This window comes from Homalodisca vitripennis, chromosome 5 (genome assembly GCF_021130785.1).
Source record: "Homalodisca vitripennis isolate AUS2020 chromosome 5, UT_GWSS_2.1, whole genome shotgun sequence".
Taxonomy (NCBI): Eukaryota; Metazoa; Arthropoda; class Insecta; order Hemiptera; family Cicadellidae; genus Homalodisca; species Homalodisca vitripennis.
In genome coordinates, this window is record NC_060211.1 from 65235789 (window position 1) to 65307877 (window position 72089).

Genomic DNA, 72089 nt, shown 5'->3' on the forward strand with positions numbered 1-72089 from the left:
AGTGAAATCTGTTACCTCTAAACAAGCAACTTATTAACTGAAGAGACGAATTTAGTTCGAAACAGCCAAATTGTCGCAAATATGTAAGAGTGAATGTATGTAGCTCATTGATAGTCACAAATATGTAAGAGTGAACATATGTAGCTCATTGATAGTCACAAATATGTAAGAGTGAATGTATACATACATTGACAGCTACAGCTCATTTACAGTTTGCAGCGACTCACGTCGAAACGTATCTTGTACACCATGAACTTACGGATTAAAAAAGGGTAACCACTCTCTGAGTGACGGAGAGCTTCTTTAGAATACGTGTTTGTTGAAGCGAAAGGGGGAAAGAATAATGACCCAGTTAGAGCTTCTTCCTATTTTCGTTCTATTTTGATACTGATCTGCATGTCATGAAACCTAATAAATTGTAAAATATTACCTTACACGTACTACAAAATGTCAAAAAATTATCTATAATGACGGACGAAAGATAAAGTCTGTGATTTGGTACAATGGGGTACAAAATTAAAAGTATTTACTTTACTAATATTAGTATTTAATTAATTATTCCAAGTTTGATATATGTATGTAAATATAGTTTCTAACTGTCGGAAACTGTTTCTGCATCCTCTTTTTATGCCATGCAGTATTTTCCAACTTAATATTCCATGTAACCCAAAACGAGGCTCCGCTGGAAAATATAGTGCAAGTAATGTAGTGCAAATGCAATTGGCGATAATATAGCTAGCAAAGCTATACATCAAGAAACAGACTCTGTTACTGCACTGTCGTAACCTACGGTCAGGGAAAGGCTGGACGACATGTTACTCTTTCAATGGTTGTTTGTTTAGCCCTTATTACCTTAGGAAATACTGGAAATATAAATCCATCTAATCATTATTTGGCCAACAATAAGCAGGTTTTTTTCTGAACCGGAGGAGTTAAAATATGTATAATTGTCTATAAAGTATGTTTTCCCTATTTACCAATTGTTATTAAAACGAAGTTCAACAACGTTTATTTTAGTTTTATGCTTTATTGTAGTAAATGTTTTAAGTACATTGGTATAATTTTAATGGCTGTTGGAAAGAAACGTTCTACAAGAACCTAAAAACATCCAAGAGACGCATTATGTTAACATAGTAGTATAAAACGGCTATTACTTTAAAAAAAATTTATTATTTAACGTTTATTAGTTTCAAATCAATAAGATTCTAGTACTTTTGAAACGTATAGAGTGATTTATTTAGAACTAAATATTTACTTTCAACTTTAAAGTGCAAGCTTTAAAGAACTAATTTCGAATTTTATTTAGAAAAATTATAATTTATTATGTTGATGTTAAAATAATTAAAATAAAGTAAATAAATTGAAAGAAAATCTAAGAGAAAGGAGATGTACAAATAGTAGCCAAATATGATGAGCAAAATACTTGGCACTGAGTTGTTATCGATATTCAGATTGTGTGAGCGGCGCCCTATGTACGTGACTTGTACGCTTTATGTGGGTAAATATTGCGATAACATGTCATTGCCTCTGTCTCACCTACGTGATAGATTATTAATACCATCATGTTTGGTTTTCTATATTTGAGTTTAATAGAAGCAAAACCATCTCAAATATTGGAGGTGGTAGAAGTAAAAACGTATAATTGAACTATTTGTGTACGAAAAACATTCTGTGATTTAAACGCCACTGTCCTTGTTACACATTTACAGACATCGACACACGCAATATTTAAGGTGTCTTTATTAAAATAATCCAATATTGTAATCTTGGAAACTATAAATCTGATAGCAAACTTTATATTGAAACATGTTCCTATGTTTAGAGGTATTAAAACGTATTTTTAGCTTTTAACAATTGGCTTTTTTCCAATATGTAAAGAGAGTTTTTAACTTTAAGACTCTGGTACATTGCATCTTTGATATATTTAATAAAAAATCCTATTTAAATTGCCCTCATGATAGAATTTATGAGACATATTTGCAATTACTCCGTTTATAACTCTACAAACGCAAAACCACCAAAGTTTAGCTACAAATATATGTATATGTAAGTATGTTTAGGCTTATACAATAGAAGTTTAGCTTGTGAACACAACTATTATTTTTGAATATAACAGCTTGTTACACAGGCAGTATTTGCCTATAACTTGGAAAAGTTCTTTAACCACTCTAAACCAAAGTCAAGAATTAGGATGGAGGGCGAAAATTTTAACTCGAAATATTCCGAACATAGAGCCAAAACTATAGACTAAAAAAAATTTAAATAATTATATACGAATTATTTTCTGTAATTTTCTATAGGTTTTAAGGTGGTGGCAATTCAAAAGATGGAAAAGAACATTTCTTTACTCTGATAGCAATACTAATATTAAAATAGTAATCTCAATTCTTCATCCTAAATCCGATACTTATTATTGTGTTATTTGCTACGAGTAATCCAAGACAATACTAAATTATATCACACATTTATCTATAATTAAGTCTACAAATTATGACAACTTTAGCCAGTTTTCAATTCAAAATCAATTCAAAACGTATAACAATATGAAAATTTAATAACCCCTGCGGAAGACGAATAATATACATGAGGCGTTAGTACACAATAATTTCATAATCCACCATCACTGAATTTGGTTGAACTTCGCATATAAAGGCGTTTTGCAATACAAAATATTTATCAAGATTTGAGATATAGGCTATTATGCATTTATTACAAGTCATAAATATATATAAAATATTTTATTTTCAAAGTCTATTAATATTAATACCCTCCATTGGAATCGAGTACAAAGAGCCACTGATGGAAAATCATCGATAGCATCAAGTATCGATGTATTCAGGAGTACAGTAGCAGAATTCATCCATAGTTTTGTTCCTACAACATATTTAATTTAAGTTGCATGGATAATAGAAAGTGCAAAGCTGGTGAATGTCTAGGTTTATATGAGCAAGATATTAACTTTAAATATTTACGTAAACCCAGATATGTAAATACTTGTGATAGTATATATATAATTTCAATAAACATTGAATCGCAAAAATTACTTGCTCCGCCGGGAGTCGTACCCGGATCTCTCACTTTCCGGTTGAATGTGCTACCGTTACACCACAGAGCGCTTACTTTTTCCGATTCAATTGTTTTGTATTTGGCCGTATCTGTCACATATGTGTTTAAATAAGCAAACTAACATATGATTGGAAGACCGACTACCTGTCAAACGACTTTTATTTACATTAAATTGTATAAACGGCAATAGCCTTATTTAATTTAAATAAACATTGAATCGCAAAAAGTACTTGCTCCGCCTGGAGTCAAACCCGGATCTCTCACTTGCCGTGTGAATGTGCTACAAATACACCACAGAGCGCTTACTTTTTCCGATTCAATTATTTTGTATTTGGCCGTATCTGTCACATATGTGTTTAAATAAGCAAACTAACATATGATCGGAAGACCAAATACCTGTCAAACGACTTTTATTTACATTAAATTGTATAAATGGCAATAGCCTTATTTAGCCGGAAGGCTATTGCCGTTTATACAATTTAATATATATATATATATATATATATATATATATATATACATATTATATATCTTGTGATAAAACATATTACAGTATCCAAGGCCAACGAATTAATTTCAGGTACGAATTCTTACTATATGGTTCAAAACAGAAACACAAGCAGTTAAATAGAATTCACTAATAAAGGAATCATATTGTTTTGGCACTCACCACGAGTAGATATTTCGAGTTTAAGACATGTTTTATATGAATTTTGAGTAATTGTAATATAAAAGGAAATCCAAATCCAAAGTGACAGTTTTGACAGGTAAGAGATGTATATAATTCTACAACCTGTATCTATCATTTAAAAATAGAAAAGAATGAATAAAAATGCTTTTAAATTGTTATTTAGATTATTTGCAAATTAATTTATTAAAATTCTCATTTTAAGTGAATTTGGAAATTTGATATTACTTATGATATTCGTTGGTTTTCTTAAAACTTTGACAATTTGAAATTTTGACAAATATTTCGTAAAACCATGATATTTTTAATTGCAAAAGATATTTAGTATAGAATATTAAGGTGCTTATCACTTCCATCGATTAATATTAGAAATAAAATTTGTATATCATTTTGTATTTCTTGTCATACCAATATAAAAATAGCATTACAGTCCTAAAAGTATGTCAACTAAAGAATATAGTCTATAAAATACAGTTTTGAATTACGTATAGCTTAACTATATAGAACAAAGGAAAACGAGTTCTGAGTTTAACACGAATCCAATTAGCTTACTGTCTATCGCACCTGCTTATCTGTACAACCAAGGAAACTTTTCTGTGCTGAATAAATATCAAGAGATTCCTGTTTAAATTTTGAAGAACAAATCTGACTAACTGCCTCATTTCATTTGACTTCTGTTTCTTATTACAATTCTATACGTATCTGGATGACAAACTAGTTTCATTCTAAGTTTTTGTACATATTTTGGAAAGTAAAACTACAAAAAATATCTTAATGTTGTTCCTATAACCGAAAAAAGAAATAAATGGCATTGATCTTATAGGTATTGTTTAATTTAAGAATTAAGAATACTATCCAATTCATACTATAGTGTAACATTTGTATTTGTAATACTTATTTATAAACGAATATCATGGTGCTTATTAAACAGAACCTTAAAATTTATATAAGTTAAAATAAATCATCATGCAATGTAAATTTTACTTCAAATACGTTAACATGTCTTAAATATCTGCTACATAATTCAAAGACGTCCAGAAAAAACTGTTTTCAAGCATTAATCTTCGAGCTTATTTAAGCTATATTTTAGACGGTGGTAAAAAATAAAATCGGTTTTATATATGTATTATACATTTTAGATATGTATAATTATATATTAGTTTTAGGCGTGTATATTACAACTTTACAAGCCAATATGACAGTATAACGCATTGTAAAACTTTTAAAATGTACTTTATATTTGTAGTTATATTAAACAAATTTGAAGTAAGTTTGTTTTAGAGTTTTGAAATGTGAAGTAAAAATTTAATTAAATATCATGGTCTTACTTTTACAATGTAATTATTCTTTATATTTCTATTTCTTAGTAGCTAGATCCATAGAAATTAGCTCAAACAGATTAGGTAGATGGAGTAAGTTTACAGTAAGTAACTTTATGGAATGTTTTGTTACCTTGTAGAGTTAAAAATTAAAAATATATTTTTGGGTACTGAACTGGCCAAAATAATCCTCATTTATTCTCTCTCTAAATAATAGTTTTAAAAATACCATCGAATAAAAAACATAGTAGTTTTAGAGAGACACTTTATTACTATTTAATTTATCTTAAATAACTGAATTTAATGGACTAACTTGCAACGGCCCTAATAGGAATATATCATGCTTTACATTTAATTAACTAAATGATTATCATACTTAAAAGTGAAAAAGTTGAACTACTCGATACGTTCATGTTAGCTTTTTACCTTATTCTATTCACGAGCTTCTATAAAAGTATTTTCAGTAAATTCACTTTAATGTGCCTAACTAATTGGGACATACGACATTGTATGTAATGTAAGGCATAATGACCATTGAATTACCACGCATTATAATATAGACCAATGAGCTATATAGCAGTAAACACCGTACATCAGACAAGGAGTGAGTGGCCACAGAATGCAATATCTGTTGCATGATAGGTTTTAATGTCGTATACCGTACTGAATGCCATAAGTTTTAGTGTAGTTATTATAAAGACCGTTACTTCACGTGTATGAAAATCTTAAAAGGCTGTAATTATGTTATTGGCATTTCTTCATTTGCATTTATACGCAAGAAAGGAAACTATTTGACACCACAGAGGATCGCTGTTCATATACCTAATTTTTTTAATTTTACAGTGTAAATACTTAAACTATATTACTGCAAATGACTAAGAGTATTTTCTTTATGTCTTTTATTGATACGTTACCTTAAAATAATTCGATATAACTGGAAAGTTTAACAATATGTAGCTTGTTCATGATTTAACTTATCCAATACAAAGAAATGGGTAAGGCTTGTAGGGTTTAAATAGTTTAAAATATATTAGTACAATACGAAATTTAAATTTATTTTATGCAATATTTTACTATTTATCATATTAATTTTTTAGTATTCTGATATAAAGCAGCCACAATTAATTTAAATTAGGATCTGTAAATACCTATAACCTACAATACCTAATATTACAAGCCTTAAATTTTCCATGTTTTCAACGAAATTTGGCGCTAAAACATTTAGTTCTAACCATGGTATATTCAACCAGCTGCGTAAATATTCTTTGAATAGAAATAAATTAGCCATTAGAAAAAAATTAATTAAACATTATATTTTGTATTCCAAAGTCATGAAAACTATTTTGGTTGTCTCATAATAATAATATTAAGGAGATTGAGTCACCAATGAAAGTGATTTGAACTTTATGGCGTCGTGATTCTAAGGGGTTTTCGATCCGTAATATTCATACCTTTATTTTGCCCACTTTTAGTTGTAAATAATAATTGTTGGTGTATTTCGTTTTAAATATTATTATTTAATTACAAAGATTCCATCATATTAAATTTGGGCAAGTTTCGAAGACTATGTTCCTTCAGTTCAATTTATGGTATGTGTAACATTTTAAACTTTGTATTGAAAAGGAAAAATCATTAGGTTAAGCCGTTTAGAACAAATAGCCTCGGTAGTGTTTAAAGAAAGGAATACAGATAAACATTAAAGTTCTCATCTCTTCAGTGTTTCAGTGTTAGGCTTTCGTTTAGCCAAAAGCTATATCATAGGTATTTATCTTATGAACAACTTTTCATAATTCAGTCCGAATAACTTTATTTCACGTGGCTGGCTACTGTGTGACACTGTCTCACTGTTATTGCACCACATCCATTGTTAAAATATGTCACTTTCTCTTCATCGATCGGGTCCAGTATAGTCTAAAATTCATGAACAACTAAAACGCAAATATCAACAAAAAATGGCTTAAAGGACTTGGTTGCAAGATTTTTTTAAATCATAATAAATATTAATTTTGAGTAATGTAATATTAAAACAAGCTAATTGATTCATTTTACAACAAATGTTACCCTCTCGACTTGTCCCCCACTACTCGCTCACCGATACAATTAAACTTTCATTATACCCAAATCGCAATATTACTGAAGGATAAAACGCGCTTATTAGTCCACAAAATTTAAAATTCCTCACTAAATTTTTGTATTTCAACTCACTGAATATTTTTTTGGAATATTTAATTCATAGTATAGTGTTTAGCTCCATGTAGATAATGATATTAGTACAATGAGAATATGAAGAATAAAGACAGCTCTAGTTTTCTATTTATATAATTTATATAACAATGGCTAAATGTTAAACTGAGAGGAACATAGTATAAAATATATACATTTCACTAACACTTCGATTACCCAGGCGAGAGTTCTTATAAAATGTTTATTCGAAAACCCACATCAGTCAGAAATCGTTTTCATAATAAGGCATTTTTTACCATATATGCTTTTGACTTCATGCTGGTGTAAGGAAAATATATTTACATCGATGAAATAAAAAGTCTGCTACAATAGAAAATTATGTACTACTCACCTTTGTCATCTACTGCCGATTTAAGGTGTTTTTGGAACATAGAGAACGTATCGTTGTTCCAATCAAGAAAAGATATTAATAATGGTTTGTTATGTGTTCTTCTGTCAAAAAGCGTCAATTACCATTTACAAAATTGTACTTCCGGTACATGACATTTCTGGGCCCATTTTAGAGCTTTCTTTGCAGTACTGATCAATAAGTGGTATACATACTTTGGCCTGGAAATTGTATGTCCGTGTAAAAGCAAATACTTTCGGAATTTAAATAAAATTTTCTGATAATCTGATAGAGCATACAGACATGCGTGTCAAATGTCACGTTTCTAGGTAATCGTGAACTTAGAGAGATGAAAAAATAGCTCTTTTAAATGTTGCAACCCATTTTCAACCCCTTTTTGTGGGTCCTCGTAAAAATTTAAATCGTATGTAAAATCATATGATACATGTAAGGTTATTGCTCTTTATTTTTCAAGTCTTGTTACATAATAGTTTTTATAATGTACTGTATAAAAATAACATATTGTTAATCTCTAACATAAATTTATAAAACGAGTACAACATTTTATAACGAAAATTAAATACCGTAAATAAATAAATTAAATACTGTATCGACTATTAAATTCCAAAAGAGTCACATAAAATGAAATTATCGAATAAGATTATTCTCATTAAACGGAGAGGAATATATCCTGTTTATGAAATAATAAAGTAATAATTCTCTAGTTTTAGCTGATGAGAAGGTGATTCATAAATTCAAATTAATGGTACTGAAATTCGTATTATATTCAAATTCCTATAATTTTTGTATACTGTTAAGCTATTTGGAATAAAATTTTATTGCTCTTGATATAAACTATAGCATACAAAAACTTTACTTAAAGCGTAAAAAAAGTTATGTAAATATTTACTAAACGTTTATATGTTATTTTTACTGCAATGTATCTCCCAGAATTATGTTTCAATACTTGATACTTGATACTTGTATTCTTCGTCAATGGACGGATTTCCCGTATAGACTGCGTCAAAAGTAAATGTTCATGTCAAATAGTTAAAAAGTTAAAAAATTTACAATATTTACGTATTTACATTTGTGGCGGTTGGGTCACCCAAACAGTGGCTTTTCTTCCAGCTCCTTTAAGGAATAAAGCGGCCTCCTTATGAGCTCTTCATGCAAGGCTGACTTGAACTTGGCATGCTCAAGATGTCTCACACTTATCGGTAGCAAGTTAAACAGCTTTTGACCATACCTAGGGAAACTCCTTAGTGTGCCGGAGAGTCGGCATCGTGCGATGTTTAAGTCCCGGGCTCTGCGAGTGTCATAGCCGTGGATGTCGCTTCTGGAGGGAATACTGAAAGACTGCTCCCGTACCTGCAAGATGGAGTTGTAGACGTACTGGCTGTAGACTGTAAGGATATTCAGGCGGATGAAAATTGGCCGGCAGTGCTCCAAGTATCCTGAAGAGGTTATAATTCTTACAGCTTTCTTTTGCAGCTTCAGCACGTCTTCACAGGCTCCAGAATGACCCCATAGTATCAGTCCATAGATAATGTGGCTTTGGAAGATTGCATGATATGCTGTTTGTAAATAGGGTTCTGTTACCTGGTTCCTTAATTTCCTGAGGAGGCAGAGCACTCTGGAGAGTTTGACACAGACCTGAGAAACATGTGCCGTCCACGTCATTCTTCGGTCCAGATAAAAACCGAGCAATTTTACGTTATCATTGGTTTGGGAGCCTATGTCTCTCTTGAGTGTGCATATCAGGTGCTGGGTTTTGTCTGGGTTTAACTGCAAATGGTTGACTTCAAACCATTGTTTTGCCCTGTCCAGTAACATTATTGCATCTTGCCTCACTCTGTTTAAATCTTTCCCTCTTGTTGTTAAGGTTGAGTCATCTGCGAATAGGAGAGAGCGACCCTCGAGTTCTAGGTCATTGACCAGTATGAGGAAGAGTAAGGGCCCCAGAACAGAACCCTGAGGCACTCCGTGCTTGACCAGCAAGATCCCCGACTGCGCACCCTCCAGAAAGACGGCCTGTTTCCTGTGTAGCAGATACGATGCTAATGTCTTGTGGACCGTAGAACCTATTCCATAGTGAGACAACTTCTGGAGCAGTAGTTGGTGTGATACGCAGTCGAACGCCCTGCTGAGATCGCAGAGTGTAAGCGCCATTGATTCACCCTCCTCAAATGCCTTGGTTATTTGTTCAACTAGTGATAATATTGCCGTAGTAGTAGAGTGGCATCTCCTAAAACCATGCTGCCCAGCCATGAACAGGTTGTTTTCTTCGAAGTATTTCACTAGCTGAATTTTCATGACACTTTCCATGACTTTGGCCAATACCGGGATTATCGATATCGGACGGTAATTTGCCAGTTCTTGATGGTCGCCCTTCTTGTAGATGGGGATCGTTCTAGATATTTTCATGTAGTCAGGAAAAACACCAAATCTTAGGCAGCAATTTATGGCTTTGCATAGAGGGTCAGCTATAGCGTCGATGACGGACTTCAAGACTTCACCCGACATGCCGTAAACATCCTGACTTTTGGAGGACCTAAAGTTCTTCACTAAAGCGGTAATTAATTTGGGGCTTACCTCTTCCCATTCCATAAGTGTGCAGTTGGGTGTTGGTAAAAAACCCAGGTCCAGGCTCACATCCGCAGCCTGCGGAAACTTAGATACAATATCTTCGACTGATTTGATGAAAAAGGTGTTAAAATCGTCAGGGCTACCTGGATATGAAAATTGTTGAGATTTTACCTTGTTTTGGTTGATAACTTGCCAAGCCGCCTTGCATCTATTTGGCGCAGAATCGATGTAGGAGACGTTTTGGGCTATTTTGGCCGCCTTCAATTTACCCCTGTAAATTTTAAAATACTTACGGTACTGGGTGTCAAGAATGGTTTTTACGCTTGCTAGAGTTGCTTTCTTAGAAAGGTCATGCAGCATTAACACATGCAATTTAAGGTGTTTCAACTCATCAGTGAACCATTTCTTGCCAGAACTCCTCGCAGCAGGCCTCAGAGTTACTTTAGGTTTAGGAGCACCAGTAGGAATAAGAGGAAAAAATTCATTGAACTTATGACAAAAAACATGTAAAAAGGGAGTCAAAAACTTCCGGTCCGTTTTTTACCAGTTCACTGTTCCAGTCAATTTGGTACAGAGCCCTAAGCAAGAGTTGAACCTTGTCATCTGAAATGTGCCTTTTATAAAATTTGTAATTTTTGTGCCATGAAATTGGAGGTACAACCTTACTCACCATAGCGGATCTTGCCTTAAGTTTGAAGACGACTGCGCAGTGGTCCGCAATGAGAGGATTTTCCACACTGACATCGAAGTCCCACTGGTCGAGGTTTGTGGCAAAGGTGTCCAAACAGACACTTCCTCTTGTTGGTTTACGGTTTGCTATGAAGATATTATGACACCGCAGTAGGTTAGTGAAGGCCGCCTCTTCCTTGGAAGTTGTTTCCAGGTGTATATTAAAATCACCACACAGGATAATAGCTTTATTTTTAAGTGATAGGCTTTCCAGACAATTGTCCAGTAGCTGAAGGAATTGCTCCGAGTCACCATCCGGGGATCGGTAAACCGAAATTATAACAATAGGCCTATGCAGACCTACAAAATTTAATTCAGTAGCAGCGAGTTCAATGGTTTTTTCCAAACAAAAATGTTCCAGATCTACAACACGAGTAGTTAGTCCTTCATTTGCATAGATTGCTGAACCACCATTTTTGTAATTTTTTCTGCAATATACACTAGAGAGGGTAAGTGTGTCTATTTTTGAGAAATATTGGTATTGTTCAGACCTTAACCAATGCTCAGTTAAACACAGTATGCTAGGCCTAGCTTCTTCCATATAATGTGTGAGAGCATTTAGTTTAGTACTCAAACACTGTACATTTAACAAAACACAAACAAAACTGTCTTTATTGTTCCAGGAGTCATGTAAATTGCTTAACTTAGTTGATCCTGTTTGGCTCTCCGGAATAAAAAACGCTTAATAGTAATGTTTTTAGGCCATAGCGAGGATTGGGCTATTTGGTCTTTATGGATGTACTCAACACCTAGCCTAAAACTGTTATTTAGTCCTTTTGTATCCAACTTTTCTATTTCAAAATCAATGTTTGGAAAGGTCCTGGTAACGAAACTTTCTACGTCTTTCACTTCCGTATTTTTTGATACTTTACCTATGTGAAACCACGCTTTTTTGGCCCCTGTTAATCCGCAGTCTGTTTTTGCTTCAGCAGTACCTATCAAGACTTGTGGTTTCCGCGGTTTAGCACTTTTCACTGCACTAATTATACTTTCAGTGTCACAATTTTTAACGTTAGGAGAAGTAGGCCCATATCCATCACTTTGAGGTTGATCAGCTGGTCCTTTTCCAGTGTTTCTCTTATTCTTCTTCTTCTTCCCTTCCACCTCCTTCCAGCCATTTTGATCGGTTAGTAGATCTTCACCAGTCAGATTAACTACGTCACATGCAGACGACAAAGCCTGATCGGTGTCTGGAATGGTGATCGACATGTCCGCAGATCGTCCGACACTAATTGTAGTTGGTTGATCGAATTGATGGGGTTTGGAGGCAGATCTGGTGATTCGTCGATGCTGTGACACAGATGTTATTGTAGATTTGTTTGCCGTAATGTTGGCAAAACTTATTGCAGTTTCCGGCTTGGGTTCTGTCACATTGTCAATTTGTTTGGGGGTTATGTTTTGTTCAAAATTAGAATTTAATACGTCCAGTTTTTTATTTATTTCAATATTGTCAGTGGTTATATCCTTTACATAGGTTATTAATTTACTAACCATTTCTTTCAACTTAATGTAGTCATCGTTACATACGCCACTCTTACGTAGACTCTCTATGCGCGACATACACCCATCACAGAACCATCTTGATTTGTCACCAAGCACTACGATTAGGTCGTATTCTTCGTCACTAATATCGACACAAGTTGCATGATACCATATATCACACATTCCTTCACATAAAAAAGATTTGCTATCATCTTCTACCACTTTTTTACAAGAGCCACATTTAGGTTTACTTTTTCCCACCGCCATCTTGAAATCACTCCTCAGTTGAAGATGACGCCAGAAATCCTCAGAAATCACTCCGCCATACAAATCAGTTGAGTTGAAACTATAGAATGAATATACATATATATATATATATATATATATATATATATATATATATATACTTTTATTATGTAAATGATACAATAATAATAATTTTTAATACGTTTAAATGTCAATGTTTAATAAGTCATTTGACGGAAATAATTTAACTTACAGTAAAACCAGTTTCAGGAATAATTTCTGAATCTGAATTGACTATAAACCAAAGTTTTTGGTCTATTACTGTCTAAATAGTCTATATAAAATAGCAACCGTGGTTTTCTATTTATAGAAGGAAGGATATAAAACGAATATTCCATCAATCCTTGTCACATTAACACTGTCACGTATATTTGCATTCCGATTCTCTTTTACACTCCAATAGCATAGTTTCGATGTTAGAGGTAAACGTCGTATATAAAGCACATAGAAAAACGTAATTAAAATACTGTAAACTTAAAATATCTATTCGTGATTGGAATGATAAATATTGTTCTAATAAAGAAATTCAAATTAACAAGTGCCTCGGATTTTAACTGTAAAAAAATTAAAATTGCCACACTGTAATAGAATTATTCAAATGCAATAGTTTTAAAGGTTATTTTTGACGATGGAAGGATTGTGAAGGAAACAGGATTTTTTCGGACATTTGCCATCGTTCAGTGAAACAAGAAAACAGTAACACTACGTTTCGAGATCTGCAATCTGATCTCTTCTTCAGGTAAAGAACTAACCTAATACATACTGGATGCCCGGATTCAAGGGATTGTATTAAAACGCTGAAATAGTAAATACTATCGCTAAAACAATAGGTATTTGATTTCTATTTGCAAAAATACTTTTATTTATATAAAAATAATTAGAGCCTTCAAAATAGTTATATACAATGTCAAATAAGTTATTACCTACGGAAATATATTTTAAGACTTATAAACAAACTTTAAAGAATAACATCTATTTTTTTGCAAGTCATTCTTTAACTAATTCCACCGGCTTTCTTCCACAATGACGAAATGAATGCAATCACCAGGAAAGAGAAGTGAGATAAATTGGCAAGTATCTAATCCCAGAGAATATCATTCACTACCAGCTTCTTTTGTTACAGCAGTGACTTACACCTTTACGGATCCCACGATATTATACATTATGTTAACATATCTATGTATGGCCTTCCTAAGAGTTAAAAAAACACAATAATAAACATACGAAGATAGCTTAGAGATGTGTAACTTAAAGCATGAAAAGAGCATGTTATAATTATATAACATAAATATATAATTATAGTTATATATTATAGTAATATTTAACTATAATATATATATATATATAGTTTATATATATATATATATATAGTTATATATATATATATATAGTTATATATATATATATAGTTTATATATATATATATATATATATATATATATATATATATATATATATAAAACATTTACCTGTTGTTTATGTTTTAATACTAACTTGTAATTTTTTATTTATATTAAGTTATTACACCAATAAATTCTTATTTGGTGCAGTTGATCTTTCTATTTTGTTATCAATTATGTCTTAAAGATAAAGTGTACTATAGACTTAAGAGCATTTTCAATAAATAATTTACTGTTCTGTCGCAAATGAGGTTACACGTACACTGAGCGGGTGCAATTACCGCATGCGGCACTAATGTTGTGAGCTGATGACTTTGGATGTGGTTCTCCTTTCATTTAATCTTCTGACCACTCTAATCAGACCACCTGAACTCACAATGGCATCGTAACTTTCGGTTGAAAAGTGTGAGAAAGAGAGATGAAAAAAGATGGGCAGTAGTGCAAACGAACAATAAATCGTATTACAATCATAGGATGCGACAACTTATGAGGTTCAGTGTTATTTTATAAACAATTAAGTTAACATCAGTACTTGAATAACGATTTGTATTTTATATTGCTTTGTTAATGATATTTTAATAAAACGCCATAAAACGTGTAATATCTTTAAATACTATTGCTACATTTTTGGAATGGTCTGAGAACGGATAGACAGTCAGATATATTATAATCTTAGCACAGATCGAGGTAGATATAGAAATGTGCCTGCTAACTAAGTGGTATTGTTAAATGTCGGCGAAGTTAGCATATGGAATCTTTCTCAAGTGAAAATGTGATATATGTGATAATGTCATCAATTGCTAATTTTTTATATGTTTTCACGCGTATTATATTAAGCTATATATCAATTGTTAAAATTTAATTTAATTGTAATAAATAAACGAAAACACAAATTTATTTATTTAGCGATTTTATAGTTGCCATTTAGATTACATAAGACCAAGCTAAACAGTCTAATAACGCTCATTAGTAGTTATTATATATACTGTTATAAAACATCCCGAAATCACGATATTTAACTTTCCAAATAATGTTATTGTAGTAATAAGGATTATTATCCCCGCTGTAGTTGACGTTATGAGCTCCAATTTCTCCTTTGTTTTGGGATAGCCGTCTCTTTGATATTGAGAAGAGGCAAATTAATTACCGATACAGCCAAATATTACGGATTAGAAAAGTAATTCAACAGCCTGTTTTATTATCACTCTTAATTATATTTAAAGAACAACTACATTAGTAAAGCTGTATTCACTAGAAAGAAAGATATTTTTAAATAATCATAAGGTAAATGTGGATATATTTTAATTTTTTTCAGTGGTAGCCAAGTAAAAGAAACAAATTTTAAAAATTAAGGAACAATGATGAAATGCCAATTTTTACTTAAACATTGAAGGAATGAAGAATCATACCATATGTTTCAGGTCCTACATATACATATAGTAGTAATATTTTTGTGTTTCATAACGAACACAAAAATATTCTAAAGCTTAATAGATACGTATAGTAAAACGTTCAGTCAGTTGTCATTATTAGAGTTTATTTGCATTTGTTTTAGTCTTCATGTAAATTGGCTAAAACGGATACACAGAAACTTATAAAATATTTAACTTTTATTTAATTAAAACCTGTGGTATAGGAAATGCAAAGACTTACGGAAAAATTATGTGGATTTTCGGAGGGACTTTGAAACACTTTTTCTTCCTCCTGGATACAAAATCTTGATGACGAGATCCGGAAGCGTACAAAACGTCAAGAGGAGCAATTTAAAGACTTTGTGGCTTTAATGACATTAATGCGCAGAAAAGGGTCGTTAACACTAGATGATAAACTCAATATTTTATATTTGAACCCGAGTACAAACTTACAATGAAGCGAAAAGAATGTAGACCCATATCTGATATGATCCACCAGGCCGAACAGCTATGAAGAATATTTGAGAGCACGAAACACTTACCGGCCTCCTTCACTGCCATCACTTGCCCTAGTGCAAGAGACGGCAAATATTCGAGACTTGTGCTCTTAGCATAGTAGTTTAATAATGATTTTTAGGGTCTCAAAAATAAAAAATAAGCTTGAAATTGAGCTTTTTAGTTGAAACTTTTGTATTTTAAAATCTAAACCAATAACATTGTTCTGTAACATTATATTTGGGTCATTGCATTATCCAACTGCCTTAATAAAATAAATATAACTTGTAGATCACAACACTATAAGTTAGAAAGTATTCGATAATTGCCATGTACTATAGATCAGGTCAGCATTATATTAATTGGTTACGCTAGACGACACATGACAAGAAATCAGGCTTGGTTGAAGTAGCATGAATAGTTATTTCAAGTTTATAGCTTATTTTTAATTTTCAATATATCTTAGAAACAGACAGAGAAATCTGTTGGCTTAAGTTAAAACGTGAACATAGTAATTTTAGATTATTAAAATATTAATACTTAACAGTATTTAAATGCCTAAGTTCTCTAAAGAAATTACGATAAGATATGAAAGAACATGCCACAGAACGGAGTTATGAGTAAACCAATACTGCAGCCAAACCCCTGGCCTAATTAAGTTAAGTAGTTGTGATTGATTTTGTCTTATTTCTATAGTTCTGTTTTTCTTAAACAATTTTTCACAAGTTCCTTTTTTAATTCACTTAGTTTCTAGTTCTTAATACATCTACTGTGACAAATTTTTATTACACCATTTTTGGCGTAATTATAAATTTATGTTCTACTAATTAAGGACTCAATATTAAAATACGTTGCCGTTATGCATATGAATGTGTTCCTTTAACCTATTTGAATAACTTTCCAATGAAATAAAGAAATTACCATCATTTTAAGCCTATATGCAAAATATAATGAAATTATTACACTTTATTCGTTGCGCATGTCTTTGGAGGTATACATATAGTTCAATATTAAAATAATTAATTTAAAAAACAATAATGTAGTTCAATAATTTAATGAACTACAATAGTTCAATAGTTTCATTAATTTAATTCTATATAATTTCTATGTTTTTAAGATATGTTCGGATATAAAATAACTAATTATTTCGTAATATATAATAGAAATCCCTCCGAGGGTAATGATCTCCCCTTGCAGGTGGCCGACGAGGAGCTCGTGCAAGGGAGTCGAGCCCTATCCTGACCAGTCAGACCAGTATATTCAGCCCCCCGACAGGCTGCAGGGGTGTGTTGAGCCCGTGAGAATCGGAATGACGTGTGGAACCACCGATGTCATTAATAACACATGTGGTTGGATGGAAATAACTACAACTCCCTACATATTTTATTTGACACATATAAATAAATTTGGTGTGTTTTCAGATTCATTCTGATGCATGTCGCCGCCTGATCAGAGGTACTCGTAGGATTCGTGTTTGTTGGATATGCTAGTCTGCCAGCCAGTTAAGAGGACACAGAGCTAGGGGAAATCATATGTCGTTGCTACCTTAGAGTCATGACAGCTATGCCGATCTCCGAGCTCGTTACTAGACCTCGAGCACTTTATCGGTGGTTAATGAGCTTACGGGGTCTACCAGTCGATCCCAGGACTGCACCTGACGAGATGTGGTTACATACCCAGCTCGGGCATCCAAGTTCAGGTTCAGTGTGAGAGTTCTCAAGGGAACACAAAGTTTTAAATATTATGAAATAGAGCTAACGTGTATATATTGTACATAAACGCGTATAGCAAGTAATAAATCAAACCAGTGATTAAATTAAATGGAGTTTCTTGTTTTACTTTAATAACCCGTGATAGATTTCCCTTACCAAAGACTAATGCGGAGGTGGGGTTTCCCGTGGGGTATAACTGTTAGTGAGAGAGGAATAACTCCCTTATATAGAATATTTTTTTTCCATTTTACAGATCATTATATTATTTTGAAATTCCAATTTTAAATTTTCAGCTCATTTACATGTGCCAACTACATTCAAGCGAATTAGTAATGAACCAATCGAGGCCGTTTAACTTTACTTGATTGTAAAGATAGTACTATTATGAGCTTCTTACAAGTATAATAATTAGTCAAAGGTATCGGAATTTAAGGTTGAGTTAGACATAGTGCAGATTCAAATCCTTTTTGTGGCCGTTTCACTTTTAATAGTATTGTTGACTTTTTACTGTACCGATATTTCAATGCTTGATATGATACTTGTTCAGGCTATTGCCCCATGATATATTTGATATTATTCTGTTACTTTACTTCACATACCGTTTAGTACTGAATGTAACTGAATGAGCGGTAAACGTTTTACCTTCAACTTGTTAATTTTATATCTTTCGTCCCAAGAAAAGTTACTAATGCGTTACAGATATTGTACATTACACTTATAAAGCATTCCTCTTTTACTTGTTTTAAATAAGTATACACTCTGCATACTTGTAAGCGCACTCAGTAATATCTGGAAAGTTTTGTGAATGTTTGGAAGTAAATAAAAGGATTAAGCTTTCGATGTACTCTAACAACATATCAGTAATTCTTGAATACTTTCAAATCCATTTCATTCACTAATTGCAAACCATGTTTCAGTTTCATAGTTTGAAAATAACGATTACTGTAAGTCGATTTTCTGGAAAAAAAATATTCTTCGGCCACTTCATCGAGATTTTATAATTAAAAAATAGTTATTCATTTTAGAATATTTTTGTTGTATGGATTTTTTGAAATATATATTTGTAAAAGTTGATATAATTTGTATTATATCAAGGACTAATAATATATTTAAGCCATAAAACAAAATGGGTAACATTATTTTCAAACAAGAAAGAAAAGTTGTATTAAGCACCATTTAAAAAATGTATTAATCTTTGCAATGAAAACAGCACATAAGACAGGCACATGAGCTATAAAACATCTACATATTAGTGCTAAATAAGTCAACACGAACCCATAAATGTAGTGGCAACAAGAAAGCACACTTTAATTTATTACACGCATTATTTTTTTTAAATTCTATTGGTACGCATTGCAACCAATTAATACACTGATATTGTGGGTATAGCCCTAGTTCCAAATGCCTCACTAACAGCGTTAACACCTTAAATTTTCCACCTCCGGACCATTACTTTCGTTGCAGTATATGTTAGTATAATCACCCTAAAAATGTGCTAAAAGTACTAGAAGCATTAAGATTGACTCTTGACAGCTCCGAAATAACTTTTTTAATTTATTTGATAGTAAAAAATAAGTCTTGGATAAGGATTGTTGTAGCATTCGTGTTTTACATCCTTAATCTCCATTAGTAAAATAAATTATGGCTATTGAAAACTTTTGATCTAACACACTTGGTACCGTCCTGTTATATTTATGCTGGAGTAAAACTGTAATAAAAAAGGCCTGAAAATCTTATTTTGTACAACATTTATTCAAGCTGTCCTAGAAATAACTTATGCAATTGCATAATGCGGAGGAGATAATTTAAAACTAAATTTGCCAAACACCCAATAATAATTATTGTAATATTACAAGTTCAATTACTTTCAAGCCCTTTTAGAACAGGAAGCAGACGTTCTTGAACTGTATAGGCATTTAATAATCTAAAAAATAATTATTTGAATGTAAATGTTTCTAGTAAATAGAAGACGAATAATATAAAAAAAATAATGGTTAACTTACTTGAACTGTTTAAAAATAATAAAAACTCACTTCGCCCTTTAATACTTAATGAATCAAATACTGAAAATAAATACACTTTTAAGCTTTTTTAATAATATTTATACAACCAAAATAAATCGTTAGATACTATTCTCCACTGCCTTAATTTTTTGAGTTTAATAGCATTAAATTTATTTGATTTTAATTTTAAATTAAATTATAAAGCGTAAATAAGTTATAAAACATCAGACAATATTTGATATGTTAGTTATAATCCACGTGGAATACAATAGTGACAAGACTGAGGTATAAGACACAATAGCCAAGTACCCAACGCGTGTAGCGATTTAGGTAAAATAACGGTACCTTAAAAAATATCTGTGTTATATCACATTAAACAAGATGTGAGATATATGTTATAATCCCCGTACGAGAAACCTGGGATGAAGGCTTAGGTGGGAGACAAAAAGTGGCATTTGAGATGTGGGCTTTATTTTAGTCAAAATTATTATTGTGCTACGTTTTAAGTAAGTACAGTTCTGTAAATAAGACAAAAATATTAAGGTTTAATTATTCTGTGGAATTTGAATTTAATTACCCTGTTAAATATAAAACAGCTACCAGATTAATTACCAGTTTCCTTGCCGATGTACAGAGGAAGAGTAGCAATATACTGTAGTGGAAGTCATTTAATGTTGTACATCTGCTAACTAAGTGCACCGCAGATTTACGGTCGGCTTTATTGAGAAAGGTTTGTGGGGCTTTTGACAACAAAGCAATAGCCATTGTTGGAGGATGAGGCGTGAGAAGGTGCAAGGCGTATAAAACAGTTATTCGTCTAGTAGACATTCCAACTAGCCTCAACTACATTTACATAAATATTTTATTAAATTAAAACTATTAAATGTTGGTACTGTATAAACAATTAATTTCGGCAATACGGTGATGATTAATTGAAGAAAATTTGATGCCTGAATGAGACTTAGAAAATAAAGAGAATTAGTGGTATCAAAATTGGCAATGCCTAAAAAAACCTTTGTACGAAAATTTCAAAGCATCAGTCATGGAATAATTTGATTGTTGTGTCTGTGAACAAAATTAATGTTGACTTGAGGTTTGCAATGTAAAGCAACATTCAGGGCTACGAAAAAATGCCACAAATTCTGCCAACGTTACTGTCAGTTAGAGATGGACACACAAAACAAGAAGTTTGTTTGTCTCTGTTGAATATACCAGTGCAGTTGTTTAGTAGTAGCTGCTCTATTTGAATATTTCATAAATGATGTATTATTCTGAATACAAAATACGTTACTTTCGATTGCAAAGCGTATTGAAAATCTGTTGGGATTAACTTACATTCATTTAGTGGCTGCTCTAAAGTTAGAAATAATAATTTAATATAAGTGTGTGCATACAACACAAGTATGAGATAAATTATTATATATATATAATAATTTAATATAAAAATATATATATTTTAATAATAAAAAATATATATGTGTTATTTATATATATATATATATATATATAATATATATATATATATATGTCTAAAATTAAAATGTAATTGTAGTAAAGGTGATAATCTGTTTGTGTTATATATAGCAAAATCACTCTCTCTATATTCCTAAATAAAAATGGAAGTATTCATTTTTAATAAACAGATATAATAATATCAGTTCATTTATTTGAACTGTTATATTATGAGAAACACGGTGGGTTTAAACTATGTCGAACACAAAGGGCTCATAAAAGGCTGATAATTATATTATAAAATTAATAAATAATTTATTTATTGATATTATAATTATTTATATATATAATTAATAACACGGTATATAAATCGCACGTTACGATTCCTCACTAGCAAAGTGAGAACTTAGATCGTATGAATATAATGGTATGTTATTCTTAATAGAGTAAGAATGATTAAATCTAAATTATTTGAATAATGACGTTATACGAGGCATTAATATATGGCAGTTGGTGATAAAAGCTGTACGAATTTGTCAATGTTAGTGTGCCTAATGGGAAATACCGTATTTAATTTCTAATACAAACAAGCAACGGAACAATAAAATGCTTGGATTTTAAAGTTCGTCTTTACGGTCACACTAATAAAATCTTTAAGTCTCTGTCCTGTAGATTAATTACAGCAAATTACAATACGCCCTCAAAAATATAATATGTATAATTAGCATGTTTTTTTAATGATTATTACAATTTTAAAAGTTTTTTTATTAGTTCTCCAAATTTTAATATAGTAATTTAAACGGATGATTAAGAATGCAATTGCCAAAATATGTACCAATGTTACGGCTATATATTGCTATAACAATGTCTAATTTGTCATTGAAAGGTCACGATATGCTTGTTCAGTTCATTGTGCTTTAAAATCAGTAATTCAGTTCCATGCATAAATAATTAAGCTTTACAAATTATGTATATCTAGTGGCTTATAACTGATGTTAACGATGTGCTATTTAAAAAGTCAGATCTGTTTGATATCATAATCAATTCAAGTCTTGTACCAATTAAAACGCTAGGATCTGTTATTACTTAGACACAATGTGCCCATCACAGAGTAACGAGAGGTCATCAGGCCTGACGTCACAGATTGGATCTTGCGCTCATTAACTCTTCTCCCACATCAACCGAAAATACACTATCATTATACACTAGAAACGTCAACTTAAATTAAATCACGTATATATAATGTATAATGATGATTAGTTTGGAAGTAAAGGGTACTCTCAGCGTTATATGAGACTGCTATTAATGAAGTGAGAGATAAGAATACAAATACTAAAAGTGTTTTTCCGTTATATCACTAGCGATTGTAAGTATATTTCAATGGTAAAGAAATATCAAAGATGAAAAAAAACATTTACTTTAGAAACCATTGTACTATTTAATACTTAACAAACCATATTATGGTATTTAATTCTTTAATAAAATAGTAATACTGCTACGCTACCTTTCAGTCGTATACTTGAGTTTCAACTGCTAATTAGTGCCATATAGTGTTGTAATTAGTCAATGTCATTTTAATGTCATTTTAATGTCATTTTAATGAGGACACACGTTTATACCAATTACGTCTTTCACAGGTTTCAAAATATTTATAGATGTTTATTACTAATACTTAGTAAGAGCTGAATGTATAACCACACCGCGTAGTATTAAAAAGTTTTCGATAATTTTCTTTAAGGCATGCATTTTAAAAGCAAAATTAATGTAATTTAATTTATAATAACACGCTGTTTTATTGCAAATTACTATTTTGTGTTAAGCCTGTAAAAATACTCTTTCTCTCATTTTAGTGGATTTGCCTGACGATAAATTTCCAAAGGGAGGTTGAGAAAATCACTTGAGAAGGATAGGAAATAGATAATACATTTTAATACATAATGAATTGTACTACAGAAAATAAATGGGGAAAATCCATGTTTCCGTGCATTTATTCACCACTGGAATTCACCACTGGAATTTAGCTGAATAGGCAATTTTACTCCTCAGCGTCGTAATCGATGTCATGGCATATACTGCTTTCCTTTAGTAATTTATTATATTATAAACAATTGATGGACATCGTGTAATAGATTGAATAATTTACTATGATTATTTGTTTGAAGTTTACTATTGACCTCGGATAGTCTAATAGAAATAAATAATATTGAGTCATTGGGAATTTGCTATAGGTTGGAATAGTAGAATACTAATTATTTCTTTATTCGTAATAAAAATAAATAACAAATCCCAAAGTTATGTTGTTCTTTGAACTTTTGTTTCAACCCCATTCTTAATTAACACTACTATAAAGATCTGAAGAAGAAAAATAAAAAAACTATCATATCATAAAAAAATTATTAATAAAATATTAATTTAGTTTTCGTAACAATGATCACGAAACTATTAGGTATGAAGAAAATTACTTTAAGTTGACCGTGATAGTTTTAGTTAATAATAAGCGACCTGATTTATAGCCTTTTGATGCTCAGAAATGAAGGAAAGCACACATGAGATGAAAGGGATCTTTGGTATTCTTTATATTAACATATTAAAATTGAGCTCTACATAAATGTTTTACAAGATAAGATAAATTTGCGGTTTGAGATGCGTGTAACTGGATATCTATGGGATGACCAAACTTAATTTTACGTAACACAAACAATTTTAATATACATATGCAAAATATTTAAAAAATTATTTTATGGTAAATATTATTTGAAATACTGTAAAAACTGTCATATACTTATCCGGTTATTGGGAAACATATTAGTTGTATGTACATATTTGGCTGTCAATGTAATATAGTTTTCCGTTTAATGAAATAAATTAATCAACAAATATAACTTTTAAAGTGGAAAATGTTTATTTTAATATATAGTGACGTTGACGCATGCCATGCAATATTGTAACTGTTTCACGCAGTAAAGAACATTATTATTATTAATATAGTATATTAGCTAAATAGTATGTTAAGAAACATTCATCTGATGATGTACTCAGAGCTGTACAAAAAACGTGCATGTTTTCGTTGTATATTAAACAACCAAAATATTACTGGATATCACATTTAATTCGCTAAGAATTTCATGTTTATTTTACATTTCTAAGAGAAATATTTAGGGTGAAAGTAGTGAGGGCGAGAAAAATTTTAATTTTCCACCATAGTGAAATTACTATAGTAAACTCAACTTGATTGTTTAGGTTATTATAATAATATAGCATACCAGTAAAAATATTTTTAACATGGAAATGTTAAATCTGTTATATTGTTTTTGAAATGGTATATTTTTAATAAAACAATTTTCCAACGAAACAATTTGACCTATGACAATTAAACATGCTGGTATCCATATAACTAAGGCAAAACTTAATTCAAGTTTTGTAATTCGGTAAAATGCACAAAGAGTGTAAAAATTTCCAGGATTAAAATTGAGAGGTTATGATCTAAAAATGTGTCAAATACCTTATATTTTAAAATATATTATAAGATACACTCACTCAACAAAATTTATGTAATGTTTTTATAGATATGTAAATTTCAATGTTAAAAGAGGAGCTGCTTTTTACATAATGGCATATTCTAACATCAATCGATTGCTTTATCCTTCCTTTGATCTACTCAGGTGTATATTCTAATTAGTGTAATGGCCTCTTAACAACTAACAGATAATATGTGAACTAAGATATTTGATTTTAATCTTCAATAGTCATACTAACTTGTCATTTACGTTTAAATATTTCACTAACATGATAGTGTACGAAATTTCAATGGAAAAGTTACAGGAAATTTATAAATATTATAAGATTACATCTATTAATGGGATAAATAAACAATAAAGGTGGATGAAATGTAATATGTTACAATTCTTAAGTAATTCACGAAGGAATGAAAAGTATAGAGTTTTTGTTTTTTATTGTACAGCGGTAATAAGAATACTGACGTTAGAATTTTCAAATACAGAACTTAAATTTTATTGATATACAAGTAATAGTTATAGTGATGTTATTATAATAGGATACTCTAAAACTATGTTACATACTAGATGCTAGTGTCTAGAAACTTTTGCTAGAAATGTTGGTATATGGCTTCACTGGATCTCTTGGGAGCCGCGATTCTTTATTTTACGTCATATGCAACCTCTATACTTTGGGATCTCCTATAATCTAGGATCTTAAGTTCTGCTATATTCCAATTTCAGAAACATGTAGTGCTGTATGAGCCTACCAAATATTTTCAGACAATGAACTATGGAGTGTTTTGACATTCATTACCCTAACATTTACCGCATTATAGACTCGGAATCTTGGAATCTAAAGCATTTTGAGTTTCTTGTTATGAACGTAGGATCCAAAATTATTCAAAGAGTTTTCTGCACTTTGGGAGGCTTGGAGCACAGAGAGATACCCTTAAAAATACTTCAAATTTTCAAAACCGCCGGTTTGTAGTTAATCCAGCGCTAGTTCTTCGTTTTAAAAGGACATTCTAGAATTGGGTTCTTCCCGGATTTGGGATTTCAAAGCCTCTGGTTCTTTATAGTGTCTTAAACATCCTAGGCTCTGGGAACTTCTATCTTCTGTAGGCCTAGTAGTTGATGACGTCTAGTATTTCCTGATCTTTAGAACCTTTCGAAAGCACTGAGATTTTCTGTCATTTAATAATTCTCGGTGTCTATGTGATGACGCCTTCTGAGGGGGTTTAGTATTTGTGTATTTTTGTAGCCTGTGTGATAAAAGCCTTTTACGATGAAACTTCGTTCGCCTACATGATACCAGTTTTTGCCTATTCAAGTACCTGGGTTGGGATAAACTCTGGTTCTTGAAAATGACTGACATCTCATAACTCCTAAATTTTAGAACCTCTCAGTCTCTGGGAGCATACAGAATTTAGGAGATAACAAAAAATTTGATGTCCACAGTATATGGATAGTCCCGGACTTTAATAACTCCCACTATAAAATGTTTCTAGTTCTGAAAAATTTCATACTACTTAGTAATATTATGGAAGTGTTTCTTCGCAACTGCTACTTTAATTGGATAAAAAATAGCTATTATATGAACAGAATTCCCTCTAAACAACATAAAAACTGATTTTTGATAATTTCTGTAATTAAAATTCATGCAGGTCATTAGTAAAAACTTTATGAAATATAGGTTTGAAGTAGAGAGTATTTATGGCAAGTGTTCATGAAAACCTTGCCAACCAAAAAGAGTTTGTAGTATTTAAAAACTTATTTTAAAATTGGTCTCTTCGCTTACTGTAATTTTAAAAACAGTAACTAAATATATTTTAAAATTAACTGTACACTAAGATGTAACATTAAAGGATTCTATTATTGGATATTCTATTGACCATTAAAAAATCACTGACAAAAATATTGTTATGTACTAATAACCCTAGCTAATAATAAAACACATTCTTATCTAAATATTATAACCTCAAACATTAGAGGACTTAGCTTAATAAATTTTCAGTTACCTTAGTGGCTGCTTACCACAAGTTTTAATGAACAGTTGGCGCAGTGTTTCTCAATAAGCATAAATTGGACGAAAAAAGGGCTCATAACTCATGGATCGACATGAAACTCATTTAGTGACGGATATAAAGTTTGTGTCTGAGCTCTTATTGCTACAGCTCTTCGGCCAATTGATGGACCGATATAAAGTTGTAGAAATGTGTATTACATTTATGTCCACAACTATTGATTAATATTAATATTCATTCCAATGTTTCTTTCGTTTATTTAATGTTTGTAATAAATAATTTTTTTCATTAGTTCTTAGTTAGAACTGTGTGGTTTCACTTGTATATTTTTAGGTGATTTATATGTATATATATATATATATATATATATATATATATATATATATATATATATATACATATATATTTATAATTATATATTTATAGCATTTGATTTCGTTTTGAGAGGTAGTAATATTAAAGTTTGAGAGATACTATTTGTTCTTGTTTAGATTCTGCATTATAGACTGTAAATGAAAAAATCCTATTGACTTAGTAAAAATGTTTTGTGTACATATTCTCTTATTTTCTTATTCTAACATAATTATAATTTGTAGTCAATGTATAACCTTCCATGTCGCTCTTTCAAAAATTATTATCAAGAGAATGAACACTAGAAGCAAAGCTTCAACAGATGATTGTTGGGTGAATGTAACAATAGTGAAGCGATGAGGAAGCAGATTATAAACTCTCTGAGGACGAGTATAGCCATTTACTAGTGAATTTCAGGAAACTTTTTGTGCATACCACAGTGACCTAGATATATCATTTCCTACCGAAATGAACGTGTTACTCTTTTCTTCAAAGCCGTTGACTTTTTCCTATTCCAGCTTGAAGACACTCAACATTTGGTTAACAAATAGTAATATTCCTAGTAATGTTACTTCTTCTTATTTATGTTTAAGAAATTATTTAGTAACTTTTCACAAAGAGTAATTATAAATGATTATTAGGGGATATATGCTTGAGAAATCATCAACTATATGTCAAACACACAATATCACTTTAATACGTGCAACGAATATATACGTGGGGCACTCTAGAGTCTAAATTATTAATTGCGACTTTAAAATTAAAAGAAATTTCCTTTTAGAATAAATTTGATTAATTTGTCAAACGGAGAAATGGAACAGTGGTACATGAATCTTTAGCGATCTGTTTATAAACATTGCAACTAGTGAATTGGTTTCAATTAAGTCAATTTTCTAGGCCCTTGAGATGGCCTGGATGATTCGCAAGATTGTTAAAAAATCTACTGTGGACTGCTATCCCTTCTAAGTCTATCCCTTCTAATATTGCTTGATAGCCTACAAATCTTCTTCTTTATGCTATAATTTTTCTTTTTTCTCGAGGTTTACTCTCTTGAATAGAATTAAATTTATAATATATTATGTTTTTCTTCGTCATTGATATTTCTTACCACTTCAAATATTTGGCCAAAAAAGTAAGAATGAACCATGTGGCAGCGTTTTAGATAACTACATTTCTATAATATATAGTAATTATATTTTTCTCTTTATTCAATCAACTCTTTTAGATTCATACGAAACCGTTAACAATAAACTTTATACAGTCTCGATAACTGCGATTCTCTTTATAAATACAATTAAAAATCAAATTTCATATTTTTGTAAAATATACAAAAATCATAAGGAGGGTTAACCTCTCGCTAGTTGATACTTACTAGTAGAACAGAAACTCTGTACAGAAAAAAACCAATATTTTCCCTTACACCTGGTCACTCCATATAGACAATCATTTACGTGCATGACAAGAAATGCGGGCAAGATGATAACTTAATTAAAAGGTTTTTTTAAGTGTTGATCACAACTCACATTGTGCTCTTGTGGGCCCGCCCTAAATGTGTAGTGTTATTTCGGCTACACTGTTGTTTGTTTCTCTACGAATATTATGTTCCAAACTCCTCTGTATCTCGCCTTTAAAGCTCCAAATAGCTCAGACTTGGACCTAGTGTGATAATTGTGTGATAATTTTACAACTTTTAACTTTATGTTTGTATCGTGTTAACTCTCTAATTATGGTTAATATCGGAAACATTATCAACGAAATATATTACGTACATTGCTACTTGTTATATTACAGTATCCAGTATTCATTATAGTTCTAAGAAGTTTGTCAGCACTCCCAAACATAATTTTCCGGTATTTAAATAGTTTCCTAAACTTATTCATATGTATAACTAACAGGAATTCAAATAACCATTTTCTTATATCCAAGGAAGTTTTATAAGGTGATCAGATAGATTATTCCGTTATAAACAGTTATCATGAGTACTGGTGATAATTATATTCATAACTCAACTAAAGTGTAGCTTACCTTATAAATTATTAGTTTATAATAATATGTAACAAATAAAATATTACTATGTGTTCCTGTTTTTAAAAATATAGAAACAACTCAATTGTTTTTGACATAATAACAAAATTGATTACAACTTGTTTAATTTTTTAGTAGTGAAGCATGTTAAGAAGAATATGTAGGTAAATTAGAAACATTAATTACAAACTACATAGAATGCTAATCTAACTATGTGATCCGTAAATATATAAAAATACTTTTTAAGGTTAAAGATTAAAAAGAAATGAGCAAGTAATTACATCCTAAGTACACCATAGAAAAACTATCGTCAAGCAACTCCACTAAAGTGAGATAAAGCCACCTGAAGATTTCTATTTTTACAGGCTTCCCACAAAATAATAATCTGCATGAAAACAGAGTGTTATCATAACCGCAATTTAATAACTCTTTGCTTATTCAATGCATGCCTTTCCTGTTGATGTGGGAGAAGTGTTGTTAGCAGCAATATTCAATCTGTGACGTCAGGCCTGATGACCTCTCGGTACTCTCTGACGGGCATATTGTCTCGTTCACAACGATTTCCTCTGAAACACCCAGGCTACAAATGATTTGAGCAGAAAGTAGGTTTTCCATCAGATATCCAGGGAATATCTAGATGAAAAGTTATTTACATTATCCCATCAGGCGCTTAATTTGTTTACACTACTATGTTTAATATTCATCCCAAAGGACGGTGGAGGAACCAAGTGTTCAAATATAAAATAGCTCAGAAGTATTGATTCAATGGTAATATTTAATTTAGTTCCACTGGATAGCATTATAGTCCAGAAGCAGTCCTTAAAGTGGTAATGGAAAAGCGCGGGTTTAACTTAAGCGTGTTGTTGCTAGACTGCGTGACGATATAATACAAACGCTCATATTGATAAAATGTTGGTATAAATATGTGTGTGTGTGTGTGTGTGTGTGTTTGTACTATGTGATTATTTTAATAACGCTTTAATAAAATAATAATTAAAGAGTTACAGTGTTAAAATTGTACAATAAGACACCAACACTTATATACTTGAAATTATTCGCCGTTGTGTTTTTTTATACTTTAGGATTTCAATATTATCTAAATTTTAATACTATAATAAACAGGTTGTTAAAGACTATTATATCTTTCCCATAAATCCAAATAAAAAAAGATTTTAATTCAAAAAAATTTACTTTGATATAGTCACAAACTCTGGCGACATAATTATTTTGAAAATAGGAAAATTGTAAAACGTTCTTTGTAAAAGAACAAAATAGTTCATTGAGACTAAAATGCAATATAAAATGCAAAGTATCGATTTTATGTAGAATTTTTCGTTGCTATAAGGACTTTCGTATCATCAATTTATTGCAATATTTGGTTTCTTAAAACGCCAACTATTTAGCTTCCAGTTAATATTAACAATGAATAAACAATGTATAGTGATAGTAATATTAATAATTTATGAATTATATATACAATCAAAAAAATACTCTCGTCTCCTTCTGTGAACTAAAAGATAAATACTAAATAATTTTTCGGGTGCATTGTAATATTAAATAATAAGTGATATGACGCTTAAATTAGTCACTATCAATAGCCATGAGTGGTTTTAAAGTGATTGAAAACTTTAAGTAGGACGTAAAATTACGATATTTTTAACGGTGTTCCCTGTTTACCTCGTACGTTACGGCAAACATCTTACATCTCATAAATATTTACTGCCATGTCTTGAAGCGTGAAATGGGCTATAAAATATGCCTGAGTGTGTTGGTAAGGGAGTAAACAAAACCAGACGACATTAAAAATAAATTGGTATTTTAAGAATAACCCAACATACATTGTTGTGGCTTTTAATCAGAGTGTACTTGCAAAATAATATAAGTTGCAAAATAATATAAATACAGCGGCGCCAAACGTAAATCTTTGGATGATCTTTATTACTGTCAATTTAATTTACTAACACATTTCACCAATGTTATTCAATCTATAATTTGTTTGGTGTACTAGTTCAAATGTATACAGTTTAAATATAAATCCTTTTTTTTAATATTTGACTTAAATTTAATTGAATTTAGTTCAAGAAAACATTTTGTTTTACTTTACATTGTTATTTTAAACAAATTGTAAAGTTATATTGTTATATTATACTATTTTTAAGTGAATGTGTATCCACCTCGAGCTCAATATCGTTTCAGGTCAAATATTTTATATAGATTGTAGGCTATTCCTAAACAAAAAAATTTTATTTGGTCCAAACAAAGTATAATAATAAGATTTATGATTTTCTTAACCTTAATTAGAAATAACCTCTTTTTTAATAAAAATTTGCAGGAATCTTTTAACGATTACCGCTGAAGCAAAAATTTCTTTCTTAGAAGAAATTCCTCTATAGAATTTACGATAGACGTTTCCTGTTTATTCAATCCATATTGGCTCGAAGCTCTTACATTGCGATCATCTATAAATGTGAAAACACATTAGCAGATTTTTGTGTTAAAAATCACATTTTACACAATTCATTTGTGGTTTAATAGAATCGGGCGTAAGAACTTGTGGCTAAGAAAAGAACATCTGAAGAGTGTTAGGTTCATGTAAGAAAATAAATAATGTAAGAAATACAGATTATATTTATATTTACATTGTCAATAATAAATATGAACTTTTAAAAATTTTTGGAAGTGTAGTGGAAGAAAGTAGCTCTTATATTTAATTTGAATTGTCAACTTTATAATTGGGGTTATGCTCGTAAATAACACTAATATTTCCCCAGTCTTGATAGAATGTTACAAACTAGTCAAATAAATACTAGGTCAACATATTTGTAATAGACACTTTTGCTTTGTCAATATCAAAGATTAGTTAACATTACAATGATGTTACAATAGATATGCAGATAAATTACTTTAGATGCTTAGCTTAATCATTATACTAGCCGTTACGCGCGATTTCAGTCGCCATATCGTTATTTTAAACGGGGGCACATGAATATTATTTTAATTTTTATTCAAAACAATAATGAGGTATGCGGTAGTCCCTGAAAAATATATGTCTTTTGATTTAATCTTTAATGTTTCAAGTTGGGTCCCTGAAATATCGCAGAGTGAAACTGTTTATTTGTAAGTAACTCAGAAATTTATCAAAATTGTATCCAACATTTAGTGATATTTTATTAATAGCTCCAACGATTTCAGGAAGAATTTTAATAATTTAGGCCAATGTGTAAAGTGTAATCTAAATTAATCAGTTCCCAGATTACCCACAGTAGTAGAACTATAGCAAATCTCAAGGCGGTGCACATCGAGCCTGCACAGGGTCTCCGAAATGTAACTGATAAGAATTTATTGATTTTCTTTAAAATTATATTTTATCTTGTTTATATTATGATAGGAATTTTTCCATGTCGAAAAGTCCTATTTAATCTCCTTTAAGAGATTTTGGTTGTTAAATTCATTTCACCTATTAGCCTCATGATGTAATTTAAGTATACTGCATCAATTTTATAACGTTTTAATCATGACCAGCAACACTGACAGACAGCGCACATGAGAAAATATAAAACTTATTAAATAGCGACGTGGATGATAAATTAAAACTCGGCTTTTATTTTTAGTTTATTTAACTTCAAATAGGTTTCACTGTGATGCCTCATAACACTTTACAGACGCTTAATAGAAGATAAACCTCTCCCAATTCTCATGCATGCACCATGAATGTTTTGAAATGTAATGTGTAATATTAATCTTTAACATATATTAAAATAATATTGTTGTTTTAATTTTGCAAGTATAATTTAAAATTGTATTACACAAATCTAATGTGCTAAATTTTAAGCGATTACAAAGTTTTATATCTTACTGGACGTTTCCAAAATCGCAATATATGAAATGATATTTCTAATCTCTCCTACTTACATATTATTTTTAGTTTCCGTAAATTTTAAAGTGTTTATCCTGGACGTTATAACCTGGACGTTATATCCTGGACATTTAGAATAAGAAAAATTTGTTTTCACGCAAGTGATATTTTCTAGAATAATACAACAAATATACAATTATAATTATAAAATGTAACAATGTAACGGAAAGGACATTTCAAGTAAATGAAATTTAAAGTTTATGTTATTTCGATTAAATAAAAAAACTTTTAATATTTTAAAACAAAATATCAATTGTTTATTAAAAAATCTTGCATAAAAACCGTAATGTAATACTGGAAACACAGTTACTTTGAAACTGTAAAAATACATTTGTTGTTACTTAAATTGAAATGAATCGTTTTTATTGAATTTAAAAAAATTGCTATCTCTGTTCATTGCTCAAAGTACAACGGTTGCAATACTAGCGCAAAAGTCGAGCTTTATATCGCTTAGGTTTTATTAAAGACGATCTACTTTAAAGATTGAAACATAATAAAGAACATCTGCAATTTAAATTGACAGTAACTTACGTTTATAATACAATATAATCTTCAAAGAAGCCAAGAAGCAATCTTTCTAGATATCTGCAATCGAAGGGAGACGAAAAGTTAAGAATATTAGTATCTGAGGAAGAATTATAATCATTTTTTATTTTTAACACATTTGAGACCCTCACCGTTGACATCCAATAAATCTATTGCTGCTTATGACCAATGTATTTTTTAAAGAAAAGTATTCTATAAAAAAAACTATGTTTAGTGTTATAAAATGTAAATTGGCTCTTCACTACTAAACTATATAATTTGTCATTTTTGCAATGTATCATTTGATTTATTCACTTTCAACCACAAAATAATTCATAAATTGCAATAAAAGATTTCCACATTTCTCTACATAAAATAATCCAATTACTTATATCATGTATTCATGATGTCAGGGGACTGCGTGGACTGAAATGTTAACCCTTGATTACTTTCAGGGGTTTTTGTTTGTATTCCGTCGCAACAGACTTTACCTCTGGATTTGAGCTCAATAACACAATCTTTAGTTGAAATATAATATTAATATATATCTGTATTCAAAAACTAAGATAACGAAATTTTAGGTAGTTTCATCGCATTATGAGGATAGTCAGAAGCACTTTAGATAATCTTATATTTGAATAATTGCCCCTTTAATCTCTTAAATGGACAATGTTATCACCGATATGTGTACATATAACAAGAACGTGGTATTCTATATTTTGCTATTTTCATTATTCTATTTAGATGTAACTACATAAAAACTAAGAAATTTGTAATATTCGAAATACATCCAAAATAATTGAGGGATTATCCCATTTATATTAATGCCTCTGAAGTGACGTCCTTCCACATATAAAACTACCTCGCATCTTTTTTCCAACTTGCTTTTAGCAACATGGTTTCAGGAATAACAGCACTCCCTCTATATTTTGCTCTACGGTAGTGGAGAACACTTTGCGAGAACACCATCGATGTCTAATCCCTGCAAGCTGCTAGTGTAAAAATAGGTCTAGATTTAATGATGCGATCTTTCCAATAAGGAATAAACTTTAAAGCCACATATGGTACAAATAGCGATGTTTATAAGCACATTTAGGAGAGATGTAATCAGTAGAGAAATAACAGAGGTTTTGGAGCTGGGAAGACAACAAAAACGTCAGGAAAGTCCGAAACCTAGAAAAGCACGAATGTTAAGTTTAGTTATAGTTCATCTGCCACTTCGTATGGAGCCTGACGCTGTAATAGATTTGACTTTAGGAATCTGTAGTTAAATTCATCTGAAGAGATAAAATATACGTCGACGACGAAGAAACTGCAAACGAGTAATTTACGCTGTTTACATATCAGAGGCACCCTAATAATTACAAAATATAAAAATAAAACAATGTTGGTGAAGCTATGGGATACAGAGTCCGAACCAGGAGAAAGGTGAATTTCAGCTAAAATGAATATTCATATTGAATAAATCCTCCCTCGGAAAGTGTTGTACACAGATATCTCAAGTAACAAATGTAGTGTTAGTACTAGATATTATGGAAGTAAAAGGGCAGTAGCATTACTATGGTCCGTCCGGAATTAATAGAGAGTGGATAGGCAAAAAACCTTAAAAATAATTAAACGAGTGTAGCTGCAACTAAAGGTAATAATATCAAGAGGATACGGAACAAAGCCATTATGCTCTCAGAAGGCGAGCAGGTGACACAGAAGCTGCACTGGTGAGGCAGTATAAGAGCAACAAAACTTGTGGAAAATGATATGAGTAAGGAACTGTAGGAAGATTCAAGAAAAGACGAAGTGTTTCCAACAAAAATGTAAAAACATTTTTAAATATTTATAAGGAAATTTGAAAAATAGCCATTAACCAATGTATTAAAACTTCTATAAATTTGGGTCTTTTCTGTCTCTAAAACCAGTTGCTGTATATATATATATATATATATATATATATATATATATATATACAACTTTTAATTTGTTGTGTTTCTTATTCTCTTGATATTTATATTGTGCTTTCTGAAGATGTGAGTATCAAATCCCACGAAATATATAAAAGCTTTCTATCTTAGTCTTCATTTAAATAAGTGAAATTGTATATAAATAAATAAATAAATATATATATATATATATATATATATATATATATATATATATATATATGAACAATTATGTCTTTGCAATTAGCTTACCCACCTACCCGGCTCTTTCTTTGTGTCAGTTCAGTACCTCGCTGCTGTTGATTCACTATAGAGGAACGAGTCCTAGTAAATCGTTCCTAGGATCGTAACTAGCAATCGTTATTTTTATACGAGTGCTAGTTAATTTAGAGGTAAATACAATGAGTCTGCACATTTGTCTTCCGTCGGACTCGTTCCTCTATAGTGAATCAACAGCAGCGAGGTACTGAACTGACACAAAGAAAGAGCCGGGTAGGTGGGTAAGCTAATTGCAAAGACATAATTATTCATAGTTTACCAACCAAGAAACGTACGAGGTCCATATTTCTTGACAAGGATATTGATTCCTAAATAAAAGACCACTAAATATTGTTTTCAGTCAACTTATTGACTTTCAATAACTTTCAACTTACCAATAAATTTACGTAACTATTTACACTAGGCGTAAAAACGCATCTTCTGAATTACAACATTCGTTTCAGCATTTATAGAAATTATAAAACTATGAAAAATGTTGCTTCATAAACTGAATGTTGCTGCCCTAACGTAGATACTCAGAATTCATTTAAGCTTTCATGTATTTCGTGTTTTAACTGTGGATGTAGCTCAATTGTTTTATGGTAATTCCTGTATTTATAAACAAGCCTTGTTTATATTTTGTTAGGGAACACAGCCTCACAAAGCAGGAATCAAAATACAACATTACCTACAAAATATGGCATTATGTTTTATTAATTTACAGCTGTGTACTTTTAGTTACGTTAAGAAGACGCTGAAGAGCTTAAAAATGTACAATTATTTTTTCTTCAAATGAAATATGTAAATATGTATATTCACTCAATACAAATCATTAATTTTTTCTAACTTCAACAAAATTTTGTTTGTAACAGATATTAAATAATAGAACCAGACAGACTTTATTGTTTAGAGAACGTATACAAATCAAATATAACAATTCATATTGTAATTTACATGTAAATCTACTAAAAACATGATGTTTTCAATAGACATACATATATATATGAGTGATTGCTAAAAACTGTTGTCTTAAATAATAAAATCGTTAAAATCTAGTATTTTGGTGCTGTATTGAATAAACTACATTTATTTTCTGTACTAAAACTTCGAAGTATATAGTTTTATATATATATATATATATATATATATATGAAGTAATGGTAGCACATTCATCCGGCAAGTGAGAGACCCGGGTTCCACTCCCGGCGGAGAAAGTACTTTTTGTGATTCAATGTTTATTGAAATAAAATAAGGCTCTTGCCATTTATACAATTTAATGTAAATAAAAGTCGTTTGACAGGTATTTGGTCTTCCGATCATATGTTAGTTTGCTTATTTCAACTCATATGTGACAGATACGGCCAAATACAAAATAATTGAATCGGAAAAAGTAAGCGCTCTGTGGTGTAATGGTAGCACATTCACCCGGCAAGTGAGAGATCCGGGCTCGACTCCCGGCGGCGCAAGTACTTATTGTGATTTAATGTTTATTGAAATTATGTGTGTGTGTGTGTGTGTGTGTGTGTGTGTGTGTGTGTGTGTGTGTGTGTGTGTGTGTGTGTGTGTGTGTGTGTGTGTGTGTAATGCTCAGTTAATATATACTTCATGAATAAATAATATTTATATTAGTTAAGTATAGTTTACGCATATCATACCTAATGCGTTTTAATGTATAGAACCTAGTTTAAGTTATAGTTGCCTTAACTATTGGTGCTAAAGATAGTTGCAGTGTGGTTTATATTTAATTTACAAAGTTTAACGTAGTCTCAACTAATCACCAAAGTTATTGCTCTACGTTCACCAAAATGTTCTATGATTAACGGCACAAGTTGAATCCTAACAACATAAACACGATGTCACGTTGTACTGCAATCTGAGAAACATACATGGCGTTGAACGTGCTCAACTTTACTTTTACTCACTTCTACTGAATGTAATGTAGTTTCTTTAGTTTATAAACTAATTTATATAAGAGCGATAATCAAATATTGTCAATAAGAGTTACACGTTAATAGGTAGATACAGAATTAAATTGGCATTTAAAAGATAGTTAAATCATCTTTCAAACCAAGAAAATGATACCATCCATGTATAATGAAACAGTTTGCATAGAAAAACTTGTTATTACCTGCAATAATTGTAATATATGTATTTTGTAAATTGCTTTAATTCAAATTTAACGTCAAAGTCCACTGAAATATTCAAGACAACATAGAAAATAACGGTCCTTTTCTGGTCGTGACAAAGCCAACAATGTTGGCAACGTTGGAGATGTTAAAGCGGACAGTGGTTTACATTTCCAGATAGGAACTGAACTCATACAGCTGGAAATTGCAATGAAAAGTTTTCCATGTGACGAGTATTACAGCCGCATGAGTCTTCATTCCCTGCACCTCTTATAATGGATATTATCAATTTAATATTAAATGAATGCTCCATGTTTATCTTTACTCGTAATAAATCACTAAACTTCTATTTAACTTCTATTATTAAGCGAACAACCTTTTTGTAGACTAATCAATAAAAATTATCATACCACTATTATCCTTCAAAACAATAACAATACAGAAGAAATAATATTGTACTGTGTGTTTTAAAGAAAATGATATATTATTTTGGTTATTGGCATATAATTAAAGAACGCTTTGGAATATAACCTTCATTTTAATGAATCCTAATCTATATCGCATATTGCAGTCACAAACTCCTACATGTTTTCAACAATCACAAACTTATAAAACTAACACAAAATAGATGAAATATGGTTCTGCAATCTTCAGTTTTTGGTCATATTTCAAAAGCCATCAGTTTACTAATCCCAATATAATTGTATGCATACTTATTGTAAATACCACTATTTAGCGTTTCAGATTTTAATTAAAAACTTACACTACATACTTCAGAATATGATTCGGCAGATTTATAAGCTCGAATATACAGTTATAAGGTAAAGAAGTTTGTTTACATACAACAGCTGTGTAATAATAAATATAAATACTTGTTTTAATATGAACAATTGTTTGATGTATAAATTTGAAGATTAAGAATCATTAAATGATTTATGGTAACATACTCTTAGAAGGGATTGTCATTAGAATAACTATAAATGGACTCCATTTAATTAAATCCACCGAAGTTGTAGATATAACTTGTCATCACTAAAAAACATAACAATGATGAGATATTAGTTTACACTTTTATGTGCGGTTATTACTTTCATACATTATGAAAAGTGTAAAATAATTTGTCCTTTCTGGTTTAAATTTAGCATTACATTGCTGTAGTATTTTGGGCTGCATTGGATTTAAGTTTACAATTTATGAGTATAATTTCACAACAAAATAGAAAGAGGTTTTTGGTATTAAGTAGATTGTCAGACGGTAGGTATTGATATTGAAATGTACTCTTTTAAGAAAGAAAGAAAGAAAGAAAGAAAATATTTATTTCCAAAAAATAAAACATAGTTAATACATAATAAACAATAACAGATATGTATACAATAAAGTCCTTGACCTGCCAGGGTGTCGACCAGAAAAAATATGCTATAAGATTTACACTAAGATAATTGAAGCTCACAAAATTAAAATATTAATATTTACATAGACATCAATATAATCTAAAAGTTTAACTTAACTGTTTTCCTAGAATGTACTAAAATTAAAATAAAAAATAAAAAAACGTTTTGGTTAACTAACATACTTAAAATACTCTCCCCCAGCTCTAAATAATTCATCTTTTTTTATATTTTGGGAAATATAATATACCTCTAAAGGCAAGCCTGTGCAGAGGTACATCTTCTACATTGACAAAATATTATAAGTCGAGCATAATAATTAAATAAATAATATAGTAGCTTACTCATTATATAATTAATAGACTACAAATAATGACAGGAAAATATTCTTTTTAGGTGCTGATCATATGTCCCTAATTTTGGCCGTAAAAGTTTAAATGTGTCAAGAAAAAAACTAAAAAAGAAAAAAAAAATGACTTTGTCTGTCTGTAGGTTTTCGTGATTTGAGCAGCGTTTTGTGTGTGTGAGTGTGTGTCGGTTTATGTGTTGGTATGGGTGCATTGTTTACTTAGATAATATTGTATGTAGGTGTAAGTGTACGAATTGTTGTGAATGTTGCTGCAAGGTCGCCACTCAGACTGAAGGCATCCTCGCCACTTGCTCCATCATGCGGCTCTGAGCGGAGACACTCCGCCCGTCAAAGCTCAGTCCATGCATGGAAGGCAGTAATGCGAGGCGCCCCAGCCACAAGTCACGCCTTAGCCCACTACATTGAATAGGTAGTCTATACTGTCTTGTTTGAACAACCAGCTTCTTAGACTGCGTAAAAATAACTTTAAACTTGGTAAAGCTTTTATATTTCCAGGAATAACGTTATATATACGAGGAGCTATAAAATTAAATGTTTTTCTAAAATAATCTATATAGGGTTTCGGGACACAAAAATTCCTTCTATTTCGCAATGCCATACTATGTAAAACCTCTTCTCTTGCGGCATATTTATCACGATTTATGTGGAAAAATTTCAAAACTTTAAAAACATAAATATATCTTACTTGCAAAATTTTTGTTTGACTAAATAATGGAAAAGATGGCTCCCTCGACTTAGATTTATTAATTATACGAATGAATTGTTTTTGTAAAACAATTAAAGAATTTAAATTCGTTGCATAAGTACCACCCCAGGCTGAAATTGCGTATTCCAGTTTGCTGTGAACAAGCGAAAAGTATACGGTACGTAACACTTCACTGCTGCATATATCTTTAAGGAAATAAAAAATTCTTAGATGATTGCTGAGCTGCCCTACTAATCTTGATACATGTATTTTCCAATTTAAATTTTCATCCAAAAATATGCCAAGGTATTTAATATTGTTACATTGTTTTAAATTTACACAATTCTGACTACAGGCCGTATATTTTGTTAAACAGTCAACACATTTATAAGTTACAGGATTTAAAAGTATACACGTTTGTCTTAAGGAAAAATTCAAATAAACAGTTTTTTCAGGACTTAAAATCATTTTATTAACTGCGAACCAATATCTGAGAGCAGCCAAATCTGCATTCATAGCTTCTTGAATTTCCACATTACTGCCTTTGATGTAAGTTATAGCTGTATCGTCAGCAAATGATGTTACCAACCCTTTGAAATTGCCATTACACAAGTCATTTATGTATATTAAAAACAAAATTGGACCCAAAACTGAGCCTTGAGGAACCCCATACTTAATTATGGCACTTTCGCTCAGTACGCCATTTATTCTAACGCGTTGTCGCCTATTCTTGAGATAACTATGAAACCAATCATACGCAACGCCTCTTATTCCACTCTTGTACATTTTTTTTAATAAAATGTTGTGGTTGACCGTGTCAAAAGCCTTTTTGATATCCAAGAACAACCCACTGACTTTCTTCGTATTATTTATCCCTTTGTTTATCGATTTAACAAGATTAAGAATAGCAGATTCCGTGTTAAGCCCTTCTCTAAAACCATATTGATTTTTGCTAAAAAATTTTGTTTTTGACAAAAAAATTATGAGTTTTTGCTTCATTAATTTTTCAATTATCTTAGAAAAGGTCGAAACTAGGGAGATAGGTCTGTAATTGTCACACGAGGTTCTCGAGCCTTTCTTATGTAAAGGTATTACAATAGATTCTTTGAGGCACTCAGGAAATTCACCCAGCGTAAATCTTTTTTTTAGCAAGTCTATTACCGTGTTTTGTTAGGTTTAGAACAGGAAAGCTGAATGCTAATTTGTTGGTATTGTTAGGCTAAAAATGTAGCTCGGAGATGACATTATTAACTATAAGGGGGGGAGTACAACTTAAAGCAGTGCTTATCGACATCCACTTGATTTTTCTGTTGTAAGAGTCTTAAATTTCTGTAGGTCGTAGGTCGGTTCCATGTGTGTCAAATTTACCGCTAGTTATTTCGTGAGTACACCATCTCTTTCCGAATTACTTTAAATAAACTTTCCTCGCCTGTACCTAATTTAGGGGGCTTTTTTTGCTATAGTGCAAATACTGTTTAAGAATTTCCTATTCATAACTAATCAAAAACAATATTTTACCGACTTGGAGAGTTAAGTACAATTTTGTTCTTGAATTGTTTTCAGAGTTTTGTGACCGAAATCGTTACAAATATATCATGCTAAGGATTTCTCTATTCATAAGGACCCAAAGTGCAATAAATCTATAAGATGAAAGAAAGAAGAATTCGCGGTTTTACGATCAACCCTTACATACCTACAGAGATATTGACAGATGTAAACTAACTGGGAAACCAAACAAGGTATTACAGGTAGTAAAGACTTTGAGGTAAGAAAAGTTACAGGGAGAAGTTGTTAAATCTCAGCATAAAATGGAAGAAGAAAGTAAATGTCGTATTGGATTATTAAAGGGGATTCGTTACAGTAGCCTTCTCGTATTATCTTGTATTCATAATAGTAGTGTTTAATTTTTGTGTTATCAACATTCTTATGACGCCCATTATAATGGGAAATAGGATTAGCGATACCACTTGTCAATTAATAGGATTCGCTGAGATTGTTTGTAAACTTTCAAATCTATAGTTAATTTAATTTAGACAGACATTTGCAGAGAAAATTTATTTTTATATTTTCATACTCAGACAAAAGGGATATGGTGTCAGCCTGCTAAGTAAAATGCTTTATTGACGATGTTTTACATTTCAAATTTTGTCATGTACCAGTTTAAAATTCACCAAACCCGTTATTTGGATGTTAAACGACAAGAACAAGCAGATCACTTTCTTTGCTTCTCAGTATATGCTGAATTTGGATTTCATAAAGATAGTTAATAGTACGATCTAGTACTTGTACCTTTCCACCTGAGATAGGAGATGCATACCCCGGCGAAGAAGGATTGATAAGGCCTAGAACGGGTCAGCATAGTGAGAAAGAGCTGAGGGTTAACCCTTCTTGCCTATAACTAACCCATAGTATTGCACCCGTAAGGCTAAAAATATACTTTCTCTTTTTATTTATATCTGTCTTTCGGTATACTAACTTGTGAATAAAATAACCTGTAGATTTGAATAGTACTAAATTTTAATAAAACCGTACTTTTTCTAATTGGTTTATTTTTTGGACGAGGCCTTTCGAAACCAATCAGGTGACTAATATAATAATAAATGTGAATAATAAATGTGGACTTGAAGTTTTCCACAAAGCTTCATATCTATAAGAACCATCTAGTACGATGACGGCGAGTCACCATATGATATTTGGCTGAGTATAAACGGACATTGTTATGTTTCCCTTATGACTAATCATGATGTGGAGAGAAATTCGCTAATTAAATAAATTTTTAAACAAAATTAGTGTAACTATACGGTATTTATATAAATGATATAGTTACACAAACAGCATAAATAATAACTAAATGCGCTATAAAATATTTGGTATTTAACCTATGCGAAGCCTGTTAGGCGACACGTCAAGTGGCTTACTCCTACCTTGCATTTTTGTAATGAGTGTAAATTGAACCAAATATAACTGATTAAATTTAGAGCAAGTAGGGCAGCGTGGGACAAACAGCGAGTGTTGATACTACAATGAGTAGTAGGATCAAAAAAATTATTTTTCTCTTGGTATTGGTGTTCAAATTTAATTGAATTTTGTCACTATCAACCGATGCAAGACGATATAGTTTTCTTTTTTTGTCCATTCTATTTAACATTATTATAATGCATACTAATTGTGCTCATTGATTAACAGAAAGTTATCACGCGGGCTATCAATCGAGAGGCTTCAAAATTGTATTTGTGCCTGTCGAACTAATAATAATCAAATATGTAATTAATGTATTTAATATGATTTGGAAGCTGTGCATTTATGTTATAGTTTAAATATGGCGACTTTAATGAATATAATATTAATGCGATTTTTTTTCTCTCCGTTATTTCACCTCATAATCTATTAATTTAAATTATTTAAAATTTTAATATTCTCTATTACTACATTTTTATCTAGATTATGGCCATACACCAAAACATCTTTAAGATAGGGTAACGTCAAACATTTGTTATAATCTTTAATAACATTTAATTAAATATTATTTTTACAGTGGTGTAACAGTTTTCAAGCTCCACAATCGAGAAAACGTAATTGTTTTCGTAAAGGTCACAATGATTTAAGCTCACTAACAGAATCTGTTAGTGCAGTGATGTAAACTCTAATTAACAAAAGGCAGGATGTGATATACCTTGGCTGGTAATTATGCTAGAACATATTAAGGTTAGCAGTACTGAGACTCAGGAACTACCTGTTCCTTGTACGAACTTAATTAAGCCTAGACAATGGTGAGTCAATAAAGGGTTTGTTTTATAGCGTAAACAATATATATATATATATATATATATATATATATATATATAATATATACGGCCAAATACAAAATAATTGAATCGGAAAAAGTAAGCGCTCTGTGGTGTAATGGTAGCACATTCACCCGGCAAGTGAGAGATCCGGGTTCGACTCCCGGCGGAGCAAGTACTTTTACGATTCAATGTTTATTGAAATTAAATAAGGCTATTGCCATTTATACAATTAAATGTAAATAAAAGTCGTTTGACAGGTATTTGGTCTTCCGATCATATGTTAGTTTGCTTATTTTAAAACGCATATGTGACAGATACGGCCAAATACAAAATAATTTAATTGGAAAAAGTAAGCGCTCTGTGGTGTAATGGTAGCACATTCACCCGTCAAGTGAGAGATTCGGGTTCGACTCCCGGCGGAACAAGTAATTTTTGCGATTCAATGTTTATTGAAATTAAATAAGGCTATTGCCATCTATACAATTTAATGTATATATATATATATATATTTGTGTGTGTGTTCGCGTGCGTGTAATTATTAGGTATTTACACACTAATAAAATAAAAATGCATTTGTATAAAAAACTGCATATAAAACTTTCTTAAGACCATAAATAATTGTTTATTTATGGTCTTAAGAAAGTTATAAAATTTATATTAATAAATACGCACACTTCTAACTGTGACCTCTTATTCATGATATTTCTTGATCTTGTAATACATCACTCCCCAACTATGGAGACTGGACCAAACCTAAGAATTAATTCAAATGGGACGCAATAATAAAAATAATACTGTTATACTATGTTGTAGTTACAGAAAATGTTGTAAATGCTAAAGTCGTTCAACCTTGTCTGAATTCAGAAGAAAAATATAACTATGCTTATTATCGGGTAATTTTAAGACAATGTTTGATATGCGTTTTAGCTTTTAAGATTATGGCATACATTTTACGTTACCCAATTTGAAGAAAATTTTATTTCAGTGAATTAGTTTCAGTTCATAAATTATAATGTTTAAGACTGTTAATTTATATGCAAAAGAAAGGAGGTGTAGAGTTTATGGCCATCCAATCAACTCGAGTGGAAAGCAACAGAGAACTTGCGTACTTCTATGCTTATGTATGAGTTGGTGAGATCGGAACTACTATGCTAGGAAAGTGGGTTTTCCATTTAAACCACTTGTTATTCATACTGTAAACGATTGATTTTGTTGAATAAATATGAATTACTTATTCAATATAGTCGTTTACTTTGTAAGCTTATATTATATTATCCGATCCAGAGTCGGGAAAATCTCATTTTTCTGCCTATCTATTTCTCTGTTTGCACGATATCTCGGAATGAATTGACTTAATGATTTTTGCATGAAAATTTCCGTGATATTTAGGCACCGCTCAACAATAAGATGTAATTCTATGGAATTTGAATAAACGTTTGCAAAAATATCTAGATTAAATAGTCCGAGTAGCAACAAAAACAAAAATATATTTCGATATAATCATATGAGATTATATGATGTGACATAGAGACACGTATAGCCTAACTATCTCAATCCATTCAACATAATCATCACGCATCACGTCTCACGCAAAAGGTTTCATTAAGGTTCCGTGAAATATACAAACAGACAATCACACAGGAAATAAATTTTTACATCCTGCTGGCGGACAAAAAAGAAATTGTACCACCCAACCGGGGGCTTAAATTACTTGCAGCTTAAAGCCAAGGTTGAACAATCACCATCAACTTGTTTGTATTTAGACATGGACTTTTCTACTACATTTAACGTTTACAGATGATATATGTCTCGATATTGCCACATAATGCATTCACTTTTTTGTATTTAGATAGGTTTCATAATAGTTTTAAAATAATAAGTGTTAATACGCTTTTATCTTTAATCTATGCTTCATACTGTCAAAAAAATCTATTGAATGGTATTTATTATAAATAATATTTGGACTCTCACTAACCATAAGCGTACATTAATAGATTAAATAACCAAATGAACGAATAGTATTAATGTAATGAAAATAACTAAAACCCTCTAAATTAAAACTTTTTATTACATACACGTGTTTTGGTTTGTAACCATCATCAGTGTACATAAACCTCTAAATAAATAAATAAATAATAAACAATTAGATATACACATGTGGACCTTTTAAACATATGTTAAATTTAAATGACACAGTTGTAATTTTCTTATTAGTAATGTGTATTTAATATTTTAATTTTTTCAAAATTGGATTTGTCTTATTTTTCAGATTACTATTTAAAATGTTATGAGGATCTTTACTATAATTTAGATAAATATGTAATTCTTCTTTTGTGTTTAATTTCTCTCCTTTCCTTTCGGTATCTATTAAAACTTTTTATTACATACACGTGTTTCGGTTTGTAACCATCATCAGTGTACATTAACCTCTAAATAAATAAATAAATAATAAACAATTAGATATATGTTTATTGTTTATTATTTATTTATTTATTTAGAGGTTAATGTACACTGATGATGGTTACAAACCGAAACACGTGTATGTAATAAAAAGTTTTAATTTTAGTTATTTTCATTACATTACTATATATAGATAACCCTATATATGGAGTTAATAACAGAACGAATAGTAATTTTTAACAATATATAGATCTTACATTATTAAACGTAATTATTAATAAAATACAACAAACCCATGATTGCACTGCAGTCTTATTAATATTAATTAAGCTATAATATTGATAAATATTAAATGATTAGTAGTTTATATGAGTTTAAAATCATAACCTACTTTATAATTTACTGAAACCTATATATAATAGAAAGTAACTGATTGGTTTATATGTTTAACGAACTTTTTTATAAATTTTATACCGTTGAATTGTGTTTCAATATAAAATTTGTTTTATTTCCTTTATTTAAGTGATGGTAACGATAGTTTTTTGGTAAATACTAGATTTGACATAATATAAAAACAAGTTGATTCTTATGGAATCTGATATTATTCATTAAATGAAGACTACGTAAATACATTAAGTTCCAAGAACGCTAAGTAAAGTAGACTGGCTGTGGACGACCCAGTTATTATACCCTGAGATGACTGAATCAAGTTCCTGGCTGTTAACTTCGGACAATGCATCGGCATTCAAGCTCTCGGTTTCATTAAGGGCTTTGTAAATGTTTGCAAAAGCCTCTAATAATAACGGTGTAATTAAGACCAGTATAATTTCAGGAAACTTTTCTTATAGATTCCCTGCATTAAATACGTAATAATTATTTTAATACTTTGTTATGTATGTATATCTATTTTACATTACAATCAAGGTAACTATTTATAAATAGTTAGGCTATTATTGCTTTTCGTTTTACCGAATGCTACATAATAAATACACACACACACACACAAAATTATATTACAAATTATATTAAAATCATTATGTGATATGTGTAAATATTTGTCACACGTGCTCACTGCACTTGACAATTATGTATTTGCTGTAATATATTTTATAAGTAAAGATTATTGAACTGTGAACACACACACAAATGATTTATATTTAAAGTACTAATAATAATTTACAACTACAACCTTCAATTTCTAAATTTGCTTTAATACATTGTTTTTAATAAGTTTGTAGTTTTCCATTTGTTGATCTAATCCTTTATTTTCAGCTACATCCCACTTTCTAAGAATATAATATTTTGGTAGTATATACAACATTACATTAAAAACTAGCTAATTACCCGGGGCTTCAAACTGAAAATTCAAAATTAAAGAGAACGTAGTCTTCTTAGTGAATGCATCTACAATATAATATGATGGAGCCTTATGGTAGCTTTCAAAGGGAACTAAGCACATATTTGATTTTTTATTATTTAATTTACAATGTATATGAGATTCAGAATTAAATTACGTGTTTACAGGTTCATATTTGTCGTGCCAGTGCATTGGAATACATTTCTGGTCTTAAGCAATAAAAACTTTGACGCCACAATAAAGTTGACCTATATTAATGCACTGATTAAGAAAATATGCGTATATTGCTCGGAAGTCTGCTTCGAAAAAAAAAATTGTTTAAGATATCTCAATGACTATGGTTTGAGTTTAATTTGTTGTCCCGATAAAGAAAATGTGTTCTATAAATACGTAGGACTGAGAATCTCTATGTCTCTGCACTTTTAATTAATGAAGTGTGAACAGATATTCATATCCACCGTTAAAATTCACTTCCAGTTAACTTTATTTACGGTACCACATTGAATTTGCCTTTTATAAAGTTGCAGCAAGTATATAATATTATAATAATAGTATATATATCCAGGTACGCTTGAACAGTTACTGAGGTTTAAAAGTGACTATTGTTTCAGTGCATTTCATTTGGAATTTATGTATTTTTGTTAGTATCCATTCGTCTGTATTTCCTTAAAGGATATTAAAAACTGCATATGCAAATACAAGGGAGCCAACCTCTTTCGGATACCTCATGTGCAAAGATTCACTGCTTTGTTCATTAATATGGGTTTTATAACATAGTAGAATAGTATACTTTCATATTTCTTAAATGGTTTTAATTCGTTAATTTTGCTATAAGTCGTACAAAGTAAATAGTGATTTTCTTTGTAATCTGAATTAACAAAGTGATCAAATATTGTTTATTTAATATTTTAAGTGTAAACCAATGTTTATGCCTCTTTACCGACCTTCAACTGGAAGCATCAAGAGCTGCTTATGTTCAATTAAAATTAGACATTGTTTCCTAATTATTATCTTTTTTTTTTAATTTTAAGAAAAATGTTGAATTTTTTTATTTCTTTTATAAATAAATATAATCGAAATGAACTCTGGTGACAAAAAATCGTTTTAAAAGAATTAGCTGAAGATGTCCTACCAATTCTTAAGATTAGCACTTAGCTACACGTTTAGCGACTCATTTTATCCTAAAGAAAGCAATAGCTAAATAACAGCAAAATTGTATAAATAATTTAAAAGTAATTGTTCTGTAATATATTAAAAATGATGTGTAAATTCTAATTATTTATTTATTCATTTACATTTTTTTATGGTAATTTATATAAGTGATACTTATTTAATCATTTATACGGAAATCTTTGTTATTGTTGTTTGTTGTTATCTTTGTTGTTTGTTTGTTGTTTATACCATAATCTCTGATATGTGTATCACTACCATTACTGTATCTTAAAGTAACTGTACTATAAAGTGACATTTTATATAAATTAAATTAATCATATTAACTGGTACATTTAGAAAGTGTAATTTATGTTGTATAATTAAGTTTATATTTGGAATAAAACAAATTGAAATCATAATATTCTTTAATAATTCATGCATCTTTGTTTTAGAAGTTCCCTTAAAAGAACGGGATGATAATTATTATATTTATTGCTACTGGGTCACTTATATGGAAAGGGAAAATATCCAAAGAATTAAAGGTCATTAAGCTATTTATTTCTATGTTTTATTGAATATATTAATTTAGGAGTAGTTAATCACTGGAGTAATCTCTATATTATAGAGTATTACAACTGGTATTATGTAAGAGCGAGCCCTTTTTAATTTAGGCCGAATCTCATGTCATAACATATTTTACCAATATAATAATAAAAAAAGTTTTGTAAAATTTTTAACCAATGAAGAATGTTAGATACCTAATAAATTATTTTTTTATTTAATTCTAGCCTTTTTGTTGGAGTTATATTCTAGCCTCATTATATGTCCCATCAATACACATCCGCTTATAGAGGCGTGCGTGTGTGTGTGTGGAAGGGATAGTTGTCATCTGATTGATTGAATCGCAGTCTATAATAAATTATGTATACCCATTTCCTAACTCTCATATTGGTCGTTTGTTACTTGATATTTAGCAAAATATGATACCATCATTCTCTTCTCACTTTTCATCAAAATTTGCAAACACTTTTCTAAATTTTGAGTTACGTGCTCGCCTAAAAATGGCTCGCTTGGCTGTGTGATCTAGGAAACTTAAATAATAATCATTGCAATGTTCGTAATAGGTTGCATACGTTATAATACATTTTAAGCACGAATAGATAACATTATGTAGAAAATCACCACAAGGAATAATTATTATAGAGAAATACGTCACTACAGATACCAACACAGTTGATACGTATCAATATACCATATATATTGTGTATAATATTGTTTACAAATTAAGTATATATTATGCAAAGTTGAGATGTTTGACATATTTTATACATCCACCGTAAAAGCATTTTGGGGTTAAAAACAAGGATATACATGAACTTATATGTTTAATATCTATAGAATGTATAAAGTGTTTGCGTACAAACACAATCTACAAAAATTTGAAATCTAACCTTCAGGCATAATTGTGTTAAACAGTTATTTGTTGCAACAAAATATGACTAAAAATTATTATTGAATTATTCAGATCATCTCATCACGATTTATAACGCAGTATTAAAAATATACACAAGTATGGAAGAATCAAAGTAAGAGTAAACATTTGTTTAAGTGATTACTAAATACCAATATGATGCCCAACATTTTGGAATTAAACCAGTCATTAAATGACTAATATTTAAGCTGCAAAATATAAAGTAAAAGTTAAAGCTGATCTCACAAAGATATTTAATAAAAATGGGGTAACATACCCTCTTGAGTTTAAATTTCCTATTAATTACATACGGTACTTGAAAGTTGTAACCAACTACTATCAAAAGCAATTGTAGTAGTTATCTTAGTGGATTTCATGAATATTATGAACACATCAATCTTATATGTGCTAGAGCGTCTTTACAATTAATTTTTTTCTTACATTATTTGGTATAGGAACCAAATGCCTATTAACACTATATAACTATACAACTTCCATTTCCAATTGGAACATGAATTTCCCCTAACAAATAAATCAATTGTTAGCCTTACCAATTGTTGTTGACGTTGTAATCGGAGGGTACTGATGTAAAAAAGTAATTTAATTTTTATGTAATATTTATTTCTACTTTTACACGCTTAAAATCGACTGACAGACACATTAATAACAGTTATATTAATGTCATACAACCAGATAGAACACTGATATTTTTCTATTTTAAAAGTTTGGTTCTGGGTGGCTGACGCTGATTTACGTGAATTACGGTTAGACTTTTTATGCATCAAGGTAAAAAAACTTAAATTGGCTGTCAACAACTTTTTTTCTTATAAGAAATGTCTCTATAAATTTAAATAATAACCTGGTATTGATCTATAAGTACAAATGCACATTGGCTCATACACACTGGTCTATACCAGAGACACCAGGAAAGCACACTTGTTTTACTTTTAAATATTACTAATAAGAGTAATGTAACATTGCACCGTTAATTGGTCGCCGTATCCGAGTTGCTTAACTATTACAAACACAGTTTTTCTGTGCTGATATATAAATTGAATGTTTCTTGGTACCTACTGTTAATATCAACAGCTTTATTTGAATTATTATTTGAATGTATTTACACACACACACACACACACACACACACACACACACACACACACACACACACACACACACACACACACACACACACACACGCACACACACACACGCACGCACACACACGCACGCACATATATATGAAAAATATAAAAAAAGTTTTTTTTTTTTATTTATTACCTTGAACTGTGTAATATATTCTGTTTGATGCAGAATTACTCAAAAAAGAAACACTAAATACGCCGCTTGTATGCAAGGCCCGTATACAGCAATAACACAGCTGACGAATTATTGCTTTGTGACACAAAAACATTCTGAAACTAACTCATTTCTCCTCTGTTTTATTTACTTCTCTCTTTGTCTCGGGCACTTTCAGACACTTTTCACCGTGTACTGCTTTTAAATATAGTGAAAGTCCTGTTATAAGGGATAAACAAAAGACAATATCTAAATTAAAATAATTTAATATACATATGAATTTACGTACTGAGGATTGTTTTGTACGCTATTGAGTCTCGAAGTTTAGATTAGATATTAATAATATGTATATGTTGTTATTTTTATACATACGAGTATATGCTGATGATAATGTTGTTTGAAATAGACATTACGAACTATACTGATATTCATTATGTACAGAATTTGTAAAGGTGTTACTTCTTCGTAAAGTCAACTTTTACTAATTGCCTGAGCGTAACGTTGCTTATTCAGGGACCGAAATAAGTTGATTTGTGCCTTTCTGTCCGTTGTTCATCTGTCTGCCTGCCGCATTCCGTCTCATAAAGTAATTACTGAGGTATATAATAGTGAAATATCAATATTTTATCACATATATATATATTATTTATATATTATATTAATATATATATATATATATATATATATATATATATATATATATCTCTTAAATATTAAAGAATGTTAAACCTAAAGAATTTAAAATACGCCCAAATGAAAATAACAAACGCGTAATGTATAAGAAACACGCAAACTGCCTGATTATGAATTTTTTCTGCGTATGAACGTGTAAATGTTAATAAATGTTCATTGACTTTTAGAAATATTAGAAGACTACGTTATATAAGTATTTTCTAATTTCTTATTTACAAATAATAAAAAAATTATCATTGTTTTCTAAATATACAACATGATTCCTTCATTCCGCAATTCTGTTTTTTTTATTTATTACCTTGATCTGTGTAATATATTCTGTTTGATGCAGAACTACTCAAAAAAGAAACACTAAATACGCCGCTTGTATGCAAGGCCCGTATACAGCAATAACCCAGCTGACGACTTATTGCTTTGTGACACAAAAACATTCTGAAACTAACTCATTTCTTCTATGTTTTATTTACTTCTCTCTTTGTCTCGGGCATTTTCAGACACTTTTCACCGTGTACTGCTTTTAAATATAGTGAAAGTCCTTTTATAAGGGATAAAAAAAAGACAATATCTAAATTAAAATAATTTAATATACATATTAATTTACGTACTGAGGATTGTTTTGTACGCTATTGAGTCTCGAAGTTTAGATTAAACAAATAATATGTATATTTTGTTATTTTTATACATACGAGTATATGCTGATGATAACGTTGTTTGAAATAGACATTACGAACTATACAGATATTCATTATGTACAGAATTTGTAAAGGTGTTACTTCTTCGTAATGTCAACTTTTACTAATTGCCTGAGCGTAACGTTGCTTATTCAGGGACCGAAATAAGTTAATTTGTGCCTTTCTGTCCGTTGTTCATCTGTCTGCCTGCCGCATTCCGTCTCATAAAGTAATTACTGAGGTATACACTTACAATTTTATACTAATCTACATTTCTATTACATATAACATTGAGTTCAATGATAATTATATATGTCACTTCTTAGGATAAAATGAGCGATTTTGAACACTTTTCATCGGTCAAGCGTAACCACAATGGCAATGAGAAAATTGCAGAATTATAAATGTGTGGACAAACAAAATAAGTGAGTATTCTTATACATTTTTACACGTAACATAGTACAGTGCAATAAAAAGAGCTGTGGACTAGAAATATTGGATGTAACATAAGTGAGGCTTGTTACGCGAAATCTCGTGTGGCGTACTGCTACATTGCCTTAGAAAAGCTAGGAAAAAACTAAATTATAATCACTTAACTCTTAATAGCTGTCCACTAGGTCATTTGAACGATGGGCGAAGCAAGCAATGAGCAAGTGCTACTCATTCGCCAAAAGATTGGAAAAAGTCAGTTTATTCAAAAGTGTATTACTCATTCGTCCTAATGATCCATTCTTATCACCGTTTTACTATGTTGTAGCGTAAGACTATTCATACAAATACTTTTTTCTTTTTCCATGATTCCAGTGTCTAATTAAATTACCTTAACTTAAAAGGTTTTTCATATACTATTCCTATTTTCAAAACACTATGTATATTTAATTCAAGGATAGCACTGATTTTAAAGTTTTATTTAAAAGCTTTACTCCTTATGGTTGCCAAAATATACTGCTACTCAAAATGTATTTTTTTTTTTAAGTTATAAGTAACTTACAGCATTGTTAATTAGTCATCAAGGTAACTTTGAAAAAATAAACCCCACAACAATCACACTTAGTTTGTAAATATATTCCGCTTTTTGAACAGTATGTGTCTATTTCATTGAAAATGCCGTTATCTAAGTTAGTTATTATTTTATTATAAGGTAATTACTAGTAACTTTTAAAGTTTCAAAATGGTAACTGTTTTTAACCTGTAATTACTATTAAATTAAAACTGAGTACAGAACAAAACACATAAGATGCATATTTACTAGCAACACAAAATGAGATATATTTTAACTGAAAATTAAAAAAAAAACCTCCATATTATCACTTTCTATAATTTTACGATGAATAATTAAGATTTTGAATAGTAAAAACGAAACGGTTACTTATAACCGCACTAAAAATCACCTGCAGTAATGACGTCACTGTTGTGTTTTGACATTAATCTTAAAGCAGTATGAACTTATGTTGCTAACTACTTAACACAATTCTTGATGAACAGTCTTACTATCTCTTGGAGATATATAGACGCAAATTGCTGGAGTTCTTATCACATCCGCTAGGTGTTAGTATCGTATTTTGCGAGTAGAGACTAACGCTACTGGGAGGGTTCAGTTATCTCCGACTAACGCTAAGATTAGCGATCCCGTTCATCGCTGTAAACTCGGCTGTTTAATAGCTACCAGCAACATCTTCCTTGTTTATTGTTTCTTTTTCTTAAATAATAACATTACGCTTTCAACCAAGTATTACAAACTTTATTGAAAAATCCATTTAGTATGTAGCTTTAGGATTCTACCGTAATCATTTCAGATCAGAAAGTTATTAAATAACATTTATGTCAAACTTTTTATATTTTTTACTACCTCAATATAAAATATCAATATAATTATTTAATAAATTTTATATTGGTTATTAAACTCACATTTTAGGGCAGTTTTATTTTTGGAAAGCTACTTTTCAAAGGTATAAAGTGCACATTATATCTGTACAAATACTCAATCCTTTATTTACATTTAATGAAAAAGATTGTAATAAGTATATTTCATTAAATATTTACCACCTGTTATGACGAAGATACGAAATACGTTTAGTCTTTTGAAGAAGGTGTTTGGGACAAGTTTTGTTTTTCGATTATGAAAATGTTAAAATATCTGCCAATTTGAAACTCGTACATTTGTTTGCAGTAATTTTGTGGTACTATTTTATGTATTGTTACCTTATTTCATTGCATTAATGCTAATGGATAATTAATTCACTGAGATTAAATGAAAATTTCAGGACAGTGATGCATTTCATTATTGACAGATAAAAAGACACTGATATTGCAAATATATTTTTATATCCTCCAGCAAACTAACGAGAAATTGTTTCAGGCAACTGAGTTATTAAACTGTTGGATAGGCAACATAGAGAAACATTCTTGTTTAGATAGAAATGAAGTTTCAAGGAAACCTTTAAGTGAACAGATATTTTATGAGCTAATATATTCTTAGACGAGATAGTTAAAATGGTTCGTTTATTGTCGTTTCATATATGTGTAAAAAATTAATTTAACAGACTAAGTAGCCTGTATATATATATATATAATGATTAAATATGTAATAGAATAATTAGGTTGGTTTTGGTAATATTACACGTTGCAAAATGTTTTATGAGTATACTGATTTGGTTTCTAATTATACTAAATATGTTAATAATCCGTTAGACCAATGTGAAACACCCGAATACGCTCGGCTAAGTTCTATGGAGAGATATGTACTATAATCAAACTCAGTGTTCCACATATAGAAATAACTCTTTATGCACAATTTCAAGAACTATATGTCATTTCATTTTTGGGATACAATGTGTCGAAAAGCACTAGTTTTATATTATTCTTTTTGAAAACAACAAAATTGGTCAACATTGTTCACACACACACACATAATTATTTATCTGACATGATGATTTAGATTTACGGTAAGAAGCAAAGAAATTTTAATCACGTAGTCCAAGGCGTATGCTTGATCCATTAAGCAATGACTAAAGAACTATTTACTTTCAAAAATCCATGTGGAATGTCACTCCATGACATTAATGAGATGATTGGTGAGTGCATGTTACACTTGAAGCTGTGACCGACCCACGTTATCTCTACCAATTTCACCTTACCTTGCAGTGGAATTCTATACTTACCTACAGCCTAATGACTATTGCAGTAATAGATATAGACGTCGTTGGTACTCGTATCGTATGCCAAGTAGGAAATTATTTCTCTTTAGCGTTGTCAATAGCATGCATTCTGTAGCATTAACTCAGCTATGATATCCGGTTTGACCGTAAGCGAGACATGAGGAGAGAGCTATCCCTTCTATTAAACGCGTAAAAACAATGCATGAGCTATCGTTATTATCTTAGTTCACAATTCAGTACTTAGTTTGAGTTCACGTGAAATTCCCCATCATGTGGAGATGAGATCTAAAGAACCAGTGGTCTCTTAGAAGCTAGCGGAGGAACCAAATTAATATGATTAAACACCGCGACAGATCAGTGTTAAGGTATTCAAAGATGTCCTTAGACACTTTTATTCCTGTCCCATCTATATTCACAATCTAATATTCTTCAATCTAGCGTGTGTACTAGCTTGTAACTGTGTGCTCAGTGAATGATAGAATCTTTCTTAACTACAAACAGGTAGAGAATGATAATTTAGCAACAACCAGTCCTAAGCCAGTAAAAGAAAGATGTTTCGCGATGCCTTGTGTCTAGAAATGTCAAAACGTTCCTATTATGCACATATTTATCTCGCCAAAAGCACCTTAAAAATGTTTCCAAAAAAACCTTAGTTGTAAATTCCGAGAATCTACCTAATACGTGATGAATCTGATTTCTTTTTAAACAAACTTTCAGTGCACTCCTCGTACAAATACGTTCGTCGATCACCGCAACTCCCACGTAAACTACTCAGATCATTTTGTTTTTCAAATTTCCTGAAATTCATCTATAGGAATTTATCTAAAAATTCTTCACCTCTAGATGATGGCGTAGGGCATTAAATCATGAAACATCAAATCTAGTCCTTGAATTTCGTTAGAAGCCAATGTTTTTGATCTTCCAAAATCGAAGCATAATGTTATAAAAGAATTTCAGAGTTTGGGATCTAGAACCAATTCTTAATACACGGTGAATATATAGCCTTTTTAGGTCTTGTAGGATACACTGAAATATTGCTGAATTTCCTCAACCGCAAATCCTATGAACCAAGCAAAATGTTTGACAAGTTATTCATTTAAAGGATGACCTACTAGCACTATTTAAAAATCCTCACACACCGGCTACCACACACTACCAAGAAATTTTAGTAACTATGTCATTTTCTCCAAAAAATTCCCTGCCATATTACGCATACATAGCACGCTTATAAAGATCATATCAATTTTGCCCTTACATCACAAACCTAGCCGTGATTAGCTCTATCATTCAAATCCAAGCCACGAGCCAGAGTCGGCCTGTAACAGTGTCTTGTCTTGCCGAAACTGAGTCTTACATACTTCACCACTGAGTACAACTTTTGCCCTGCGTGCCACTTTTACATCCAGCCTCTAAGCCATTTCTAGTATGAGCTTAGGTTTAGCGCATATTGGCTCTAGCGATGACATTGCCTCCACACGAATGTAAGGTCCTCAACAAACACGTCATCTTCATCCTGTAATCTTGTGATGAACAGATACATTATATCATGAAAATATCGGATTTAGCAATCAGTCCTAGACGTGAGCGACTTACAATCTGTCACTTAAAATCTAAGCCGCAAAATCAAATTTCCAGTTCAGAGTGTCACAAAATAATTAAGCATGTTTCTGATCCAGATCAGAGTATTTCTGATCAACAAGAACTTTTTCACTATCTACTTTATATAGGTTCGGGTATAGCATAAAACTGGCCCGTGGGGGAATGGCATCCTCATCGGCATCAGCCACTGTCCCAGATGGGATCGTGGGTGATGTACCATCCTCGTCTTGTGCTGCAACTTCTAAGGGAGTGGCAGGGCAAGGGGAGGAAGCCACCTTCCCTTGTCACTATTCCAGTGACAAGGGTAGAAAACCTTTTCCCCCTCTTGGTTTGGCCCTGAAATTGAGAGTAGCTACCTATCCCTTCCTTTCCTGATGGTCCCACCCCTACTTTACCAACAACCCCAGACTAAGGTGTTATGCGACCCGTGCTGAGAGTCTCGTGGCACTGGGGGTATATTCAGTGACTACAACGGAGCCTTCTGGGAACCAGGGGACACCCAGTCGTAATTACCCTTATCTTCCTAATCGGGTCACTGGGAAGATGGACCGCAAATACCCGGTTCTCGTGGGATCAGAATGGAGAATGAACTAAACCAAAACAAAACCAAAACTGAAACTCAAGAGGTAAGCGAAACTCAACCAGAAGAGCTACCGATTGAACAACTAAGAGTGTCTGAGATGACCCCAATGGAGGAAGACAGACTTCTCTTGTCAGAAGGCGAAGTTCGGCCGGAAGAGCCAAAAAAGAAGCGGCTCTCGAGAGGCGAACTACGAAAGCGGAGGATAGAAGAGGCTATCGCTAGAGGTGAGCCGATAATCCCCCGGAAAGAAAGGCAGAAGAGGTGGGAAAAGAAAAACCGAGCTCTGATGAAACCAAACAACGAAGCCGGTTCCTCAAAAGGGAACTTGGTTGTTGTTGGGGCCTCAGAGCAAGGGAAAACTCATTCCGCACCAGCCCAAAAACAACAAACCCCAAGCTATGCAGGTGTGAAGAGGCAGCGATCGCAGCTGACACCTGAAGAACAAGCAAAGGGAGGGGAGAAAAGAAGGAAGGGGCATGATGGAGGTGTCACTAAGAAGACACCCGAAACATATGCCGAAAGGATCTCTGTGGAGAAGCTGGCTATTGTCCGGCTCGAACACCCAGAAGTGAAGCTATCGACGGAAGAAGCCAACAACCTGAAGAAAGTGCTGGGCAAACGCGCCTTTAAGGGCAAAAACGTTAGGATGTCCAGCTGTCATGTTGAAGGTGGAGCGATAGTGGTCGGCTGTGTTAACACAGAAACAAAGGTGTGGCTAGAGAAGCAGGTCCAGGAGCTGAGTCCTTTCGAAGGGGTTCAGCTGAAAATGGGCCCAGCTAAAAGTCTGGTAAGGATGTTTAAAGTATCCACTTTTATCCCTAAGGACATCGAGGTAGACAGCAAGCAAGAGCTGTTCGAAGCCCTCAAAAACCAGAATGACCTTGACACGGATCAATGGACTGCTGTTGGAGGGAAATCTAGTACCAACGGCGAATTCCTGGTCCTTCATGTGGACGAAGACTCCCTGAAGAAGCTGAAGACTCTGGCGATGCGCCCATTTTTGGGCAGTGACAGGATCACCTTCAAGCTGCAGGGAGGTAATGATCAATAGTGGATGACAGCGGTGCTCCAGATAAACTTACACCACAGCAGAGCAGCTACGGCAACACTCTGCCAGAAGATCCTGGCTGACGACATAGGCGTGGTCCTGATCCAAGAACCATGGACCATTGGCAGCCGTGTGATGGGGATGAGCACCGCTAAAGGTAATTTGATATATGATTCTGGCAGTAACAACCCTAGAGCATGTATATATGTCAGTAACAAAATCAAATCACTAAAAATGGCACAAATGTGTTCTAGAGACACAGCCGTGACAGAGGTTCACTTGCAGACAGGTGATGGCAACATCAGAATCTTGTTTGCATCAGTTTACCTCCCATACGATTCTCCAGAACCACCGCCAACTGCGGAGATGAGGCGGATTGTGGAGTTCGGAACCCTTACGCGGAGGCACCTGATTGTCGGTTGTGACGCGAATGCCCACCACACCGCTTCGGGGAGCAGCAACATCAACAATCGGGGTGAGTGCCTCTTGAATTTCATAGTAGAATCTAACTTAGTTATTATGAATCAAGGCCGTAAACCTACTTTTGTACCAAGAAGAGGTACAGGGGTAAGAGAAGAGGTCTTAGATATAACTCTGACTAGCAACTATATTGCAACTAAAGTTTTAAACTGGAGTGTGCTAGATGAAGCATCTGCTTCAGATCATAAGTATATCTCCTTTGACATGAGGTCGTATAAAATAAAGGAGACCTATAGAAACCCAAAGAAAACAGATTGGGTAGCTTTCAATGCAGAGCTAAAAAACAATCTAGTAAGGGAAAATGTGTATCAGGGGCAAGGGGTCGAGGACATGGCGAACTCATTGAAAAACGCCATGATAGAATCGTACCACAAAGCCTGCCCCGTGATTGAGAAAAACTCAAGGAAAAAAGCATGTTGGTGGAACCAGGGGCTGGAAACCTTGAGGAAAAACCTTCGCAGAGCATATAATACATGCAAACGTGCAGGGAACTGGGATAGGTACTCTGCTGCCCTAACAGAGTACAATAAAGAGGTGAGAAGAGCTAAGAGAAACTCGTGGAGAGAATTCTGTCAGAGTATTGATAAAGCTCCTGACTGCGCAAAACTCCAAAAAGTCCTAGCTCGAAGCCCCACAAATGCGGTGGGTACTATACTTAGGGAAGATGGGACTCACACCAAGGATCCTGAGGAGACTCTTCAGTGTTTACTGAATACACACTTCCCAGGATCGTTTCAAACCAGTGAAACAGTTGTTAGTGAATGGCGGCGAGAACCTAGAGATAGCTCGTCTAAGGTGGACTGGAACTGTGCAAAGACTGTCATCAAATACTTAGGGATAAAACGGGCCTTGGAGTCTTTTAAGCCGTTCAAATCACCAGGTACCGATGGAATTTTTCCCGCTTTACTGCAGGAGAGTGGGGACTTGGTGATACCCCTGCTCCTACGACTGTTTAGAACTAGTCTAGCGACAGGAGTCATACCCTCATCTTGGAGGACCTCTAAGGTTATATTTATCCCGAAGCCAGGCAAACCCTCCTATGAGGTTGCAAAGGCTTATAGACCAATAAGCCTAACATCCTTCTTTGTCAAGACCTTGGAGAAGGTTCTGGATAGGCATTTAAGGGACACAGTCCTCATCAATCGTCCCTTACATCCAAATCAACATGCCTATCAGAAAGGTAAATCTTGTGAAACAGCCCTACACTGTCTGGTTGGCAAGATTGAGCAAGCTATTGAACAAAAGGAAATAGCTTTAGCAGTGTTCCTGGACATAGAAGGAGCTTTTGATAATACGAGTACTCACTCTATAGTGTCTAAGCTTACATCCAGGGGTACGGAGAAAACTGTTGTTAGGTGGATAAGTAACATGCTTAAGAGCAGAAGAGCACAGGCATCTCTGTGCGGAATCACAAGAGAGGTCAAAACGCAGCGAGGATGTCCACAAGGAGGTGTATTATCACCAAGCCTGTGGAACATAGTTGTGGATGACTTACTCTGGACTCTGAATGAACAGGGTATGTATGCTCAAGGCTATGCAGATGATGTTGTTATACTCATAAGAGGTAAGCATATGGTAACGTGTCTGGAAATGATGCAGAGAGCACTGGCCATTGTGGAGCGATGGTGTGACGAAGAAGGACTTGTAGTAAATCCTTCGAAGACCGTCATGATACCATTTACAAGAAGAAGGAAACTGGAAATCACACAGCCAGTCCTATGTGGGGGCCAGATACAGTTAAGCAGGGAGTTCAAATATCTAGGTGTCAAACTGGATGATAAGCTCACCTGGAATGGTCATCTAGAATACATAATCAGAAGATCTCAGACTACATTGCTGATGGTGAGACGTGCAGTAGGATGCACATGGGGGCTTAGACCCGACATGTCACACTGGCTGTACACCAGAGTCATTAGGCCAATGATGGTGTATGGCTCAGTGGTATGGTGGCCAAAAGTCCAACAGGTGACTGCCGCAAAAAACCTGTCAAAGGTACAGCGGTTGGCATGCTTGGGGACAACGGGTGCCATGAGAGGAACACCAACCGCTGCTATGGAAGTAGTGCCAAATCTCCCACCCCTAGACATATTCGTCATAGGAGAGGCTAGGATGGCTGCCTACAGACTGAAGTGCAATGGGAACTGGCATTATCACCATGCTAGTAAGCACTCCAAGATCGTTGACATTCTCAAACTGGATATTCTAGAAATGATGTCTGACAGAATGGCAAAGGTTACGGACTGGGAAAAACCATTTCAAGTCAACATTGTTGAGAGGAAGGAATGGTCAAAAGGTGAGCCTGACTACATGAAGAAGGCTCTAACCTGGTACACGGACGGGTCAAAGACTCTGAAGGGTACTGGGGCAGGGGTCTGGGGAGCCAGACCGAGGGTTAACTTAAGCTTTAGCCTAGGTAAACTGGCAACTGTCTTTCAGGCTGAAGTTACAGCCCTTGCAGAATGTGCAAGAGTTAATGTGGAAAGGGGCTACAAAGGCAAAAACATCTACATTATCTCGGACAGCAGGGCTGCTCTGCAGGCCTTGGCCAACCATGACTGTAATTCGAAGGCAGTCTGGGAATGCCATAAGGTCTTGAAATTGCTGGCGAAAACCAATAAAGTTATTCTAACTTGGGTGCCTGGACATAGAGGAATCACAGGAAATGAAGGGGCAGACGGTTGCGCTAACTTGGGAGCCAACCGTCTTCTTACCGGTCCTGAACCAACGTGTGGGGTCTCATATAACTTAGCACGTAGATCAGTTACCAAGTGGATGGCTAACAAACACCTACAACATTGGAGAAACACTGAGGGGAATGTACAGGCAAAGCGGATGCTCAAGGGACCATCAAGGAACATTGCAGCAGATGCCCTTAGAATGAGTAGAACGGAGATCAGAAAGGTGACTGGTTTTATTACAGGTCATTGGATATTCCGAAGTCACCTGAACAGAATAGGTATTCCAGTTCAGGAAACACTGTGCAGGAAATGTGGCGAGGCTGACGAAACAGCCAAGCACGTCATATTTGAATGTCCGGCATTACAGAGCAAACGCTCAAGATCCCTAGGTGTTCTTATGCATACGGAAGAGGGGTTGGAACAGGAAAGCATTGTTCAGAAGATCTCATGGTTTTGTAAAGGCCTGGGATTTGATACAGCTTAAACCTGGGAGAGGGTGCACAATAAGCCGGATGGCTGAGAGGCAACTACCAGGCCTAGGAAACCTGGCCCTCTGTTAAAAAAAAAAAAAAAAAAAAATATCATAAAACTTAACCAGCAAGTAATTACGTGGATTGAGGTAGGACTTATCTCTACATCCCTACATGAAATCTTTGTTCATAGGAACCAATCACATTTAAACTGTCTTTAATGTGAAAAGAAGGGCTCATGATTATGAACTCCCAAGAGTAAATAACAAGGGCGACTTGTGAACGATTCACAACTTTGTACCCCTGACTGTATATTTAATGTTTAATTGTATTTAAGTATTGCTTACCAGAGTTATCTTCTTCTAAAATACAGTCCACCCCTATAGTGTTATCTCACCAAAAAGCATTGTAACAGGGTTTTTACAATGTCTGAACACTTGAGATTATCTGGAGTACAAAAACCATGGTTCAGACAATACAGAGTCAATTGGAATCACAGGCGGATTCCGTTTTGAGTAATCACATAAGTAAAATACTGTTTAAAGATTCCCATCGCACAATAAAAAGGAAGATTTTAGCAAAAAAGCTATTAGCTTTGAACCGAAAAAGTGCTATGGGGTTGGCAAAAACCACATACCTCGAAAGAGACTAAACATACAAGCAGCTCCAACCAAAATGTGCCATGAGCTCGACTAGCTACTCGGAATATAGATTCGGGAGATCTGGGTTTTACATTCAGAATATAGCCTGATCTCAGACCATTTAGAAACAAGATGAAATATAGCTGTTTATGTACAGCTAGATAGTGTAGCTTATTGAAATGATATAACAACATTTATATTAACCAAATGAAAAAAATTACATTGTTAAGGATAATAATACAAGTTGACCCTACATGGTATGCAGATAGAACGTTTAATCCATGTGTGAATAATAAATACTTGTTATTTATATTGTAATATATATATATATATATATATATATATATATATATATATATACATTAAATTGTATAAATGGCAATAGCCTTATTTAATTTCAATAAACATTGAATCGCAAAAAATACTTGCTCCGCCGGGACTCGAACCCCGATCTCTCACTTGCCGGATGAATGTGCTAGCATTACACCACAGAGCGCTTACTTTTTCCGATTCAATTATTTTGTATTTGGCCGTATCTGTCACATATGCGTTTAAATAAGCAAACTAACATATGATCGGAAGACCAAATACCTGTCAAATGACTTTTATTTACATTAAATTGTATAAATGTCAATAGCCTAATTTAATTTCAATAAACATTGAATCGCAAAAAGTACTTGCTCCGCCGGGACTCGAACCCGGATCTCTCACTTGCTACATATATATGTGCACATTAGTTTTTAACACTTGAAATAATTAGTGCACACTTTTTTAATCGGTTGTTAATACAGTTTCATAAACATTCACGTAGCCCTTCACAAAACCAGGTAGTACTGAATTCAAATGCATTGCCCGAGTTAACATTCATGAACTTGATTTACCGCACTTTTAGTGAAACTGGGTCGTGCTACTGAAAGTTTCCTTGCTTCGCTGCCTATTTGCTTACACTGTATGTCTTAACATTGTAGTGGATACAAGTTTGGGTATTCCTTACGTATTAAATCTAATACTATATAGTATTTTTATATTATGTTCCACCGATTATTCGGTTTACATATGAGCAATCTAATAAATAAAATGAGAATTATCTTTTTCCATTTGAGAAATTTTGTTATACAAGGTGATTCAAAACTAATCGGCAATCTCTCGGGAGCTTATTTTATAGCTAAAAACAAGTAAAAAAGTTCATATAACCATATGCCCGGAAACGCTTCGTTAGCGAGTTACGCCTAGCGAAAGATTTCGCCCGGATTTCAGAACCCTTGGTGAAGTCAGGCCGTACAAAAATGGTAAAGGTAGTTACAAAAATACAAATACGATTGTTTTTTATGTTTTTATATCTGAAAAATTTATTGAAATTCGTCCCAGAGCTGTAAATGCAATACTTTCAGAGATATCTTACGTAAAACACAAGAATTGGTGCAAAGAAATAACACATTTTTGTGTTCAACGTAAGATTACTTCCATAAATGTGAAATAAAGGTCATTTTTTTCTTAAACAGATTTGTAGAACATTTAATTCTGAAAATATTCATGTGAATTACATAGGAAAAAAATTAATAATAGGTATTGAAATTTAGCTTTATTTAAAAATAAAACAGACACACAAAAATGCATATTCTTATCTGCATAAAATATTAACTAATGTTTAGGTTGTGAGTAACAGCTGATCATTTATTCTAGACTGAACATTAACATAAAATGTATTTACCTTTATAAAACTGTAATAATCACCTATAATAGTTGCTCAAAGTGTCCTCCGTTGTTAGCAATGCACGTTTTCGCACGACGAATCCACTCTTTTCTAGCGCGTTTCATAACGTTTGGAGCATTCTTGATAGTTTGCAATCAAACCTGTCCATAGAATTAATGGACTTTAAAGAATAATATTTATTAGCGTCCATAAATAACATTAGATGTTTTCATTGACTTAAATTCTGTAAAATATACAACCTTTGAATAATTTTCAGTACATTTAATTATATACTTCTAGAATTTTATTCGTGTCGTATTTTGTCGTCAGACCTACACATATCTCTATCTCAGTTCGCCCTCTCATACCAATGGCCAGTGTGATGAGGATCATATTTATTGTTTGGTATATTCGGTAACCAGAACTTCGTAGCTAATTAAGTCATGCTACCTTTTCAAGGTCTCATATAGATTCCAAAACCAATCAATCCTGTATCATACTTGTAGTCTGTATGACTTTCACTCCTACAGTTTGCACAGGCTGATTTTCAGTTTATTCCCCTTTCCAACCGTGATTTTGTTTATATATATATATATATATATATATATATATATATATATATATATATATATATACAGTATATAAAATAATATATAAACTCTCCATGTTACAATATTCTTCATTGTATTACATACTAAAATTTAAGAATAACTTTAACAAATGTGGTCCCCGAGCTCAAAACCACTCTTCCACCGTAAACGTTTAAAAATTACAACTTAATACTTTTAAAGCAACACAAAACAAAAAAACGTGTTCGTAAATGGTTATAACAATTCCTACACATGTTAATATTGTTGTATCTCAAACGACTTATAGGTATGGGGTTAGTTTAAACTGCAATATAAGTAGTTCAGTAATATTCAGTTGCCATACAATCTTTATACAATTATCGAATAAAGCAGAAGGATTAGTTTTTATATCCAGGCTATTTTTACGAATTTAACTATACAATTCAACTGGTAAGACCATGGCTCCTGGCCCTGGTATCACTCAAAAAACCCTTCAGAACAAGTTGGTATAAATTGCGATCACTTAAATTATTGCAAACGTAATATAACTAAGTTATTCTACTTTTTATAATAACTCATAATGCTACGCGAATGATAACCATGTTGAATACATGGTAATGCTTTTGTGATTATAACAATTATTTGCTTTGGTCTACTTTCATATTAAAGTTAGTTGGGTATTTCGTACTACTAGCACCATAAAATTACCAAAATATTTTATATTTTAGTACCAAGCTAAACGGATTTATTCCCAAGTGTAACTGGCTTTAATGTTACTTGAGTTTTCGGATGTTTCACGCTTTTGATTATTTTATTATATGAGTTTGTTTATAAGCAGTCATTTATTTAAAAATAATTGACGTATTTATCATTTTCAAAATTGATAAAACTGTAACAGATTATTATGTCCACCACTCTATACAGGGTGTAAATTAATCCTGATACGCCTGGATATATTCCAAACGGGTTGAGATATCGATTGTACCGAATTGACGAAACGCATGGGGTTGGATACCGCTCTTACCGTCTTAGTAATGAATACTCGATTTGTAAAGTTTACTTATATGTTTAATTGTAGAAAATAAACATAAAAGCACCACTTCTAGATGTAAAAAAAAAATATATTACCAAGTTGCTGCCAAGTAGAGTGATAATGAATTAAATTATTTCATAAGGGTGGGCCTAATGGTTCCAAAGTTCTATGGGAATTTTGCATACGAGTAAAATAATTATTAAAACTTTAAAATTGACTTCCCCTCACGTTGACAAGTGCGAGCGTCAGCATCTTAGAATGACATTGCAGCTGTAGTCGGAAAAGGGAATATTAGTAGCATAGAAGTTAAAATCATAGTTATCGTATAAATAAGTCATAGCTAAAATTAAACTCAGAGACAAAGTAAAAATTAGATACACAAAGTTGGACTTGCCTAAAAAGATCACGCCAGTATTAGCCATTTATAAAGACAACACTTAAGGTTCATGACAACGAGGCCTCCGTTGTTTAGTTTTATTTATATAATACATAATTTTGCAACCCTAACGATGCTGGTTGTGATGACCAGGAGAATAAAGAAATAACATATAGTCTCAAAAGTAAAGTATTTTTAATTTATTATAATGTAATCCTATGACGATTTAAAAACCAAAATATGCATAGATAAAGAATATACTACTCGAGTGTTTAGGGGTAAAGAAAATCAGAGGGTTCATGGATAAAGAATAATTTAGACTGACATGTTATTCGTGGTTGTTGCCTGTACGAGCACATCTAGTGAATACGAATCAATTATATTTATGTAGCAAAAGTTCATTTTACATTATTGCCACTATCGAAATGATATACTCCAGTTAAAAAGCGTCTATTTTTTGTCTTTAAATTTAATCCAGTGCAAGAGATTGCTTTTAAAATATAACTTCTGGGGTGCCTTACTCTTCCATAGACCCACATTGGTAATGAATATTTTCATTAAATGTTTACACTTACGATCTTTTTGAACCGTCCAAATGAGCTAAAATAATATTTGTAATTACTCTAATTCCCTAAATGAAATACATGCTAAATTACCGGTTTTCCAGCCTACTAGCCGTGGTTGTACTATTTCTTCAAATATATGAATATTTGTAAACCCAATACAATAACACTCCTTATTTTCAATCTTAATATTTATATCATTCTATTTTCATGGCTCACAGTTGGAACTATATACTTTTTTTTATCATTAATCTCTATCGTTTATCTCTTCAGTGCACCCTTCATAGTTTTCTGCGTAAAAATTTAAATTTCTGTTTGGTGCATAGCTTTAAAATTCCAATTTAATTTTCCACTTGCGCACTGCTATTGTTTGTTTCCTCACACTGCTGGCACAGACATATTATTTATTAAATCGCATTAGTGAAGGTACATACTAGGTTTTGTTTTTTCAGGGATGATACTGTGTATAATATTCTGTTACAACGCCAGACTAATATAGTTTCTAACATCCAAAATCTGTCAACACTTCCATTTATAGTTAAAGTTAGATAATGCAATAACAAACCTATATGCAGCACACTACAACCAATGATATGTTGTTACTGCAAATACAAAATTCTGAAATATATATATGTATATATGTGTGTGTGTGTGTGTGTATATATATTTCTTAGATATTCGGTCATATACTATTCTGATATTCAAGGAATATCATTTAAGAATTTGATCTAAATATTTGTACTTCTGTTTTATGTTTATGTATAAAAAGAACTAAAGACCAAATATAAAAATAGGAAGACACTATTCTTTTCAAACTTTTGCATCTGTATTATTAATAGGATTGTATATACACACCTCTTTACCCGGAAATAAAAGATGATACTGTGTTTGAAAGCTATGATATGTGAGGATTGTAATACTTTTTATATAAAAGCTACTTAAAATATTTCAATATAATCATGATTTTTACTTTTCTGAACACTTAATATCAAGTTTTCAACTTTAAAGATATCGATGGAACAAAATCAGAAAATTATTCGAACATCGTTTACGACAGTGCCTCCTCATATGAAGGAAAATGGCGTTATTTACTTCAACATTGAGAACCTCTTACTTTATATGATATGTATGAAATTACCACAGTTCCAATCTTCTATACAACGTGAGTGATTTGGCATTCATGAAAAGTTTACCAACAGTGAATGTTTAATGGTGTCGGATATTGTTTTAGCGATATCCACGGAAAACAAACACCCACACACTAAAAGTCACTCGTGTTTTATGAGGTATTTCACGATTCGTATTAGAGTGTGGATTATGCATTAACTGTACGTACCGTCTAATTCGCAGCCCAGAACACGAATAAGAAATCTTGTGTTATAACTTCAGCTGCGTGTTTATTCGCTTGACCGATATTCACTCTGCTAGGGACAGGTATTAGACAATTTTTGTGACTTGTTCGAATTTTTGATAAAAATAAAAAAAAGAAATGCGTTTAAAATTATCAATTGTTTTTAAATCTTTGATTTTGTTATATAAGAATCTTAATGCTTTATTTTTCTTGTCATATATCTAGGTCTTATTTTGTTCATACAATTTAATACATTGGGAATTATTTATAGTGCAACAGAAGTGTTAAGATATGTACTCTAACTAGTATAAAGTAACTTTATTTCAATTGACTTGATTTATTGTAATAAGAAAATTTCTTACAATCTGCTGTACCTTAAAAAATGATGTATACTTTAGTATTTTAAGTAATAAATGGTGTGTACACATATTCGTAGAAATCTATAAGTACCTTTGGAATTTTAATGAATTTTTAAATAGTTAGTGTATGGTAAATCTTTATAACTATAATTGATTATATGTTATTTGACTTTAAAATATATCAACAGATGCCATTTTGTTAAAATTAGATAAAAAACACAGTGATTTTTTTCTCTTTTCTACTCAAATCTTTGTGCAAATTTCGTTTTTTAGTATCACTAGATTTAGAAATAATAGTTTCCTTATAAAAAATACAAAAGTGCTAGCAGCTAAATGAGATTATTCTCGACCTATGTCTACATAAAATTTTTGTGTGTGAAATTATGAATATCACCCTCAGAAGTTTGTGACATCCTTTTGTGAACACTCTTTATATATTGATATAGATATCTCAAGAATATGATTACCTATTGACTTGAAATTCTGCTTCCAGCCTCAGTAAAAGCCTGTTACACGATAGAAAATAGCTGAATTATTAGAGAATTTTATCAAATTAAACATTACCCACTTACATTCCTTCACTCATTTACGTACCTCAAAAAGTACGTAAGCTACAATTATTTCAAGTTTTATTTACACATATGACCGGTTTTAAGAGGCGTATAGTTCCACTAGAGAAATACTCGAATAGTATGGAAATATACATATTACTAAATTTAGATTACCTAGAAGATAAATTTTTTTTAAACGTAATTTTTATTTTTTTTAGTTTTGCCTTCGACGTTTATCCCATTGTTTATGTTCATTCGCTAGATTTTTTATCCACGCTGCCTTAGACAGACCTTGGGGCATCTTATAGAATTGCCTTTCATAACCAGCTTTCGGTGTTTGGTAGTTATTCCAAATTTCAGTAAGCTTTTCTTGTTTGAATTTGTTTTAATGGAACTATTGGAAGAGTCTTATTAACTAATTAATGCATATCAATACGTAGGTATATTTTATTCTGCACAGTTCTAAAGATAATATCATTATATTTCATTCAATGTTTATAAATAAATAGGCAATAGCTGAATACAACTATTGCCTTGACAATTTAGTGTATTCATATATTATACACTGCATTAAAATCTTCATAAGTTTGTTTGTGTTTAATATTTTTTTATTCCTAAATGATACATTTATTGCATTAAATCTAGACATTTTCATTCTTTTAAAATGTATTAGATACTTTGATAAAATTGTAAATGTTGATTAAAAATATATACTATAAAATGACAGAAATATGGTGGGAGAGAAAGAGAGAAATAGACCAACGGTGTAAATAGTGATTCTTATATTGCAACAGTGAATATAAAATGCCCATCTACGTAAAATAAATCTATCTGAACTTAAGTTTGGATAAAGGAAATTTAACAGAGACTGGTTTATGATTGATGATAATACTTTGACAGTTCATAATATAATGGCACCAAGATGGAAGAATTGACAGATGATCGTCTGACTTTAAATTAAAACAATAGCCCACTAACATAATTCCTTATTACTTACATACATCTGATATAATATTTGGCTATATTTAGCATCTGACAAAAAGAGAACATTAATATTTGTAATTTTCTGTTAACAATACCAAGACTATTTCTTCTAAAGGATTTTAATAAATTTCTCAAAAATTTCCCTTATAAATAAAATAGTTAAGTTCGTTATTGTTTGCAAATTAATCTACAAGTACAGTTGCTCCGTAAGAAACCCGTTGAGAGCAATTATTATGATAGATCCGTTTCATTGAAACCTATAGAGCAAATAAAGTATAAATCATATGCAACATTGTGTTATTTAGAATTATACGCAATCATATAAAGTAAATGTTATATTTATTTCACGGATTTCCAACTTTTTGAAACCATGCTTGCATAAAGTATGAATCATTTGCTTCGAATCGCGGCGCTCGGAGTCCTTAATGCTAGAATATACCTTATACTCGTAATACAAGTTGTGATGTTTCAATTTAATCGTTAGTAATTTCATTAAAATATTAATATTAACAATGTAAAAAGTCTGTTTTAAAATAATAATATAGAATAAAATTGTAGAAAGAAAATCACAGACTATTAAAATCATATTATTATTTGTAAGAAAATATTTAAGATTTTTATAAAGCCGATATCATTAATAAATTATAAAGACTTCTTTAGACTCGAAAAACAGTATTAAGTGTAGGCTCATATGTCTTTTATTAAAGTGATCTTTGTTTGACTTTTTAAAAACAATTACATTAACATAGTATGATAATAAAACCAAAAATAACATCTGTATTGTAAATGAACTACAAC

The 72089-nt window shown here is 31.8% G+C and overlaps 1 protein-coding gene across 1 annotated transcript; it reads right to left on the reverse strand.

The window, feature by feature from the left end:
- Positions 1 to 8749: 8749 nt before the first annotated feature.
- LOC124363493 lies at positions 8750 to 16124 on the reverse strand. The gene is made up of 4 exons (XM_046818742.1): positions 16106 to 16124; positions 11836 to 12327; positions 10905 to 11263; positions 8750 to 10723 (listed from the first exon to the last, which is right to left on the reverse strand). The coding sequence occupies exons 1-4, from the start codon at positions 16122 to 16124 to the stop codon at positions 8750 to 8752; spliced, it is 2844 nt and encodes a 947-aa protein (XP_046674698.1).
- Between the last annotated feature and the right edge of the window lie 55965 nt (positions 16125 to 72089).

Excerpts from the sequence above, each read along its gene's own strand:
- LOC124363493 (XM_046818742.1), bottom strand. Across the intron at positions 11,264-11,835 it reads AAAAGCGTGGTTTCACATAG|GTCTGCATAGGCCTATTGTT; the intron begins GTAAAGTATCAA and ends TAAATTTTGTAG. Across the intron at positions 10,724-10,904 it reads TTAAGGCAAGATCCGCTATG|TTCAATGAATTTTTTCCTCT; the intron begins GTGAGTAAGGTT and ends TTTTGTCATAAG.